Genomic DNA, 61046 nt, shown 5'->3' on the forward strand with positions numbered 1-61046 from the left:
CTCCCCTCCCCCCGAGACACTCTCCCCTCCCCCCGAGACACTCTCCCTTCCCCTCGGGACACTCTCCCCTCCCCTCGGGACACTCTCCACTCCCCCTGAGACACCCTCCCCTCTCCCCGGGACACTCTCCCCTCCCCTGAGACACTCTCTCCTCCCCTCCTCTCCCCTCCCCTCGGGACACTCTCCCCTCCTCCCGGGACACTCTCCCCTCCCCCCGGGAGACTCTCCCCTCCCCCCGGGACACTCTCCCCTCTCCCTGGGACAATCTCCCCTCCCCTCCCCTCGGGACACTCTCCCCTCCCCCTGAGACACTCTCCCCTCCCCCCGGGGCAGTCTCCCCTCCCCTCCCCCTGGGACACTCTCCCCTCCCCCTGGGACTCTCTCCGCTCCCCCCGGGTCACTCTCCTCTCCCCCCGAGACACTCTCCCCTCCCCCCGAGATACTCTCCCCTCCCACTGAGACACTCTCCCCTCCCCCCGGGACACTCTCCCCTCCCCCTGAGACACTCTCCCCTCCCCCCGGGGCACTCTCCCCTCCCCTCCCCTCGGGACACTCTCCCCTCCCCCTGAGACACTCTCCCCTCCCCCGGAGACACTCTCCCCTCCCCCGGAGACACTCTCCTCTCCCCCCGGGACACTCTCCCCTCCCCCCGAGACACTCTCCCCTTCCCCCGAGACACTCTCCCCTCCCCCCGGGACGCTCTCCTCTCCCCTCGGGACACTCTCCCCTCCCCCCGAGACACTCTCCCCTCCCCGCGAGACACTCTCCCCTCCCCGCGAGACACTCTCCCCTCCCCCCGAGACACTGTCTCCTCCCCTCGGGACACTCTCCCCTCCCCTCGGGACACTCTCCACTCCCCCTGAGACACCCTCCCCTCTCCCCGGGACACTCTCCCCTCCCCTGAGACACTCTCTCCTCCCCTCCTCTCCCCTCCCCTCGGGACACTCTCCCCTCCCCCCAGGACACTCACCCCTCCCCCCGGGACACTCTCCCCTCCCCCCGGGACACTCTCCCCTCCCCCCGGGACACTCTCCCCTCCCCCCGGGACACTCTCCCCTCCCCCCGGGACACTCTCCCCTCCCCCCGGGACACTCTCCACTCACCTCGGGACAATCTCCCCTCCCCTCGGGACACTCTCCCCTCCCCTCCAGACTCTCTCCCCTCCCCTGAGACACTCTCCCCTCCCCTTCCCTCCCCCTGGGACACTCTCCCCTCCCCTCCCCTCCCCTCGGGACATTCTCCCCTCCCCTCCCCCCGGGACACTCTCCCCTCCCCCTGGGACAATCTCCCCTCCCCTCCCCTCGGGACACTCTCCCCTCTCCCCGGCCACTCTCCCCTCCCCCCGGGACACTCTCCCCTCCCCTCCCCCTGGGACACTCTCCCCTCCCCCTGGGACTCTCTCCGCTCCCCCCGGGTCACTCTCCTCTCCCCCCGAGACGCTCTCCCCTCCCCCCGGGACACTCTCCCCTCCCCCCGGGACACTCTCCACTCCCCTCGGGACAATCTCCCCTCCCCTCCCCTCCCCCCGGGACACACTCTCCTCCCCCCGGGACACTCTCCCCTCCCCCTGAGACACTCTCCCCTCCCCCCGGGACACTCTACCTTCCCCCCAGGACACTCTCCCCTCCCCTCGGGACACTCTCCCCTCCCCCTGGGACACTCTCCCCTCCCCTCGGGACACTCTCCCCTACCCTCGGGACACTCTCCCCTCTCCTCCCCCTGGGACACTCTCCCCTCCCCTCGGGACACTCTCCCGTCCCCTCCCCCCGCGACACACTTCCCTCCTCTCCCCTCCCCCCGCGATTCACTTACCTCCCCTCCACCCGGGACACTCTCCCCTCCCCTCGGGACACTCTCCCCTCCCCCCGGGACACTCTCCCCTCCCCCCGGGACACTCTCCCCTCCCCTCGGGAAATTCTCCCCTCCCCTGAGACACTCTCCCCTCACATTCCCTCCCCCTGGGACACTCTCCCCTCCCCTCCCCTCCCCTCGGGACATTCTCCAATCCCCTCCCCCCGGGACACTCTCCCCTCCCCCTGGGACAATCTCCCCTCCCCTCCCCTCGGGACACTCCACCCTCTCCCCGGGACACTCTCCCCTCCCCCCGGGACACTCTCCCCTCCCCTCCCCCTGGGACAATTTCCGCTCCCCCTGGGACTCTCTCCCCTTCCCCGGGACACTCTCCCCTCCCCCCGAGACACTCTCCCCTCCCCCTGAGACACACTCCCCTCCCTCTGTGTCACTCTCCCCTCCCCCGGAGACACTCTCCCCTCCCCCCGAGACACTCTCCTCTCCCCCAGAGACACTCTCCCCTCCCCTGAGACACTCTCCCCTCCCCTTCCCTCCCCCTGGGACACTCTCCCCTCCCCTCCCCTCCCCTCGGTACATTCTCCAATCCCCTCCCCCTGGGACACTCTCCCCTACCCCCGGGACACTCTCCCCTCCCCCCGGGACACTCTCCCCTCCACCCGGGACACTCTCCCCTCCCCCCGGGACACTCTCCCCTCCTCCTGGAACACTCTCCCCTCCACCAGGGACACTCTCCCCTCCCCCTGGGACACTCTCCCCTCCACCTGAGACACTCCCCCCTCCCCCCGGGACACTCTCCCCTCCACCTGAGACACTCTCCACTCACCCCGGGACACTCTCCCCTCCCCCTGGAACACTCTCCCCTCCCCCCGGGACACTCTCCCCTCCCCATGGAATACTCTCCCCTCCACCAGGGACACTCTCCCCTCCACCTGAGACACTCTCCACTCACCCCGGGACACTCTCCCCTCCCCTCCCCTCCCCCCGGGACACACTCTCCTCCCCCCGGGACACTCTCCCCTCCCCCTGAGACACTCTCCCCTCCCCTCGGGACACTCTCCCCTCCCCCCGGGACACTCTACCTTCCCCCTCCCACCGAGACACTCTCCCCTCCCCTCTGGACACTCACCCCTCCCCTCCCCTCGGAACACTCTCCCCTCCCCCCGGGACACTCTAGCCTCCCCCCAGGACACTCTAGCCTCCCCCCGGGAACTGTCCCCTCCCCCCGGGACACTCTCCCTTCCCCCTGGTACACTCTCCCCTCCCCCTGGGACAGTCTCCCCTCCCCTCCCCCCGGGACACTCTCCCCTCCCCTCCCCCCGGGACACTCTCCCCTCCTCTCCCCCCGGGACACTCTCCCCTCCCCTCCCCCCGGGACACTCTCCCCTCCCCTCCCCCCGAGACACTCTCCCCTCTCCTCCCCCGGGACACTCTCCCCTCCCCTCCCCCTTGGACACTCTCCCCTCCCCTCCCCTCGCGACACTCTCCACTCCCCTCGGGACACTCTCCCCTCCCCTCCCCCTGGGACACTCTCCCCTCCCCTCCTCTCGGGACACTCTCCCCTCCGCTCGGGACACTCTCCCCTACACTCGGGACACTCTCCCCTCCCCTCCCCTCGGTACACACTCCCCTCCCCTCCCCGCGGGACACACTCCCCTGCCCTCCCGCCGGGACACTCTCCCCTCCCCTCCCCCCGAGACACTCTCCCCTCCCCTCCCCCCGAGATACTCTCCCCTCCCCTCCCCCCGAGACACTCTCCCCTCCCCTCCCCCCGAGACACTCTCCCCTCCCCCCGATACACTCTCCCCTCCCCCCGAGGCACTCTCCCCTCCCTCCGAGACACTCTCCCCTCCCCCCGAGACACTCTCCCCTCCCCCCGAGAGACTCTCATCTTCCCCCGGGATACTCTCCTTCCCCCGGAGACACTCTCCCCTCCCCCCGAGACACTCTCCCCTCCCCCGAGACACTCTCCCCTCCCCCCGGGAACCTCTCCCCTCCCCCCGAGACACTCTCCCCTCACCCGAGACACTCTCCCCTCCCCCTGGGAGGCATTCTCCTCCCCTCGGGACATGCTCCCCTCCCCCCGAGACACTCTCTCCTCCCCCCGAGACACTCTCCCCTCCCCTGAGACACTCTGCCCTCCCCCCGAGACACTCTCCCCTTCCCCTCCCCCGTAGAAAATCTCCCCTCCCCCCGAGACACACTCCCCTCCTGTCGAAATCTCGACCTCAGAAAAGAATGACTCCGACACTTACAGCTCCGATGGAAGTTTCCCTTTTAATTTACTTGCTCGCAAGGGGTAGGTTTCACTCAGTCAAGGGCTAAATGAACACCTCTGCAATGGTTCAGTTTATCAAGATATTTATACAGTAAAACCCAAGTTCTGGCCTCTCCCTGTGTATTGCTCTGTCTCACAGTCAGTGAATACAGATAAAGATTTAATTACTATATCCTGGTCCTGACATGGTATCCAGATACTTCCTTTTGTCAGGGTTATCAGAAAGCCAAACGGCCATTACTCCATGAGTCATAGGTAATGGGCTATCACCTGTCTTGTATTGTGTCAGGATTATCCAATTTCCTGGTCAGTTTACCTGTTTGCTTCAAATGGATGAGGTCTCGGAAAGAGATAATGGCTAGAAGATAAGGGTGGGGTGACATGGAACTCCTGTAGTGTAGACAATAGGAGAGCACCATGGGGGGTTACTTGTCTCAGCATGTATGTCTCCTAGCTGTCTGATGGCCATCAGCCATCTAACAGCAGGTTTAGCTGTTCATAATAAGCTGGCTGCTAAAATGCAGAAAGTTCTGGAAGGGCCAGGACTCCATTTTAATCAAAAGGCACACAAATACCGTATGGTATCAGCTTAGATAAAAATACATTTCCACATTCCCCCATTTTGTCTTTCACAAGGACAACTCAATCCATTCTGATCTTGTACAGTCTCTCCATTTCCATTTCTTTTAGTTTCATTACTCACTAGGCATATTATACCCTCAGGATTTCCTATTCTGGGAGTAATGCTTAGAAGGGAGGCTGATGCTTATTATCATAATTGGGCTGGTACCATCCCTGGAAGGCTGTGAGTTTATACCCTGCCGACCTCCATTCTGTTTGCTCCTTCGTTTCTGGCCCCTTAGTTAGTTTTGTCCTATTTTGCACTGTCAACCATTCTACCATTTCTGATTCGTTAAAGGGGACAGATCTCAGGGGAATACCCCCCCTGGAGTGGACAGGTACATGGGAACATATCCAACAACTCGACAAGTTTCTTTCTTGAGCATACCTATGACTCAGTGCCATAAATACGTTTACGTGCAATTCCCTTCGGTGGTGGGTCTGTACCCCTGGTGTAATCAATAATGTGAAGTAAAACCCTGTCAAGCCCAGCACCATCAGTCCCCATAGTCCATACAGTTCCTTATTCAGTCTTCCTTTTTCTGTTCCTCTGATTCCTTCGTCCCTTCCTCCTGGTCGGGTGCCCGTTTGCAATGGGATGCGTGGCTCTATGTTGGTCTTTCCTTTACCTTGATTGCAGTATTGGTCGCCAGCAAGACCTGGTATGGTCCTTCGAATCTTGGCTGTAGACTGCTTTTCCTTTTAAAAATCTTGATGTAAACGAATTCCCCTGGCTCCAGGTTATGACACTTCCCTTCCGCTGGCTTGACTTGGGCTTCCTTTACCTCTGAATGAAAGCTGGAAATACATTTGGTTAGTGCAATACAATAATTCAACATATTTTCCTCCATTTTGTGGATGTCCATCTGTTTTGCAGTAAATGGTGCTGTAAAAGGTAGTCGTTGGGGACGTCCCATAACTATCTCATGTGGTGACAGGCCTGTTGTTCTGTTGGTTGCAGATCGCATTACCATCAAAGCTAAGGGCAGCAGTTCTGTCCATTTCAGTCCAGTGTCATTGCATAGTTTTGCCAGCTTATTTTTAAGCATTCCATTATATCTTTCAACAAGTCCAGCTGATTGTGGATGATAACTGCAATGAAAACGTTGATTAATCTGTAAAGCTTTACACATTTCTCTTATAACAGTTCCCGTGAAATGTGACCCGTTATCACTGGAAAGCTTAGCAGGGATTCCGAAGCGCGGTACAATTTCTTTTAACAAACATTTAGCAACAGTAGTGGCCTCGGCCTTTTTACATGGAAAGGCTTCAATCCATCTAGAGAACACATCTACAATAACTAATACATACTTGAATCCCATACACATAGGTAATTCAATAAAATCCATTTGTAAATGTACAAAAGGCCCGACTGGATTTGGGTGGGAGGCAGATTCTACTTTTTCCGTCTTACCCGGATTCATTGTCTGACAGGTAACACAATTTTCACAGATTTGTTTTGCAATTGCCGAAATACCTGGTGCATACCAAGTTGCCAAAATATAATCTGCCAATCCCCCTTTGCCTGCATGTGTGAATGAATGAACACATCGGGCAATCCATGGAAGTAAGGATCTAGGGGCCACCACGCGGCCGTCATGGTGAACCCATATTCCTTCTGGATTTTTATAACATTGATCCTTTGTCCAGGTCACCACCTCCTCCGTACTGGCCTGTGTCTGAAAGGTCAGCCCGTCATTAATAGTGGGTGGTGTGTCTGTCTCCTCCTCCTCCGTACTGGCCTGTGTCTGAAAGGCCAGCACATCATTAATAGTGGGTGGTGGGTCTGTCTCCTCCTCCTCCGTACTGGCCTGTGTCTGAAAGGCCAGCACGTCAGTAAAATGGGTGGCGGGTCTGAGCAATTTTCTTTCCTTAGTGGGAACAATGACACCTGCATCCCCCCTTTCGACAGAGCTGCTGACTTAGCTGCATTATCAGCTCTGGCATTCCCAAGTGCCACCTCATTCGACTGGCCTGTATGTGCCTGGCATTTGATAATGGCAAGTTTTAAGGGGCATTGAATGGCTCGCAGGAGATTTTCCACTTGTTCTGCATTTTTGATAGGGGTTCCTGAAGAAGTCAGGTACCCGCGAATCTTCCAAATTTGTCCATAGTCATGTGATACCCCAAAAGCATACCTGGAGTCAGTGTAGATATTAACTGTGTGTCCTTCAGCCGAATACAGGCTTGAGTTAACGCAAACAATTCGGCTTGTTGGGCTGAAAAGGAGTCTGGAAGAGAGGCTGTTTCGACAACATTAAACTGAGTTACAATTGCATAAGCTGCTCTAGGTTGGCCCCTATCATTTCGTAGGGCTGATCCGTCAACATAGTACATTAGATCAGGGTTACACATTGGTACATCTGTTAGATTGATACATGGTTTAGTCAATAATTCGGTTACCATTTCACATGAATGGGGTTCGCCGTCTTCCGTGGGGAGTAGAGTGGCTGGATTTAAGGTAGTACATCTTTTGATGACAAGGTTCGGATTTGATAACAGTTCGACCTCGTATTTAGTGGTTCTTGCGGAGGTTAGGTGTTGGGTGGCACATTTAGTAAGTAAAATCTCGACAGAGTGTGGGATATACAAAATGGTCTGATGATTTAGAATTATTGTCTGAGCCTGTTGCATAGCATAATAAGCTGCTGCCAACGAAGGAAGACATCCTGGTAGTCCGCGTCCCACTGGGTCTAGTTGGGTACTGAAATATGCTACCGGTCGCTGCCTGTCCCCATGTAACTGAGTCAAAACAGATTGTGCAAAACCCGACTTGTGATGCACAAATAAGTTGAATAGCTTAGTGTAATCTGGTAATCCCAAGGCTGGTGCTGAAGTGAGGGACTGCTTAAGATTCTGGAAAGCATTCCGGGATACTTCATTCCACATCCTTTAAGCATTGTGAGAATATTTGTGTGGGCTTCTGAACTGGACAAATCTGTGTGTTACACGGACTTCTCATTTATGCTTATGGTGATTCACAGATCACAGAATGTAAAGTATTTGTTTTCCAATTTTATTAAAAGGCTTCCAAACCCAAGATTTTTCCAATACACCCAAAATGTTGATCAAGAGATCACCTGAAATATCTCAAAATCCCAATTCAACTATTGTACTGTCACTTTTTATCAAAAAAAATCCTCTTACTGAGCTAGAAGCTTTTGTACCAAGAATTTACACCAAGGACAATGAGAGTGTACTCCCCCAGCCTGCACCTCGAGAGACCCACAAAGGCTTTTTTAAAAAAAAAGGCATTACAACTTTTAACCACCATGTCTCAACAAACCTATCCTTTGTGCATTTCCTAGCTCCGTAACCTCTCATCCGAATAAATCCACACCTGCGCTTCTAACTTAAAATGTTTTAAACTTCCCACATACAGGACAACACTATGAAGGGTTAAAAAACTTCACTTTGTTTGAAAAAGTGGGTGGAGCTAAAACAAACAGGCAGCTCCACAACTTTTCCAAACAGGTTTCCAGACACAAGGAAAAAAGACAGAAGCACTCTCATTCAAAGACAAGACATTCACGCACTCTCATTCAAAGACAAGACATTCACAAGTCTCTCTCCATTCAATAAAGCTTTTTCTTTTACTAGCTTCATTTTTTTTTTCATAAGTCACTATCAGGTTCTCTTTTTTTTTCATTTGATTTACTTCCTCTGTTAATTTTACATGGACTTGAAGAATCGGAACCCAGGCCTTTTCTATTACTTTCCTTTTTTTTTTTACCTGGATCTCTGTTTATAAGACACTCCTGGAGACAAGTTGTTCTCTCTAAATTAAATGAACCATCGGGTGGAAATGGCCTGTTTTCACCCTTAGTCCACTTTACTGGTTTTTGTTTCTTTGGTCAATTGAAGACTGACCACAATTCTGGAGCATGACATAGGCTGGTGTGCCTTTCGTGGTGTTTTAACTTGCTCCGGCACCTATTCTGGATGATTTAAGATTTTCCACAGTTTCTGATCTCACAATCCTTTCGGCCAACCGAGTTCTCTACGCCCACTTCTCCTGGCCGTTACGTGGCCTGAAAAGGCTCTTAATTCGGGCTCAGTCTGGGTTTGTGAGATATGTTGGCACGAACCAACCGTAGTTGATCAATCAGTTACTGTTTCTTTTCTTAATCAATCCTTGTGTTTTTTTTTCCCGAATCACAATTTTCCCTAGTGACTCTTCCCGTTTCTCTAATGGCAATGACTCACAAAGGTATTGCATCCAACAGTAATACAAGGACAACAAACAATATTCCCGTGAGTACACAAATCATAACCTCTAAACAAATTCTCAGTCTGCGTTGTACGCCACTACAGACCGAGTCCTTAACTTATCCTAATAACAGCTGATAAAACTTAAGGTTCCGTACCCAAACTCTTTGATCGATTGCGCTCTTTTTTTTTTAATAGTCTTATCACATAAGAACCCCTTCCGAATTAAAAACAATAAAAATCTTATCACATAAGAACCTTCGATCGATTAGCGCTTTCTTTTTTCTTTTTTTTTAATAGTCTTATCACATAAGAACCCCTTCCCTACTGAAACCTTCCCCGGGCTGTCTCGAGGTATTTTCCAGAACCTGTTCTCTTCTGCTGGCGAGCTGAGAAAGAAATGGTTATAAAAAAAATACCTTTAACTTTTAAATGCCGAGTCTTGTAGATGCAGTACCTCAGCTGTGGACAACAGATTACATCTGCGATTCAACAGTGAAGAAACCTCTTGTGAGCAAAGGCTCACCTTGTATGGCCACCGAAGCCTTTCACTGGAGAGGCACGATGCCTGTATCCGTTTTACTCACAGGACAGAGAGTATGCATCTCGGTGGGACCTCCAATAACTGTCGAAATCTCGACCTCAGAAAAGAATGACTCCGACACTTACAGCTCCGATGGAAGTTTCCCTTTTAATTTACTTGCTCGCAAGGGGTAGGTTTCACTCAGTCAAGGGCTAAATGAACACCTCCGCAATAGTTCAGTTTAACAAGATATTTATACAGTAAAACCAAAGTTCTGGCCTCTCCCTGTGTATTGCTCTGTCTCACCGTCAGTGAATACAGATAAAGATTTAATTACTATATCCTGGTCCTGACATGGTGTCCAAATATTTCCTTTTGTCAGGGTTATCAGAAAGCCAAACGGCCATTACTCCATGAGTCATAGGTAATGGGCTATCACCTGTCTTGTATTGTGTCAGGATTGTTTCAATTTCCTGGTCAGTTTACCTGTTTGCTTCAAATGGATGAGGTAAAGGAAAGAGATAATGGCTAGAAGATAAGGGTGGGGTGACATGGAACTCCTGTAGTGTCGACAATAGGAGAGCACCATGGGGGGTTACTTGTCTCAGCATGACTTGTCTCCTAGCTGTCTGATAACCATCAGCCATCTAACAGCAGGTTTGGCTGTTTATGCAAGCTGGCTGCTAAAATGCAGAAAGTTCTGGAAGGGCCAGGACTCCATTTTAATCAAAAGGCACACAAATACCGTATGGTATCAGCTTAGATAAAAATACATTTCCACACTGACTGGCTGACTTTTTTTTATACATGTACATATATAGATGTGTATATTTATATCCAATCCCAACTTTTTAACTTCCAAAATAAATGTGCTTTCTCTGTTCTGACTGCACCGGGCCCTATTACATTTGATCTCTTTCACATCACAAGCTGCTGCTGTCAGGTCCAGCAGAAAAACACACGCGAGTTGAAACGATCGCCTCTGTGGCCCACATCTTCCCTCCTGGCTTGTCTTCCTCTATGGGCTAACTGTGTTTGTGTATTTATTGATTACACCCCATCATTTCCAATGGAATTCTTACAGTCACACAGCCGTCGTTCAATCAAAAAATATTGAGATTATGAATCAATTATTTATTTGTTTAAAAAAAATCACATTTAATTTTTAAAAATAAAATGTAAATGTATTTATTTTCTTAAAATGTTAAATATATATATATGTTTGTAAATTGTCTTTTTGTCTGCGTTGGTTTTACGGACTTCCCTTCCTTCCTTCCCCTTCTATCGCCTGTGGCTTTAATACCATCCCAGCTCCGCGTGGTCCTGACACCCACGCTCGCACACACATTGCACAATTGGTCAGTGATGATAGAAATCTCAATTTCATTCTTTTAAAAGGGAATTGCTGTCAGTCAAGCGTCATTCTGCATCTGAGTAAAAGGGATCTGCTTGCAGTCCCGGATCATTCAGTTCCGGTTCATAATCTGCCCATTTAAGACGATTTTCTCATAATTCCGCCTCAACCTGCATAGTTTGAGAAAGATTGTGATTTCAGCTGCAATGATCGAATTTTTCAAATGTAGTGTTCAGATTTACATTGGGGATGCCTGCGCCGGTGCGCACCAATATCGCAGTGCATCTGTTAATTTACTCGAAATATGCGCATCTTTTCCGAAATCCACACCTTCATTTCGCAGTTGCCCCGAATTTGCTCCCAATATATATAAGAACACAGCTTCTGCCTGGTCGAGGCCGCGTGGTCTAATGAAAAAGGCGTTTAACTGCGATTGTATCTGTGACATTATCAGATGATTGCAGGTTCGAGTCCTACCGTGGTCAATTGATTCGCTGCTTGAGCTGTCATGTTCTTTTTTGTGATTCTGCCGAAAAAGCAACCATCTCTTACAATCACTCACCTGAAGTAAAAGAAGGCTGTTTGCTTTCAGAATCTAATGGCACGTTTTGATCATTGTCGATCTGCATGCACGGGCAGAGCAAGCTGTGAAGTGGACTTTCTTGCACGTTATCTCTGTTTGGATACCAAAAGCAGGAGAATGAATGGCTGACGATGCGCTACCGAAGAGATGAGGTGGTCTAGAGATTAAGGCGATGGACTACTAATCCATTGGGTTCGAATTCCCATCCTCGTCATTGTTGTCTTACAGCTTTTACATCCCTGGTGGTTTTGTCGTTCACATTTAACCTCATCGCCAAATTCCCCTTTTACTGACAAGGATGCTGTACTTTGCTCATGTAATGTCTCAAATTAATAATTTAGTCGTCAAAACGATAACATTTGCAGGACTATGGCGAGGGGGACTAATTAGATAGGTCTCTGAGGGACAGCACAAGCACGATGTAACTAATATCTTTTCTCACTACCGTCAAAATCTGAGAGCTGCGCTTTTCACTGTCGGCGGCTCGTTGGTCGAGGGGTATGATTCTCGCTTAGGAATGATCATATTTGAAAAGCGAGAGATCTCGGGCTAAATCCCGGACGAGTACCTCCATTTTTTACTCGAAGTTCCGCTTCTCTCAGCCGCTCCACTTGTGAGAAAACAGACATATTTCACATTAGAACGTGTGATTTTGCGCCAATATTCCCAAATCCCAGATCAAAGTGAAACCCGCCAAACTGAGTAAACTTAAAGTTTCTCAGAGGTACTCGGCTCTGTGACTCGTTGGATAAGCTAAACCCTTGTTTGGTTCCGGCCAATACTTGATCAGTATATCTTCCTGTCTGTACGCACATGCTCACCTCAATTGGGATAAGCATACATTCAGCATCAATCTCCACCTCTGCCCTGAATATGTGTGCGTCCTGTTTCTCTAGAGCTGAAAAAATGAGAGAAGCTGGCTTTTGAATTTGTCCCTTGGCTGACGAGTTCAAAGCGGACAGGAAATCAATCCGGGCTGGCCAAGCTGCCTGGGTCTAATTAAAAGGCGGTGACACCCTATATTGTAGGCATCTACTCGTCTTCTGGCCTCAACATTAGGTTCAACGTATCGGATCATAAGCACCGCTCCCATTGTCTGCTAATGGTTCTGCTATTCCCACTAACACCTCCTCTGGACCATTCTTTGTTACGTTATTGCCCGATTACCACCCACTTTGCCTTTCTCCATTGTGCCATTTATTATTTAATCACTTGTGCGTTCCACTCTATCACAGACGTTCCCATTTGTCTTTCTCACTGCGTATTTTTTCCAGGCGCAATATATGTTGAAAACATCTGTAATGTTTCACGTTTCCCAAAAATATGGGAATGATTATCCGACAGAACGTGAATCCGGATTCTTCCTCCAAAGACTCTGCACGACCTGCCGAGTTTTACATATTTATCTGTTTTAATTCATTCTATTTCCGTGTCCCTTTTAAGGGGATGTGCTGTCTGTCCGAGATCATTCTTTGTTTGTTTAAAATGGTGTGCTTTCAGCCCCGCAATATTCTGTGTCAGTTTAAAAGCTATGTGCAGTCTGTCCCGGATTTCCAATTTCAAATTTCAAAAACTGCGGGAATTTAAGTTTGTTTGTGTGTTTGTGTAAGCCAGAGTGTGTGCAAAGGAGCTGTGCGATTTTACTGTCAAGTGAGAAAAATGCATTACATGTAATTTGAAACCGTAGTGATTTGATTGAACACTCCTTCGTGGACCCTCTGACGGTAGAAGAATCTGCTGTGGGATTTTGCTATTCCACATCTGAAAGAAGGGAAAATACACACGTTAGTAATATAACGATTTTAGGCAGGGCTTGCGTGTGGGCTGTGTGACATGATGACATCCTCCATCCTTATTTTCAAATTGAAATCAAATCAAACCAAGACAAGACAAGACAAGACATGACTGACTTTGTTTATACATGTATGTTCATTTGTATATTTGTATATAATCCCAAATTTTTATCTTCCAAAATAAATATGCTTTTTCTGTTCTGCCTGCACCGGGCTCTATTACATTTGACCTCTTTCACAGCACAAGCAACTGCTGTCAGATCCAGCAGAAAGACACACGCGACTTTAAAAGATCGCCTTATTCACCCACATCTTCCCTCGTGGCTTGTCTTCCACCATGGGCTTACTGTGTTTGGGTAATTATTGACTGCACCCATTTCAAATGAAATTCTTAAGTGACACAGCCTTCGTTCAATCAAAAAATATCCAGATTATGAATCAATTATTTACTTATTTAAAACAAATCAAATTATTTTGTTTTAAATAAAATTTAAATGCATTTATATTCTTAAAACGTTAAATATATTATATATATTTCAGTCTGGGCTGGTTTTACGTCCCTCCGTCCGTCCTGCCTGTCCATCAGCTGTGGCTTCAATAACCTTCTCTGGTGGTCCTTAGCTCCACTGCACAATTGCCTTCAGGGATGATAGAAATCGCACTTTATTATTTTAAAAGGGAACTGCTTTCAGTCAAGGGTCATGCTGCATCTGGGTAAAAGGGATGTCCTTGCAGTCTCGGATCATTCTGTGTCTGTTCAACCGGGCTGGTTTTCAGTTCCTGTTCATAATCTTTACCGTTAAAACGGATTTTCTCATAATCCCGTGTCATCCTGCATAGTTTGAGAAGGAGTATGATTTCAGCTGCAATGACTTAATTGTTAAACTGTTGTGTTCCAATTGACATTGGGGTTGCCTGCGCCGGTACGCACCCAGATCGCAGTGCATCTCTTCATTCACTCGAAATATGCTCACGTTTTTCGAGATCCACTCCTTGATGTTGCAGTTGCCCCGAATTTGTTCCCAATATATACAACAACACAATGCCGGCCGTTGGCAGAGGCCGCGTAACCAAATGGATAACATATCTGACTTCCATTGTAACCATGAAGTTATCACAAGATTGCTGTTTCGAGTCCTGCCGCGGTCAACTTAGCTCGCTGCGTGAAATTTTATATTCTTTGTTGTGATTCTGCCGAGAAACCAACCATCTCTTCCAGTCACTCACCTGAAGTAAAGGAAGGCTGTTTGCTTAAAGAATCTCATGGCACGTTTTCATCATTGTCGATTTGCATGCACGGGCAGAGCAAGCTGTGAAGTGGACTTTCTTGCACTTTATTTTTGTTTGGATACAAAAAGCAGGAGATTGAATGGCTGACAATGCGCTGCACAAGTGACGAGGTGGCCGAGAGTTGAAGACGATGGACTGCAAATCCATTGTGCTCTGCACGCATGGGTTCAAATCCGATTCTTGTCGACGTTATCTTACAGCTTTGACCTCGTTTTGTCATTCACATTTAACCTCATCGCCAAATTCCCCTTTTACTTCCAAGGATGCTGTATTTTCCTCATGTCATGTCTCAAATTAATAATATATTCGTCAAAAGGAGAACAGTTGCAGTACAATGGGGAGGGGCACTAATTAGATAGGTATCTGAGAGACAGCACAAGCACGATGGGCCTAATATCTTTTCACACCACCGTCAGAATCTGAGAGCTGCGCTTTTCACTGTCGGCGGCTCGTTGGTCCACGGTTATGATTCTCCCTTCGGAATGATCACATTTGAAATGCGAGAGTTCTCGGGCCAAATTCCGGACGAGCCCCGCCATGTTTCACTCAAAGTTCCGCTTCTCACAGCCACTCGACATGTGAGAAAACAGACATGTTTCATGTTAAAACGTGTGATTTTGCGCCGATGTTCCCTTAGCATCCAAATCCCAGAGCAAAGTGAAACCCGACAAATTGAGTAAAGTTGAAATATCTCAGAGGCCTCGGCTTTGTGACTCGTTGGATAACCTATCCCTTGTTTGGTTCCGGCCAATCCTTCAACAGTATATCTTCCTGTCTATACGCATAAGCTCACCTCAATTGGGATAAGCATACATTCAGCGTCAATCTCCACCTCTGCCCTGAATATGACTGCGTCCTGTTTCTCTGGAGCTAAAAGATGTGAGAAGCTGGCTTTTGAATTAGTCCCTTGGCTGCCGAATTCAAAGCGGACAGGAATTCTATCCGGGCTGGCAATGCTGACTGGTCTGATTAAAAGGCGGTGAAAGCATGTATTGTAGGCATGTTCTCGTCTTCTGGTCTCAAGATTAGTTTCACCATATCGGATCAAAAGCACCGCTCCGATTGCCTGGTAATGGTTCTGCTGTTCCCACTAACACCTCCTCTGGACCATCCTTTGTTACGTTATCGCCCGATTACCACCCACTTTGCCTTTCTCCATTGTGCCATTTATTATTCAATCACTCCTGCGTTCCACTGTATCACAGATGTTCCCATTTGACCTTACTCGCTGCGTATTTTTTCCAAGGCGCTATTTTTGTTGAAAAAATCTGTAATCTTTAACTTTTTCCTAAAATTTCGGAATGATTATCCGACAGAACGTGAAACCGGATTCTTCCTCCACAGAATCTGCACGACCTGCCGAGTTTTGCATACTTATCTGTTTTTATTCATTCTATTTCCGTGTCCCTTTTAAGGGGATGTGCTGTCTGTCCGAGGTCATTCTCTGACTGTTTAAAATGGTGTGCTATCAGCCCCGCATCATTCTGTGTCTGTTTAAAAGCGATGTGCTGTCTGTCCCGGATTTCCAATTTCAAATTTCAAAAACTGCCTTTGGAGGGTGCAGGAATTTTAGTTTGTTTGTGTGTTTGTGTAAGCCAGAGTGTGTTCAAACGTGCTGTGTGATCTTACTATCATGTGAGAAAAATGCATTACATGCAACTTGAAACCGTACTGATTTGATTGAACACTCCTTCGTGGACTCTCTGACGGTAGAAGAATCTGCTGTGGGAATTTGCTATTCCACATCTGAAAGAAGGGAAAATACACAAGTTAGAAATAAAGCGATTTTAGCCAGGGCTTGCGTGTGGGCTGTGTGGTATGATAATATCCTCCATCCTTATTTTTAAATTCAAATCAAATCAAACCAAGACAAGACATGACTGACTGACTGACTTTGTTTATACATGTATAAATATGTGTAGATTTATATGTAATCCCAACTTTTGAATTTACAAAATAAATATGCTTTTTCTGTTCTGCCTGCCCCGGGCCCTATTACATTTGTCCTCTTTCACAGCACAAGCAGCTGCTGTCAGCTCCATCAGAAAGACACACGCTGCTTTAAAAGATCGCCTTTGTCGCCCACAACTTCCCTCGTGACTTGGCTTCCACCATGGGCTTACTGTGTTTGGGTAATGATTGACTCCACCCCTCATTTCCACTGATATTCTTCCAGTCACACAGCCTTCCTTCAATCAAAAAATATATAGATTATGAATCAATTATTTATTTATTTAAAACAACTCAAATTCAATTGTTTAAAAATAAAACTTAAATGCATTTATTTTCTTAAAATGTTAAATATATATATATTTCAATATGGTCTGGCTTTACGTCCCTCCCTCCTTCCTGCCTGTGGCTTCAATAACCGTCTCTGCCCCGCGTGGTCCTTAGGCCCAATACACAATTGCCTTCAGGGATGATAGAAATCTCACTTTATTCTTTTAAAAGAGAACTGCTTTCAGTCAAGGGTCATTCTGCAAGTGGGTAAAAGCGATGTCCTTGCAGTCCCGGATCATTCTGTGTCTGTTTAAACGGGCTGGTTGTCAGATCCGGTTCATAATCTTTCCCTTTGAAACGGATTTTCTCATAAACCCGGGTCATCCTGTATAGTTTGAGAAGGAGTATGATTTCAGCTGCAATGACCGAATTGTTAAACTGTTGTGTTTCAATTTACATTGGGCTTGCCTGCTCCGGTGCGCAACCAGATCGCCGTGCATCTGATCATTCACTCGAAATATGCTCATCTTTTCCTAAATCCATTCCTTGATATTGCAGTTGCCCCAAATCTGCTCGCAATAGACACAATAATACAATGGATGTTGATGGTAGAGGCTGCGTGGCCTAATGGATAAGGAGTCTTTACTTCTATTCTCAATGCGAAGTTATCAGAAAATTGCAGCTTCGAGTCCTGCCGCGGACAACTGAGCTTGTTGTGTGAAATTTTACATTTTTTGTTGTGATTCTGCCGAGAAACCAACCATCTCTTCCAGTCACTCACCTGAAGAAACGGAAGGCTGTTTGCTGAAGGAAACTCATGACACGTATTCATCATTGTCAATCTGCATGCACGGGCAGAGCAAGCTGTGAAGTGGACTTTCTTGCACATTATTTTTGTTTGGATACAAAAAGCAGGAGATTGAATGGCTGACGATGCGCTACACAAGTGACGAGGTGACCGAGAGGTTAAGGCGATGGACTGCTAATGGGCTCTGTGCTATGTGTGCGGATCCCATTCTCGTCATCATTGTCTTACAGCTTTGACCTTCCTGGTCGTTTTGTCATTCACATTTAACCTCATCGCCAAATTTCCCTTTTACTTGCAAGGATGCTGTACTTTGCTCATGTCATGTCTCAAATTAATAATATATTCCTCAAAAGGATAACATTTGTCGGACTATGGAGAGGGGGACGAATTAGATTGGTCTCTGAGGGACAGCACAAGCACGATGGGCCTAATATCTTTTCTCTCTACCGTCAGAATCGTAGAGCTACACTCCTTGCTGTTGGCGGCTCGTTGGTCTCGGGGTATGATTTTTGCTTTGGGATGATCACATTTGATATGTGAGAGGTTCACGGGCGAGCCCCACCATTTGTTACTCAAAGTTCCATTTCTCACAATCGCTCGACATGTGAGAAAACAGACATATTTCACGTTAAAACGTGTGATTTTGCGCCGATGCTCCCACAGCGTCCAAATCCCAGTGCAAAGATTTAATCCCCTTCCCACTGAATAGTGCGGACAGACATGGTCACCTTGGCAACGGAATAGTCATACTTAAGGAGGTGGCCTTGGAAATAGTAGATGCATTGACAGTTATTTTCCAACATTCCATTGACTCTGGATCAGTTCCGATAGAGTGGAGGGTAGCCAATGTAACCCCACTTTTTAAAAAAGGAGGGAGAGAGAAAACAGGGAATTATAGACCGGTCAGCCTGACATCGGTAGTGGGTAAAATGATGGAATCAATTATTAAGGATGTCATAGCAGTGCATTTGGAAAGAGGTGACATGATAGGTCCAAGTCAGCATGGATTTGTGAAAGGGAAATCATGCTTGACAAATCTTCTGCAATTTTTTGAGGATGTTTCCAGTAGAGTGGACAAGGGAGAACCAGGTGATGTGGCATATTTGGACTTTCAGAAGGCGTTCGACAAGGTCCCACACAAGAGATTGATGTGCAAAGTTAGAGCACATGGGATTGGGGGTAGTGTGCTGACGTGGATTGAGAACTGGTTGTCAGACAGGAAGCAAAGAGTCGGAGTAAATGGGTACTTTTCAGAATGGCAGGCAGTGACTAGTGGGGTACCGCAAGGTTCTGTGCTGGGGCCCCAGCTGTTTACATTGTACATTAATGATTTAGATGAGGGGATTAAATGTAGTATCTCCAAATTTGCGGATGACACTAAGTTGGGTGGCAGTGTGAGCTGCGAGGAGGAAGCTGTGAGGATGCAGAACGACTTGGATAGGTTAGGTGAGTGGGCAAATGCATGGCAGATGAAGTATAATGTGGATAAATGTGAGGTTATCCACTTTGATGGTAAAAACAGAGAGACAGACTATTATCTGAATGGTGACAGATTAGGAAAAGGGGAGGTGCAAAGAGACCTGGTTGTCGTGGTACATCAGTCATTGAAGGTTGGCATGCAGGTGCAGCAGGAGGTTAAGAAAGCAAATGGCATGTTGGCCTTCATAGCAAGGGGTTTTGAGTACAGGGGCAGGGAGGTGTTGTTCCAGTTGTACAGGGCATTGGTGAGGCCACACCTGGAATATTGTGTACAGTTTAGGTCTCCTAACCTGAGGAAGGACATTCGTGCTATTGAGGGAGTGCAGCGAACGTTCACCAGACTGATTCCCGGGATGGCGGGACTAACCTATCAAGAAAGACTGGTTCAACTGGGCTTGTATTCACTGGAGTTCAGAAGAATGAGAGGGAACCTCACAGAAACATTTAAAATTCTGACGGGGTTAGACAGGTTAGATGCAGGAAGAATGTTCCCAATGTTGGGGAAGTCCAGAACCAGAGGTCACAGTCTAAGGATAAGGGGTAAGCCATTTAGGACCGAGATGCGGAGAAACTTCTTCACCCAGAGAGTGGTGAACCTGTGGAATCCTCTACCACAGAAAGTTGTTGAGGCCAATTCACTAAATATATTCAAAAAGGAGTTAGATGAGGTCCTTACTACTAGGTGGATCAAGGGGTATGGCGAGAAAGCAGGAATGGGGTACTGAAGTTGAATGTTCAGCCATGAACTCATTGAATGGCGGTGCAGGCTAGAAGGGCCGAATGGCCTACTCCTGCACCTATTTTCTATGTTTCTATGTTTCTATGATATGGGTGTGCACGGACACATGCAACGTCAATGTAGCTAGAAACACAACAGTTAAACTATTCGGTTATCACAGGTGATAATCACACTCCTTTTTAAATCCAAAGCCAGCTTCTCATATCTTTTCAGCGCTAGAGATACAGGCCGCACTCATATTCAGGGCATAGTCTGTTTCACGTTGAAGTTGAGATTGATGCTGAATGTATGCTTATCCCAATGGAGGTGAGCTCATGCGTGCAGGAAGGACGATATACTGATCAAGTATTGGCCGGAATCTTACCCCGGTTTCGGTTGTCCAATGAGACACAGAGCCGAGTACATCTGAAATACATGAACTTTACTCAGTTCGGTGAGTTTCACTTTGCTCCTGGGAATCTCCAGGATTTTTGGACGCTGTGTGAACAACGGAGTGCAATCACACGTTTTAATTTGAAACATGTCAGTTTTCTCACATGTCGACCGGCTGAGAAGTCGTTTTTTGACTAAAAGTTGGCAGGGCTCGTCCGGGATTTGAACCCGGGATCTCTCGCATTTCAATTATTATAATCCCAAAGCGAGAATCATACCCCTAGACCAACGAGCCGCCGACAGTGAGGAACGTAGCTCTCAGTTTCTGACGTTAGTTTGCTATTCGGCCCATCGTGCCTGTGCTGACTCTCAGAGACCGATCTCATGAGTCCCCCTCTCCATCGTCCTGCTAATGTTTTACCTTTTATGAAGTGATTATTTTTGTGACATTACTTCACCAACGAGCTGCATCCTTTTCAGTAAAAGGTGAATTTGGCAATGAGGATAAATGTGATTGAATAAAAAAACTAGGGGAAAATGTTTAACACAATAATGACGAAGCTGGGGGCATACTGGATCAGCAGTCCATTGCATCAACCTATCAGTCACCTTGTCTCCTATTTACTGCAAAGTCAGACATCCATCCCCTACTTTTTGCATTCGAACAGAAATAAAGTGCACGAAAGTCTGCTTCACCGCTTGTTTTGCCCGTGCAACCAGATCGACATTGATGGAAATGTGCCATTAGCTTCTTGAAGCACACAGCCTTCCTTGACTTCAGGTGAGTGACTGTCCGAGATGGTTGGTTTTGAGGCAGCATCAAAACAAAGAATATAAAATTTCACGAAGCGCGATAGCTGACGGACTCGAACCTTCAAACTTCTGATAAGATCACAGTTACAATCGAAGTCAGACACCTTATCCTTTAGGCCACGCGGCCTCTACCGTCGGTATATAATTTGTTGTTTTTTATATTGAGAGCGAATTTGGGACAAGGGTTATATCAAGGAGTGGATATCGGAAAACATGAGCATATTTTGAGTAATGAACAGATGCGCTGCGATATGGATGTGCACGGACACAGGCAACGTCAATGTAGCTTGAAACACAACAGTTTAACAATTCGGTTATCACCGCTGATAATCACACTCCTTTTTACATGTACAGGATGATCTGGATGATGAGAAAATACGTTTTAAAGGGGCAATTGATGAACCGGAACTGACAACCATCCCGTTGAAACAGACATCGAATGATCCTGGACAGGAAGCACATCCCTCTTACACAGCTGTAGAATTGCCCTTCACGGACAGCAGTTCCCTTTCAGAAGAATAAAGTGGAATTTCTTTCATTCCTGAATGCAATTGTGTTGTGCGTGAATGAGCGCGGTTCTCATGAGCACGCGGGACTGGGACGGTTGTTGAAGCCACAGGTGATAGACAAGCAGGAAAGAGGGAGGGAAGTAAAACCAACCCAGACAAAAAGACAATTTAAAACATATATATATTTATCATCATAAGAAAATAAATAAATTTACAATTTTATTGCAAAAAATTGAATTTGATTTGATTGAAATAAATAAATAATTGTTGTTTATTCTATATATTTTTGATTGAACGAAGTCTGTGCGACTGCATGAAATCCACTGGAACTCCGGGTGTGCAGTCAGTAAATACCCAAACAGAGTAAGCCCATGGTGTAAGACAAGCCACAAGGGAAGATGTGGGCAACAAAGGCCATCTTTTAAAGTCGCGAGTGCTTTTTTGCAGGATCAGACAGAAGCTGCGTGTGCTGTGAAAGAGGTCAAATGTAATAGAGCCAATGCAGGCAGAACAGAAAAGCACATTTATTGTGAAAGTTAAAAAGTAGGGAATGTATGTAAATATATGCATATATAAATATTGATACATATATTTATATAAACAAAGTCAGTCAGTCAGTCATGTCTTGTCTTGTCTTGATTTGATTTGTATTTGAAAATAAGGGGGAAGAGCTCATCATGTCACACAGCCCATCCGCAAGCTCTCGCTAAAATCGCTATGTTTCTAACTTATATAATTTGCCTTCTTTCACATGTGGAATAGCAAAATCCCACAGCAGATTCTTCTCCTGTCAGGCAGTCCCCGAATGCGTGTTGAATCAAATCAGTGTGGCTTCAAGTTGCATGTAATGCATTTTTCCTCCCATGATATGAAATGCACAGTAAGATCGCGCAGAATGTTTCCACGCACTCTCTCACTTACACAAACACACCAACAAACTAAGAATTCTGCACCCTCCAAAGGCAGTTTTTGAAATTTGAAATTTGACATCCGGGACAGACAGCACATTCCTTTTAAACAGATAGATAATGATCCGATACTGATAGCACACCATTTTGGAGAGACAGAGAATGACCCCGGGCAGACCAGCACATCACCTTAAAAGGGATACAGAAAGACACTGAACAAAAACAAAGCATTCTGTAAAACTCAGCAGGCCGTGAACATTCTGTGGATGAATTTCCCGGTCTCACGTTCAGTCGGATGATCATTCCGATATTTGAAGAAAAATGTAAAGTTTACAGATTTTTCCACGAAAATAGAGCCTGGAAAAAAATAGGCAGCGAGGAAGGACAAAACGGAATGCCTGTGATACAGTGGAGCGTAGGATTGATTGAATAATAAATGGCACAATGCGAAAAGGCAAAGTGGGTGGTAAGCGGGCAATAAAGTAAGAAAGGATGGACCAGAGGAGGTGTTAGTGTGAACAGCAGACCCATTAGCAGACAATGGGAGCGGTGCTTATGATCCGATACGTTGAACCGAATGTTGACGCCAGAACACTATAACATGCCTGGAATGTAGGGTTTGAACGACTTTTAATCAGACCAGGCATCTTGGCCACCCCGGATTGATTTCCTGCACGGTTTAAATTCGGCAGCCAAGGGACTAAATCCAAAGCCAGCTTCTCACATCTTTTCAGCGCGAGAGAAACAGGACGCACTCATATTCAGGGCAGAGTCTGTTTCACGTTGAATTTGAGATTGACATTGAATGTATGCTTATCCCTGTGGAGGTGAGCTCATGCGTGCAGAAAGGAAGATACACTGCTCAAGCATTTGGCGGAATCAAACCGGGGTTCAGGTTGTCCAATGAGACGCAGAGCCGAGTGCATCTGAGAGACATGAACTTTACTCAGTTCGGTGAGTTGCACTTTGCTCCTGGGAATCTCCAGGATTTTTGGACGCTGTTTGAACAAAGGAGTGCAATCACACGTTTTAATTTGAAACATGTCAGTTTTCTCACATGTCGACCGGCTGAGAAGTCGTTTTTTGACAAAAAGTTGGCAGGGCTCGTCCGGGATTTGAACACAGGACCTCTCGCATTTCAATTATTATAATCCCAAAGCGAGAATCATACCCCTAGACCAACGAGCCGCCGACAGTGAGGAACGTAGCTCTCAGTTTCTGACGTTAGTTTGCTGTTCGGCCCATCGTGCCTGTGCTGACTCTCAGTGACCGATTTCATGAGTCCCCCTCTCCATCGTCCTGCTAATGTTTTCCCTTTTATGAAGTGATTATTTTTTGTGACATTACTTCACCAACGAGCTGCATCCTTTTCAGTAAAAGGTGAATTTGGCAATGAGGATAAATGTGATTGAATAAAAAAACTAGGGGAAAATGTTCAACACATTAACGACGAAGCTGGGGGCATACTGGATCAGCAGTCCATTGCATCAACCTATCAGTCACCTTGTCTCCTATTTACTGCAAAGTCAGACATCCATCCCCTACTTTTTGCATTCAAACAGAAATAATGTGCACGAAAGTCTACTTCACCACTTGTTTTGCCCGTGCAACCAGATCGACAGTGATGAAAATGTGCCATTAGCTTCTTGAAGCACACAGCCTTCCTTGACTTCAGGTGAGTGACTGTCCGAGATGGTTGGTTTTGAGGCAGCATCAAAACAAAGAATAAAATTTCACGAAGCGCGATAGCTGACCGCTGCCGGACTCGAAACTGCAATCTTCTGATAAGATCACAGTTACAATCGAAGTCAGACACCTTATCCTTTCGGCCACGCGGCCTCTACCGTCGGTATATAATTTGTTGTTTTTTATATTGAGAGCAAATTTGGGACAAGGGTTACATCAAGGAGTGGATGTCGGAAAACATGAGCTTATTTTGAGTAATGAACAGATGCGCTGCGATGTGGATGTGCACGGACACAGGCAACGTCAATGTAGCTTGAAACACAACAGTTTAACAATTCGGTTATCACAGCTGATAATCACACTCCTTTTTACATGTACAGGATGATCTGGATGATGAGAAAATACGTTTTAAAGGGGCAATTGATGAACCGGAACTGACAACCATCCCGTTGAAACAGACATCGAATGATCCTGGACAGGAAGCACATCCCTCTTACACAGCTGTAGAATTGCCCTTCACGGACAGCAGTTCCCTTTCAGAAGAATAAAGTGGAATTTCTTTCATTCCTGAATGCAATTGTGTTGTGCGTGAATGAGCGCGGTTCTCATGAGCACGCGGGACTGGGACGATTGTTGAAGCCACAGGTGATAGACAAGCAGGAAAGGGGGAGGGAAGTAAAACCAACCCAGACAAAAAGACAATTTAAAACATATATATATTTATCATCATAAGAAAATAAATAAATTTACAATTTTATTGCAAAAAATTGAATTTGATTTGATTGAAATAAATAAATAATTGTTGTTTAATCTATATATTTTTGATTGAACGAAGTCTGTGCGACTGCATGAAATCCACTGGAACTCCGGGTGTGCAGTCAGTAAATACCCAAACAGAGTAAGCCCATGGTGTAAGACAAGCCACAAGGGAAGATGTGGGCAACAAAGGCCATCTTTTAAAGTCGCGAGTGCTTTTTTGCAGGATCAGACAGAAGCTGCGTGTGCTGTGAAAGAGGTCAAATGTAATAGAGCCAATGCAGGCAGAACAGAAAAGCACATTTATTGTGAAAGTTAAAAAGTAGGGAATGTATGTAAATATATGCATATATAAATATTGATACATATATTTATATAAACAAAGTCAGTCAGTCAGTCATGTCTTGTCTTGTCTTGATTTGATTTGTATTTGAAAATAAGGGGGAAGAGCTCATCATGTCACACAGCCCATCCGCAAGCTCTCGCTAAAATCGCTATGTTTCTAACTTATATAATTTGCCTTCTTTCACATGTGGAATAGCAAAATCCCACAGCAGATTCTTCTCCTGTCAGGCAGTCCCCGAATGCGTGTTGAATCAAATCAGTGTGGCTTCAAGTTGCATGTAATACATTTTTCCTCCCATGATATGAAATGCACAGTAAGATCGCGCAGAATGTTTCCACGCACTCTCTCACTTACACAAACACACCAACAAACTAAGAATTCTGCACCCTCCAAAGGCAATTTTTGAAATTTGAAATTTGACATCCGGGACAGACAGCACATTCCTTTTAAACAGATAGATAATGATCCGATACTGATAGCACACCATTTTGGAGAGACAGAGATGTCCCCGGGCAGACCAGCACATCACCTTAAAAGGGATACAGAAAGACACTGAACAAAAACAAATCATTCTGTAAAACTCAGCAGGCCGTGAACATTCTGTGGATGAATTTCCCGGGCTCACGTTCAGTCAGATGATCATTCCGATATTTTAAGAAAAATGTATAGTTTACAGATTTTTCCACGAAAATAGCGCCTGGAAAAAAATAGGCAGCGAGGAAGGACAAAAGGGAATGCCTGTGATACAGTGGAGCGTAGGATTGATTGAATAATAAATGGCACAATACGAAAAGGCAAAGTGGGTGGTAAGCGGGCAATAAAGTAAGAAAGGATGGACCAGAGGAGGTGTTAGTGTGAACAGCAGACCCATTAGCAGACAATGGGAGCGGTGCTTATGATCCGATACGTTGAACCGAATGTTGAGGCCAGAACACTATAACATGACTGGAATGTAGGGTTTGAACGCCTTTTATTCAGACCAGGCAGCTTGGCCACCCCGGATTGATTTCCTGCACGGTTTAAATTCGGCAGACAAGGGACTAAATCCAAAGCCAGCTACTCACATCTTTTCAGCGCGAGAGAAACAGGACGCAATCATATTCAGGGCAGAGTCTGTTTCACGTTGAATTTGAGATTGACGTTGAATGTATGCTTATCCCTGTGGAGGTGAGCTCATGCGTGCAGAAAGGAAAATACCCTGATCAAGTATTTGCCGGAATCAAACCGCGGTTTATGTTGTCCAATGAGACGCAGAGCCGAGTGCATCTGAGAGACATGAACTTCACTCAGTTCGGTGAGTTTCACTTTGCTCCTGGGAATCTCCAGGATTTTTGGACGCTGTGTGAACAACGGAGTGCAATCACACGTTTTAATTTGAAACATGTCAGTTTTCTCACATGTCGACCAGCTGAGAAGTCGTTTTTTGACCAAAGGTTGGCAGGGCTCGTCCGGGATTTGAACCCGGGACCTCTCGCATTTCAATTATTATAATCCCAAAGCGAGAATCATACCCCTAGACCAACGAGCCGCCGACAGTGAGGAACGTAGCTCTCAGTTTCTGACGTTAGTTTGCTATTCGGCCCATCGTGCCTGTGCTAACTCTCAGAGACCGATCTCATGAGTCCCCCTCTCCATCGTCCTGCTAATGTTTTACCTTTTATGAAGTGATTATTTTTTGTGACATTACTTCACCAACGAGCTGCATCCTTTTCAGTAAAAGGTGAATTTGGCAATGAGGATAAATGTGATTGAATAAAAAAACTAGGGGAAAATGTTTAACACAATAACGACGAAGCTGGGGGCATACTGGATCAGCAGTCCATTGCATCAACCTATCAGTCACCTTGACTCCTATTTACTGCAAAGTCAGACATCCATCCCCTACTTTTTGCATTCGAACAGAAATAAAGTGCACGAAAGTCTACTTCACCGTTTGTTTTGCCCTAGCAACCAGATCGACAGTGATGGAAATGTGCCATTAGCTTCTTAAAGCACACAGGCTTCCTTGACTTCAGGTGAGTGACTGTCCGAGATGGTTGGTTTTGTGGCAGCATCAAAACAAAGAATATAAAATTTCACGAAGCGCGATAGCTGACAGACTCGAACCTGCAATCTTCTGATAAGATCACAGTTGCAATCGAAGTCAGACACCTTATCCTTTAGGCCACGCGGCCTCTACCGTCGGTCTATAATTTGTTGTTTTTTATATTGAGAGCAAATTTGGGACAAGGGTTATATCAAGGAGTGGATGTCGGAAAACATGAGCTTATTTTGAGTAATGAACAGATGCGCTGCGATATGGATGTGCACGGACACAGGCAACGTCAATGTAGCTTGAAACACAACAGTTTAACAATTCGGTTATCACAGCTGATAATCACACTCCTTTTTACATGTACAGGATGATCTGGATAATGAGAAAATACGTTTTAAAGGGGCAATTGATGAACCGGAACTGACAACCATCCCGTTGAAACAGACATCGAATGATCCTGGACACGAAGCACATCCCTCTTACACAGCTGTAGAATTGCCCTTCACGGACAGCAGTTCCCTTTCAGAAGAATAAAGTGGAATTTCTTTCATTCCTGAATGCAATTGTGTTGTGCGTGAATGAGCGCGGTTCTCATGAGCACGCGGGACTGGGACGGTTGTTGAAGCCACATGTGATAGACAAGCAGGAAAGAGGGAGGGAAATAAAACCAACCCAGACAAAAAGACAATTTAAAACATATATATATTTATCATAATAAGAAAATAAATAAATTTACAATTTTATTGCAAAAAATTGAATTTGATTTGATTGAAATAAATAAATAATTGTTGTTTAATCTATATATTTTTGATTGAACGAAGTCTGTGCGACTGCATGAAATCCACTGGAACTCAGGGTGTGCAGTCAGTAAATACCCAAACAGAGTAAGCCCATGGTGTAAGACAAGCCACAAGGGAAGATGTGGGCAACAAAGCCCATCTTTTAAAGTCGCGAGTGCTTTTTTGCAGGATCAGACAGAAGCTGCGTGTGCTGTGAAAGAGGTCAAATGTAATAGAGCCAATGCAGGCAGAACAGAAAAGCACATTTATTGTGAAAGTTAAAAAGTAGGGAATGTATGTAAATATATGCATATATAAATATTGATACATATATTTATATAAACAAAGTCAGTCAGTCAGTCATGTCTTGTCTTGTCTTGATTTGATTTGTATTTGAAAATAAGGGGGAAGAGCTCATCATGTCACACAGCCCATCCGCAAGCTCTCGCTAAAATCGCTATGTTTCTAACTTATATAATTTGCCTTCTTTCACATGTGGAATAGCAAAATCCCACAGCAGATTCTTCTCCTGTCAGGCAGTCCCCGAATGCGTGTTGAATCAAATCAGTGTGGCTTCAAGTTGCATGTAATGCATTTTTCCTCCCATGATATGAAATGCACAGTAAGATCGCGCAGAATGTTTCCACGCACTCTCTCACTTACACAAACACACCAACAAACTAAGAATTCTGCACCCTCCAAAGGCAGTTTTTGAAATTTGAAATTTGACATCCGGGACAGACAGCACATTCCTTTTAAACAGATAGATAATGATCCGATACTGATAGCACACCATTTTGGAGAGACAGAGAATGACGCCGGGCAGACCAGCACATCACCTTAAAAGGGATACAGAAAGACACTGAACAAAAACAAATCATTCTGTAAAACTCAGCAGGCCGTGAACATTCTGTGGATGAATTTCCCGGGCTCACGTTCAGTCAGATGATCATTCCGATATTTTAAGAAAAATGTAAAGTTTACAGATTTTTCCACGAAAATAGCGCCTGGAAAAAAATAGGCAGCGAGGAAGGACAAAAGGGAATGCCTGTGATACAGTGGAGCGTAGGATTGATTGAATAATAATTGGCACAATGCGAAAAGGCAAAGTGGGTGGTAAGCGGGCAATAAAGTAAAAAAGGATGGACCAGAGGAGGTGTTAGTGTGAACAGCAGACCCATTAGCAGACAATGGGAGCGGTGCTTATGATCCGATACGTTGAACCGAATGTTGAGGCCAGAACACTATAACATGCCTGGAATGTAGGGTTTGAACGCCTTTTATTCAGACCAGGCAGCTTGGCCACCCCGGATTGATTTCCTGCACGGTTTAAATTCGGCAGACAAGGGACTAAATCCAAAGCCAGCTTCTCACATCTTTTCAGCGCGAGAGAAACAGGACGCAATCATATTCAGGGCAGAGTCTGTTTCACGTTGAATTTGTGATTGACGTTGAATGTATGCTTATCCCTGTGGAGGTGAGCTCATGCGTGCAGAAAGGAAAATACCCTGATCAAGTATTTGCCGGAATCAAACCGCGGTTTATGTTGTCCAATGAGACGCAGAGCCGAGTGCATCTGAGAGACATGAACTTTACTCAGTTCGGTGAGTTTCACTTTGCTCCTGGGAATCTCCAGGATTTTTGGACGCTGTGTGAACAACGGAGTGCAATCACACGTTTTAATTTGAAACATGTCAGTTTTCTCACATGTCGACCAGCTGAGAAGTCGTTTTTTGACTAAAAGTTGGCAGGGCTCGTCCGGGATTTGAACCCAGGACCTCTCGCATTTTAATTATTATAATCCCAAAGCGAGAATCATACCCCTAGACCAACGAGCCGCCGACAGTGAGGAACGTAGCTCTCAGTTTCTGACGTTAGTTTGCTATTCGGCCCATCGTGCCTGTGCTAACTCTCAGAGACCGATCTCATGAGTCCCCCTCTCCATCGTCCTGCTAATGTTTTACCTTTTATGAAGTGATTATTTTTTGTGACATTACTTCACCAACGAGCTGCATCCTTTTCAGTAAAAGGTGAATTTGGCAATGAGGATAAATGTGATTGAATAAAAAAACTAGGGGAAAATGTTTAACACAATAACGACGAAGCTGGGGGCATACTGGATCAGCAGTCCATTGCATCAACATATCAGTCACCTTGACTCCTATTTACTGCAAAGTCAGACATCCATCCCCTACTTTTTGCATTCGAACAGAAATAAAGAGCACGAAAGTCTACTTCACCGTTTGTTTTGCCCTCGCAGCAGATCGACAGTGATGGAAATGTGCCATTAGCTTCTTAAAGCACACAGGCTTCCTTGACTTCAGGTGAGTGACTGTCCGAGATGGTTGGTTTTGAGGCAGCATCAAAACAAAGAATATAAAATTTCACGAAGCGCGATAGCTGACGGACTCGAACCTGCAATCTTCTGATAAGATCACAGTTACAATCGAAGTCAGACACCTTATCCTTCAGGCCACGCGGCCTCCACCGTCGGTCTATAATTTGTTGTTTTTTATATTGAGAGCAAATTTGGGACAAGGGTTATATCAAGGAGTGGATGTCGGAAAACATGAGCTTATTTTGAGTAATGAACAGATGCGCTGCGATATGGATGTGCACGGACACAGGCAACGTCAATGTAGCTTGAAACACAACAGTTTAACAATTCGGTTATCACAGCTGATAATCACACTCCTTTTTACATGTACAGGATGATCTGGATAATGAGAAAATACGTTTTAAAGGGGCAATTGATGAACCGGAACTGACAACCATCCCGTTGAAACAGAAATCGAATGATCCTGGACAGGAAGCACATCCCTCTTACACAGCTGTAGAATTGCCCTTCACGGACAGCAGTTCCCTTTCAGAAGAATAAAGTGGAATTTCTTTCATTCCTGAATGCAATTGTGTTGTGCGTGAATGAGCGCGGTTCTCATGAGCACGCGGGACTGGGACGGTTGTTGAAGCCACAGGTGATAGACAAGCAGGAAAGAGGGAGGGAAGTAAAACCAACCTAGACAAAAAGACAATTTAAAACATATACATATTTATCATAATAAGAAAATAAATAAATTTACAATTTTATTGCAAAAAATTGAATTTGATTTGATTGAAATAAATAAATAATTGTTGTTTAATCTATATATTTTTGATTGAACGAAGTCTGTGCGACTGCATGAAATCCACTGGAACTCAGGGTGTGCAGTCAGTAAATACCCAAACAGAGTAAGCCCATGGTGTAAGACAAGCCACAAGGGAAGATGTGGGCAACAAAGGCCATCTTTTAAAGTCGCGAGTGCTTTTTTGCAGGATCAGACAGAAGCTGCGTGTGCTGTGAAAGAGGTCAAATGTAATAGAGCCAATGCAGGCAGAACAGAAAAGCACATTTATTGTGAAAGTTAAAAAGTAGGGAATGTATGTAAATATATGCATATATAAATATTGATACATATATTTATATAAACAAAGTCAGTCAGTCAGTCATGTCTTGTCTTGTCTTGATTTGATTTGTATTTGAAAATAAGGAGGAAGTTCTCATCATGTCACACAGCCCATCCGCAAGCTCTCGCTAAAATCGCTATGTTTCTAACTTATATAATTTGCCTTCTTTCACATGTGGAATAGCAAAATCCCACAGCAGATTCTTCTCCTGTCAGGCAGTCCCCGAATGCGTGTTGAATCAAATCAGTGTGGCTTCAAGTTGCATGTAATGCATTTTTCCTCCCATGATATGAAATGCACAGTAAGATCGCGCAGAATGTTTCCACGCACTTTCTCACTTACACAAACACACCAACAAACTAAGAATTCTGCACCCTCCAAAGGCAGTTTTTGAAATTTGAAATTTGACATCCGGGACAGACAGCACATTCCTTTTAAACAGATAGATAATGATCCGATACTGATAGCACACCATTTTGGAGAGACAGAGAATGACGCCGGGCAGACCAGCACATCACCTTAAAAGGGATACAGAAAGACACTGAACAAAAACAAATCATTCTGTAAAACTCAGCAGGCCGTGAACATTCTGTGGATGAATTTCCCGGGCTCACGTTCAGTCAGATGATCATTCCGATATTTTAAGAAAAATGTAAAGTTTACAGATTTTTCCACGAAAATAGCGCCTGGAAAAAAATAGGCAGCGAGGAAGGACAAAAGGGAATGCCTGTGATACAGTGGAGCGTAGGATTGATTGAATAATAATTGGCACAATGCGAAAAGGCAAAGTGGGTGGTAAGCGGGCAATAAAGTAAGAAAGGATGGACCAGAGGAGGTGTTAGTGTGAACAGCAGACCCATTAGCAGACAATGGGAGCGGTGCTTATGATCCGATACGTTGAACCGAATGTTGAGGCCAGAACACTATAACATGCCTGGAATGTAGGGTTTGAACGCCTTTTATTCAGACCAGGCAGCTTGGCCACCCCGGATTGATTTCCTGCACGGTTTAAATTCGGCAGACAAGGGACTAAATCCAAAGCCAGCTTCTCACATCTTTTCAGCGCGAGAGAAACAGGACGCAATCATATTCAGGGCAGAGTCTGTTTCACGTTGAATTTGAGATTGACGTTGAATGTATGCTTATCCCTGTGGAGGTGAGCTCATGCGTGCAGAAAGGAAAATACCCTGATCAAGTATTTGCCGGAATCAAACCGCGGTTTATGTTGTCCAATGAGACGCAGAGCCGAGTGCATCTGAGAGACATGAACTTTACTCAGTTCGGTGAGTTTCACTTTGCTCCTGGGAATCTCCAGGATTTTTGGACGCTGTGTGAACAACGGAGTGCAATCACACGTTTTAATTTGAAACATGTCAGTTTTCTCACATGTCGACCAGCTGAGAAGTCGTTTTTTGACTAAAAGTTGGCAGGGCTCGTCCGGGATTTGAACCCGGGACCTCTCGCATTTCAATTATTATAATCCCAAAGCGAGAATCATACCCCTAGACCAACGAGCCGCCGACAGTGAGGAACGTAGCTCTCAGTTTCTGACGTTAGTTTGCTATTCGGCCCATCGTGCCTGTGCTAACTCTCAGAGACCGATCTCATGAGTCCCCCTCTCCATCGTCCTGCTAATGTTTTACCTTTTATGAAGTGATTATTTTTTGTGACATTACTTCATCCTTTTCAGTAAAAGGTGAATTTGGCAATGTGATTGAATAAAAAAACTAGGGGAAAATGTTTAACACAATAACGACGAAGCTGGGGGCATACTGGATCAGCAGTCCATTGCATCAACCTATCAGTCACCTTGACTCCTATTTACTGCAAAGTCAGACATTCATCCCCGACTTTTTGCATTCGAACAGAAATAAAGTGCACGAAAGTCTACTTCACCGTTTGTTTTGCCCTAGCAACCAGATCGACAGTGATGGAAATGTGCCATTAGCTTCTTAAAGCACACAGGCTTCCTTGACTTCAGGTGAGTGACTGTCCGAGATGGTTGGTTTTGAGGCAGCATCAAAACAAAGAATATAAAATTTCACGAAGCGCAATAGCTGACGGACTCGAACCTGCAATCTTCTGATAAGATCACAGTTGCAATCGAAGTCAGACACCTTATCCTTTAGGCCACGCGGCCTCTACCGTCGGTCTATAATTTGTTGTTTTTTATATTGAGAGCAAATTTGGGACAAGGGTTATATCAAGGAGTGGATGTCGGAAAACATGAGCTTATTTTGAGTAATGAACAGATGCGCTGCGATATGGATGTGCACGGACACAGGCAACGTCAATGTAGCTTGAAACACAACAGTTTAACAATTCGGTTATCACAGCTGATAATCACACTCCTTTTTACATGTACAGGATGATCTGGATAATGAGAAAATACGTTTTAAAGGGGCAATTGAAGAACCGGAACTGACAACCATCCCGTTGAAACAGAAATCGAATGATCCTGGACAGGAAGCACATCCCTCTTACACAGCTGTAGAATTGCCCTTCACGGACAGCAGTTCCCTTTCAGAAGAATAAAGTGGAATTTCTTTCATTCCTGAATGCAATTGTGTTGTGCGTGAATGAGCGCGGTTCTCATGAGCACGCGGGACTGGGACGGTTGTTGAAGCCACAGGTGATAGACAAGCAGGAAAGAGGGAGGGAAGTAAAACCAACCCAGACAAAAAGACAATTTAAAACATATACATATTTATCATAATAAGAAAATAAATAAATTTACAATTTTATTGCAAAAAATTGAATTTGATTTGATTGAAATAAATAAATAATTGTTGTTTAATCTATATATTTTTGATTGAACGAAGTCTGTGCGACTGCATGAAATCCACTGGAACTCCGGGTGTGCAGTCAGTAAATACCCAAACAGAGTAAGCCCATGGTGTAAGACAAGCCACAAGGGAAGATGTGGGCAACAAAGGCCATCTTTTAAAGTCGCGAGTGCTTTTTTGCAGGATCAGACAGAAGCTGCGTGTGCTGTGAAAGAGGTCAAATGTAATAGAGCCAATGCAGGCAGAACAGAAAAGCACATTTATTGTGAAAGTTAAAAAGTAGGGAATGTATGTAAATATATGCATAAATAAATATTGATACATATATTTATATAAACAAAGTCAGTCAGTCAGTCATGTCTTGTCTTGTCTTGATTTGATTTGTATTTGAAAATAAGGGGGAAGAGCTCATCATGTCACACAGCCCATCCGCAAGCTCTCGCTAAAATCGCTATGTTTCTAACTTATATAATTTGCCTTCTTTCACATGTGGAATAGCAAAATCCCACAGCAGATTCTTCTCCTGTCAGGCAGTCCCCGAATGCGTGTTGAATCAAATCAGTGTGGCTTCAAGTTGCATGTAATGCATTTTTCCTCCCATGATATGAAATGCACAGTAAGATCGCGCAGAATGTTTCCACGCACTCTCTCACTTACACAAACACACCAACAAACTAAGAATTCTGCACCCTCCAAAGGCAGTTTTTGAAATTTGAAATTTGACATCCGGGACAGACAGCACATTCCTTTTATACAGATAGATAATGATCCGATACTGATAGCACACCATTTTGGAGAGACAGAGAATGACGCCGGGCAGACCAGCACATCACCTTAAAAGGGATACAGAAAGACACTGAACAAAAACAAATCATTCTGTAAAACTCAGCAGGCCGTGAACATTCTGTGGATGAATTTCCCGGGCTCACGTTCAGTCAGATGATCATTCCAATATTTTAAGAAAAATGTAAAGTTTACAGATTTTTCCACGAAAATAGCGCCTGGAAAAAAATAGGCAGCGAGGAAGGACAAAAGGGAATGCCTGTGATACAGTGGAGCGTAGGATTGATTGAATAATAAATGGCACAATGCGAAAAGGCAAAGTGGGTGGTAAGCGGGCAATAAAGTAAGAAAGGATGGACCAGAGGAGGTGTTAGTGTGAACAGCAGACCCATTAGCAGACAATGGGAGCGGTGCTTATGATCCGATACGTTGAACCGAATGTTGAGGCCAGAACACTATAACATGCCTGGAATGTAGGGTTTGAACGCCTTTTATTCAGACCAGGCAGCTTGGCCACCCCGGATTGATTTCCTGCACGGTTTAAATTCGGCAGACAAGGGACTAAATCCAAAGCCAGCTTCTCACATCTTATCAGCGCGAGAGAAACAGGACGCAATCATATTCAGGGCAGAGTCTGTTTCACGTTGAATTTGAGATTGACGTTGAATGTATGCTTATCCCTGTGGAGGTGAGCTCATGCGTGCAGAAAGGAAAATACCCTGATCAAGTATTTGCCGGAATCAAACCGCGGTTTATGTTGTCCAATGAGACGCAGAGCCGAGTGCATCTGAGAGACATGAACTTTACTCAGTTCGGTGAGTTTCACTTTGCTCCTGGGAATCTCCAGGATTTTTGGACGCTGTGTGAACAACGGAGTGCATTCACACGTTTTAATTTGAAACATGTCAGTTTTCTCACATGTCGACCGGCTGAGAAGTCGTTTTTTGACAAAAAGTTGGCAGGGCTCGTCCGGGATTTGAACTCGGGACCTCTCGCTTTTCAACTATTATAATCCCAAAGCGAGAATCATACCCCTAGACCAACGAGCCGCCGACAGCGAGGAACGTAGCTCTCAGTTTCTGACGTTAGTTTGCTGTTCGGCCCATCGTGCCTGTGCTGACTCTCAGTGACCGATTTCATGAGTCCCCCTCTCCATCGTCCTGCTAATGTTTTCCCTTTGATGAAGTGATTATTTTTTGTGACATTACTTCACCAACGAGCTGCATCCTTTTCAGTAAAAGGTGAATTTGGCAATGAGGATAAATGTGATTGAATAAAAAAACTAGGGGAAAATGTTTAACACATTAACGACGAAGCTGGGGGCATACTGGATCAGCAGTCCATTGCATCAACCTATCAGTCACCTTGTCTCCTATTTACTGCAAAGTCAGACATCCATCCCCTACTTTTTGCATTCAAACAGAAATAATGTGCACGAAAGTCTACTTCACCACTTGTTTTGCCCGTGCAACCAGATCGACAGTGATGAAAATGTGCCATTAGCTTCTTGAAGCACACAGCCTTCCTTGACTTCAGGTGAGTGACTGTCCGAGATGGTTGGTTTTGAGGCAGCATCAAAACAAAGAATAAAATTTCACGAAGCGCGATAGCTGACCGCTGCCGGACTCGAAACTGCAATCTTCTGATAAGATCACAGTTAAAATCGAAGTCAGACACCTTATCCTTTAGGCCACGCGTCCTCTACCGTCGGTCTATAATTTGTTGTTTTTTATATTGAGAGCAAATTTAGGACAAGGGTTATATCAAGTAGTGGATGTCGGAAAACATGAGCTTATTTTGAGTAATGAACCGATGCGCTGCGATATGGATGTGCACGGACACAGGCAACGTCAATGTAGCTTGAAACACAACAGTTTAACAATTCGGTTATCACAGCTGATAATCACACTCCTTTTTACATGTACAGGATGATCTGGATAATGAGAAAATACGTTTTAAAGGGGCAATTGATGAACCGGAACTGACAACCATCCCGTTGAAACAGAGATCGAATGATCCTGGACAGGAAGCACATCCCTCTTACACAGCTGTAGAATTGCCCTTCACGGACAGCAGTTCCCTTTCAGAAGAATAAAGTGGAATTTCTTTCATTCCTGAATGCAATTGTGTTGTGCGTGAATGAGCGCGGTTCTCATGAGCACGCGGGACTGGGACGGTTGTTGAAGCCACAGGTGATAGACAAGCAGGAAAGAGGGAGGGAAATAAAACCAACCCAGACAAAAAGACAATTTAAAACATATATATATTTATCATCATAATAAAATAAATAAATTTACAATTTTATTGCAAAAAATTTAATTTGATTTGATTGAAATAAATAAATAATTGTTGTTTAATCTATATATTTTTGATTGAACGAAGTCTGTGCGACTGCATGAAATCCACTGGAACTCAGGGTGTGCAGTCAGTAAATACCCAAACAGAGTAAGCCCATGGTGTAAGACAAGCCACAAGGGAAGATGTGGGCAACAAAGGCCATCTTTTAAAGTCGCGAGTGCTTTTTTGCAGGATCAGACAGAAGCTGCGTGTGCTGTGAAAGAGGTCAAATGTAATAGAGCCAATGCAGGCAGAACAGAAAAGCACATTTATTGTGAAAGTTAAAAAGTAGGGAATGTATGTAAATATATGCATATATAAATATTGATACATATATTTATATAAACAAAGTCAGTCAGTCAGTCATGTCTTGTCTTGTCTTGATTTGATTTGTATTTGAAAATAAGGGGGAAGAGCTCATCATGTCACACAGCCCATCCGCAAGCTCTCGCTAAAATCGCTATGTTTCTAACTTATATAATTTGCCTTCTTTCACATGTGGAATAGCAAAATCCCACAGCAGATTCTTCTCCTGTCAGGCAGTCCCCGAATGCGTGTTGAATCAAATCAGTGTGGCTTCAAGTTGCATGTAATGCATTTTTCCTCCCATGATATGAAATGCACAGTAAGATCGCGCAGAATGTTTCCACGCACTCTCTCACTTACACAAACACACCAACAAACTAAGAATTCTGCACCCTCCAAAGGCAGTTTTTGAAATTTGAAATTTGACATCCGGGACAGACAGCACATTCCTTTTAAACAGATAGATAATGATCCGATACTGATAGCACACCATTTTGGAGAGACAGAGAATGACGCCGGGCAGACCAGCACATCACCTTAAAAGGGATACAGAAAGACACTGAACAAAAACAAATCATTCTGTAAAACTCAGCAGGCCGTGAACATTCTGTGGATGAATTTCCAGGGCTCACGTTCAGTCAGATGATCATTCCGATATTTTAAGGAAAATGTAAAGTTTACAGATTTTTCCACGAAAATAGCGCCTGGAAAAAAATAGGCAGCGAGGAAGGACAAAAGGGAATGCCTGTGATACAGTGGAGCGTAGGATTGATTGAATAATAATTGGCACAATGCGAAAAGGCAAAGTGGGTGGTAAGCGGGCAATAAAGTAAGAAAGGATGGACCAGAGGAGGTGTTAGTGTGAACAGCAGACCCATTAGCAGACAATGGGAGCGGTGCTTATGATCCGATACGTTGAACCGAATGTTGAGGCCAGAACACTATAACATGCCTGGAATGTAGGGTTTGAACGCCTTTTATTCAGACCAGGCAGCTTGGCCACCCCGGATTGATTTCCTGCACGGTTTAAATTCGGCAGACAAGGGACTAAATCCAAAGCCAGCTTCTCACATCTTTTCAGCGCGAGAGAAACAGGACGCAATCATATTCAGGGCAGAGTCTGTTTCACGTTGAATTTGAGATTGACGTTGAATGTATGCTTATCCCTGTGGAGGTGAGCTCATGCGTGCAGAAAGGAAAATACCCTGATCAAGTATTTGCCGGAATCAAACCGCGGTTTATGTTGTCCAATGAGACGCAGAGCCGAGTGCATCTGAGAGACATGAACTTTACTCAGTTTGGTGAGTTTCACTTTGCTCCTGGGAATCTCCAGGATTTTTGGACGCTGTGTGAACAACGGAGTGCAATCACACGTTTTAATTTGAAACATGTCAGTTATCTCACATGTCGACCGGCTGAGAAGTCGTTTTTTGACTAAAAGTTGGCAGGGCTTGTCCGCGATTTGAACCCGGGACCTCTCGCATTTCAATTATTATAATCCCAAAGCGAGAATCATACCCCTAGACCAACGAGCCGCCGACAGTAAGGAACGTAGCTCTCAGTTTCTGACGTTAGTTTGCTATTCGGCCCATCGTGCCTGTGCTGACTCTCAGAGACCGATCTCATGAGTCCCCCTCTCCATCGTCCTGCTGATGTTTTACCTTTTATGAAGTGATTATTTTTTGTGACATTACTTCACCAACGAGCTGCATCCTTTTCAGTAAAAGGTGAATTTGGCAATGAGGATAAATGTGATTGAATAAAAAACTAGGGGAAAATGTTCAACACAATAACGACGAAGCTGGGGGCATACTGGATCAGCAGTCCATTGCATCAACCTATCAGTCACCTTGTCTCCTATTTACTGCAAAGTCAGACATCCATCCCCTACTTTTTGCATTCGAACAGAAATAAAGTGCACGAAAGTCTACCTCACCGCTTGTTTTGCCCGTGCAACCAGATCGACATTGATGGAAATGTGCCATTAGCTTCTTGAAGCACACAGCCTTCCTTGACTTCAGGTGAGTGACTGTCCGAGATGGTTGGTTTTGAGGCAGCATCAAAACAAAGAATATAAAATTTCACGAAGCGCGATAGCTGACGGACTCGAACCTGCAATCTTCTGATAAGATCACAGTTACAATCGAAGTCAGACACCTTATCCTTTAGGCCACGCGGTCTCTACCGTCGGTCTATAATTTGTTGTTTTTTATATTGAGAGCAAATTTGGGACAAGGGTTATATCAAGGAGTGGATGTCGGAAAACATGAGCTTATTTTGAGTAATGAACAGATGCGCTGCGATATGGATGTGCACGGACACAGGCAACGTCAATGTAGCTTGAAACACAACAGTTTAACAATTCGGTTATCACAGCTGATAATCACACTCCTTTTTACATGTACAGGATGAACTGGATAATGAGAAAATACGTTTTAAAGGGGCAATTGATGAACCGGAACTGACAACCATCCCGTTGAAACAGACATCGAATGATCCTGGACAGGAAGCACATCCCTCTTACACAGCTGTAGAATTGCCCTTCACGGACAGCAGTTCCCTTTCAGAAGAATAAAGTGGAATTTCTTTCATTCCTGAATGCAATTGTGTTGTGGGTGAATGAGCGCGGTTCTCATGAGCACGCGGGACTGGGACGGTTGTTGAAGCCACAGGTGATAGACAAGCAGGAAAGAGGGAGGGAAGTAAAACCAACCCAGACAAAAAGACAATTAAAAACATATATATATTTATCATCATAATAAAATAAATAAATTTACAATTTTATTGCAAAAAATTGAATTTGATTTGATTGAAATAAATAAATAATTGTTGTTTAATCTATATATTTTTGATTGAACGAAGTCTGTGCGACTGCATGAAATCCACTGGAACTCAGGGTGTGCAGTCAGTAAATACCCAAACAGAGTAAGCCCATGGTGTAAGACAAGCCACAAGGGAAGATGTGGGCAACAAAGGCCATCTTTTAAAGTCGCGAGTGCTTTTTTGCAGGATCAGACAGAAGCTGCGTGTGCTGTGAAAGAGGTCAAATGTAATAGAGCCAATGCAGGCAGAACAGAAAAGCACATTTATTGTGAAAGTTAAAAAGTAGGGAATGTATGTAAATATATGCATATATAAATATTGATAAATATATTTATATAAACAAAGTCAGTCAGTCAGTCATGTCTTGTCTTGTCTTGTCTTGATTTGATTTGTATTTGAAAATAAGGGGGAAGAGCTCATCATGTCACACAGCCCATCCGCAAGCTCTCGCTAAAATCGCTATGTTTCTAACTTATATAATTTGCCTTCTTTCACATGTGGAATAGCAAAATCCCACAGCAGATTCTTCTCCTGTCAGGCAGTCCCCGAATGCGTGTTGAATCAAATCAGTGTGGCTTCAAGTTGCATGTAATGCATTTTTCCTCCCATGATATGAAATGCACAGTAAGATCGCGCAGAATGTTTCCACGCACTCTCTCACTTACACAAACACACCAACAAACTAAGAATTCTGCACCCTCCAAAGGCAGTTTTTGAAATTTGAAATTTGACATCCGGGACAGACAGCACATTCCTTTTAAACAGATAGATAATGATCCGATACTGATAGCACACCATTTTGGAGAGACAGAGAATGACGCCGGGCAGACCAGCACATCACCTTAAAAGGGATACAGAAAGACACTGAACAAAAACAAATCATTCTGTAAAACTCAGCAGGCCGTGAACATTCTGTGGATGAATTTCCCGGGCTCACGTTCAGTCAGATGATCATTCCGATATTTTAAGAAAAATGTAAAGTTTACAGATTTTTCCACGAAAATAGCGCCTGGAAAAAAATAGGCAGCGAGGAAGGACAAAAGGGAATGCCTGTGATACAGTGGAGCGTAGGATTGATTGAATAATAATTGGCACAATGCGAAAAGGCAAAGTGGGTGGTAAGCGGGCAATAAAGTAAGAAAGGATGGACCAGAGGAGGTGTTAGTGTGAACAGCAGACCCATTAGCAGACAATGGGAGCGGTGCTTATGATCTGATACGTTGAACCGAATGTTGAGGCCAGAACACTATAACATGCCTGGAATGTAGGGTTTGAACGCCTTTTATTCAGACCAGGCAGCTTGGCCACCCCGGATTGATTTCCTGCACGGTTTAAATTCGGCAGACAAGGGACTAAATCCAAAGCCAGCTTCTCACATCTTTTCAGCGCGAGAGAAACAGGACGCAATCATATTCAGGGCAGAGTCTGTTTCACGTTGAATTTGAGATTGACGTTGAATGTATTCTTATCCCTGTGGAGGTGAGCTCATGCGTGCAGAAAGGAAAATACCCTGATCAAGTATTTGCCGGAATCAAACCGCGGTTTATGTTGTCCAATGAGACGCAGAGCCGAGTGCATCTGAGAGACATGAACTTTACTCAGTTCGGTGAGTTTCACTTTGCTCCTGGGAATCTCCAGGATTTTTGGACGCTGTGTGAACAACAGAGTGCAATCACACGTTTTAATTTGAAACATGTCAGTTTTCTCACATGTCGACCAGCTGAGAAGTCGTTTTTTGACTAAAAGTTGGCAGGGCTCATCCGGGATTTGAACCCGGGACCTCTCGCATTTCAATTATTATAATCCCAAAGCGAGAATCATACCCCTAGACCAACGAGCCGCCGACAGTGAGGAACGTAGCTCTCAGTTTCTGACGTTAGTTTGCTATTCGGCCCATCGTGCCTGTGCTAACTCTCAGAGACCGATCTCATGAGTCCCCCTCTCCATCGTCCTGCTAATGTTTTACCTTTTATGAAGTGATTATTTTTTGTGACATTACTTCACCAACGAGCTGCATCCTTTTCAGTAAAAGGTGAATTTGGCAATGAGGATAAATGTGATTGAATTAAAAAACTAGGGGAAAATGTTTAACACAATAACGACGAAGCTGGGGGCACACTGGATCAGCAGTCCATTGCATCAACCTATCAGTCACCTTGACTCCTATTTACTGCAAAGTCAGACATCCATCCCCTACTTTTTGCATTCGAACAGAAATAAAGTGCACGAAAATCTACTTCACCGTTTGTTTTGCCCTAGCAACCAGATCGACAGTGATGGAAATGTGCCATTAGCTTCTTAAAGCACACAGGCTTCCTTGACTTCAGGTGAGTGACTGTCCGAGATGGTTGGTTTTGAGGCAGCATCAAAACAAAGAATATAAAATTTCACGAAGCGCGATAGCTGACGGACTCGAACCTGCAATCGTCTGATAAGATCACAGTTGCAATCGAAGTCAGACACCTTATCCTTTAGGCCACGCGGCCTCTACCGTCGGTCTATAATTTGTTGTTTTTTATATTGAGAGCAAATTTGGGACAAGGGTTATATCAAGGAGTGGATGTCGGAAAACATGAGCTTATTTTGAGTAATGAACCGATGCGCTGCGATATGGATGTGCACGGACACAGGCAACGTCAATGTAGCTTGAAACACAACAGTTTAACAATTCGGTTATCACAGCTGATAATCACACTCCTTTTTACATGTACAGGATGATCTGGATAATGAGAAAATACGTTTTAAAGGGGCAATTGATGAACCGGAACTGACAACCATCCCGTTGAAACAGACATCGAATGATCCTGGACAGGAAGCACATCCCTCTTACACAGCTGTAGAATTGCCCTTCACGGACAGCAGTTCCCTTTCAGAAGAATAAAGTGGAATTTCTTTCATTCCTGAATGCAATTGTGTTGTGCGTGAATGAGCGCGGTTCTCATGAGCACGCGGGGCTGGGACGGTTGTTGAAGCCACAGGTGATAGACAAGCAGGAAAGAGGGAGGGAAGTAAAACCAACCCAGACAAAAAGACAATTTAAAACATATACATATTTATCATAATAAGAAAATAAATAAATTTACAATTTTATTGCAAAAAATTTAATTTGATTTGATTGAAATAAATAAATAATTGTTGTTTAATCTATATATTTTTGATTGAACGAAGTCTGTGCGACTGCATGAAATCCACTGGAACTCAGGGTGTGCAGTCAGTAAATACCCAAACAGAGTAAGCCCATGGTGTAAGACAAGCCACAAGGGAAGATGTGGGCAACAAAGGCCATCTTTTAAAGTCGCGAGTGCTTTTTTGCAGGATCAGACAGAAGCTGCGTGTGCTGTGAAAGAGGTCAAATGTAATAGAGCCAATGCAGGCAGAACAGAAAAGCACATTTATTGTGAAAGTTAAAAAGTAGGGAATGTATGTAAATATATGCATATATAAATATTGATACATATATTTATATAAACAAAGTCAGTCAGTCAGTCATGTCTTGTCTTGTCTTGATTTGATTTGTATTTGAAAATAAGGGGAAGAGCTCATCATGTCACACAGCCCATCCGCAAGCTCTCGCTAAAATCGCTATGTTTCTAACTTATATAATTTGCCTTCTTTCACATGTGGAATAGCAAAATCCCACAGCAGATTCTTCTCCTGTCAGGCAGTCCCCGAATGCGTGTTGAATCAAATCAGTGTGGCTTCAAGTTGCATGTAATGCATTTTTCCTCCCATGATATGAAATGCACAGTAAGATCGTGCAGAATGTTTCCACACACTCTCTCACTTACACAAACACACCAACAAACTAAGAATTCTGCACCCTCCAAAGGCAGTTTTTGAAATTTGAAATTTGACATCCGGGACAGACAGCACATTCCTTTTAAACAGATAGATAATGATCCGATACTGATAGCACACCATTTTGGAGAGACAGAGAATGACGCCGGGCAGACCAGCACATCACCTTAAAAGGGATACAGAAAGACACTGAACAAAAACAAATCATTCTGTAAAACTCAGCAGGCCGTGAACATTCTGTGGATGAATTTCCAGGGCTCACGTTCAGTCAGATGATCATTCCGATATTTTAAGGAAAATGTAAAGTTTACAGATTTTTCCACGAAAATAGCGCCTGGAAAAAAATAGGCAGCGAGGAAGGACAAAAGGGAATGCCTGTGATACAGTGGAGCGTAGGATTGATTGAATAATAATTGGCACAATGCGAAAAGGCAAAGTGGGTGGTAAGCGGGCAATAAAGTAAGAAAGGATGGACCAGAGGAGGTGTTAGTGTGAACAGCAGACCCATTAGCAGACAATGGGAGCGGTGCTTATGATCCGATACGTTGAACCGAATGTTGAGGCCAGAACACTATAACATGCCTGGAATGTAGGGTTTGAACGCCTTTTATTCAGACCAGGCAGCTTGGCCACCCCGGATTGATTTCCTGCACGGTTTAAATTCGGCAGACAAGGGACTAAATCCAAAGCCAGCTTCTCACATCTTTTCAGCGCGAGAGAAACAGGACGCAATCATATTCAGGGCAGAGTCTGTTTCACGTTGAATTTGAGATTGACGTTGAATGTATGCTTATCCCTGTGGAGGTGAGCTCATGCGTGCAGAAAGGAAAATACCCTGATCAAGTATTTGCCGGAATCAAACCGCGGTTTATGTTGTCCAATGAGACGCAGAGCCGAGTGCATCTGAGAGACATGAACTTTACTCAGTTCGGTGAGTTTCACTTTGCTCCTGGGAATCTCCAGGATTTTTGGACGCTGTGTGAACAACGGAGTGCAATCACACGTTTTAATTTGAAACATGTCAGTTTTCTCACATGTCGACCAGCTGAGAAGTCGTTTTTTGACTAAAAGTTGGCAGGGCTCGTCCGGGATTTGAACCCGGGACCTCTCGCATTCCAATTATTATAATCCCAAAGCGAGAATCATACCCCTAGACCAACGAGCCGCCGACAGTGAGGAACGTAGCTCTCAGTTTCTGACGTTAGTTTGCTATTCGGCCCATCGTGCCTGTGCTAACTCTCAGAGACCGATCTCATGAGTCCCCCTCTCCATCGTCCTTCTAATGTTTTACCTTTTATGAAGTGATGATTTTTTGTGACATTACTTCACCAACGAGCTGCATCCTTTTCAGTAAAAGGTGAATTTGGCAATGAGGATAAATGTGATTGAATAAAAAAACTAGGGGAAAATGTTTAACACAATAACGACGAAGCTGGGGGCATACTGGATCAGCAGTCCATTGCATCAACCTATCAGTCACCTTGACTCCTATTTACTGCAAAGTCAGACATCCATCCCCTACTTTTTGCATTCGAACAGAAATAAAGTGCACGAAAGTCTACTTCACCGTTTGTTTTGCCCTAGCAACCAGATCGACAGTGATGGAAATGTGCCATTAGCTTCTTAAAGCACACAGGCTTCCTTGACTTCAGGTGAGTGACTGTCCGAGATGGTTGGTTTTGAGGCAGCATCAAAACAAAGAATATAAAATTTCACGAAGCGCGATAGCTGACGGACTCGAACCTGCAATCTTCTGATAAGATCACAGTTGCAATCGAAGTCAGACACCTTATCCTTTAGGCCACGCGGCCTCTACCGTCGGTCTATAATTTGTTGTTTTTTATATTGAGAGCAAATTTGGGACAAGGGTTATATCAAGGAGTGGATGTCGGAAAACATGAGCTTATTTTGAGTAATGAACAGATGCGCTGCGATATGGATGTGCACGGACACAGGCAACGTCAATGTAGCTTGAAACACAACAGTTTAACAATTCGGTTATCACAGCTGATAATCACACTCCTTTTTACATGTACAGGATGATCTGGATAATGAGAAAATACGTTTTAAAGGGGCAATTGATGAACCGGAACTGACAACCATCCCGTTGAAACAGACATCGAATGATCCTGGACACGAAGCACATCCCTCTTACACAGCTGTAGAATTACCCTTCACGGACAGCAGTTCCCTTTCAGAAGAATAAAGTGGAATTTCTTTCATTCCTGAATGCAATTGTGTTGTGCGTGAATGAGCGCGGTTCTCATGAGCACGCGGGACTGGGACGGTTGTTGAAGCCACATGTGATAGACAAGCAGGAAAGAGGGAGGGAAATAAAACCAACCCAGACAAAAAGACAATTGAAAACATATATATATTTATCATAATAAGAAAATAAATAAATTTACAATTTTATTGCAAAAAATTGAATTTGATTTGATTGAAATAAATAAATAATTGTTGTTTAATCTATATATTTTTGATTTAACGAAGTCTGTGCGACTGCATGAAATCCACTGGAACTCAGGGTGTGCAGTCAGTAAATACCCAAACAGAGTAAGCCCATGGTGTAAGACAAGCCACAAGGGAAGATGTGGGCAACAAAGGCCATCTTTTAAAGTCGCGAGTGCTTTTCTGCAGGATCAGACAGAAGCTGCGTGTGCTGTGAAAGAGGTCAAATGTAATAGAGCCAATGCAGGCAGAACAGAAAAGCACATTTATTGTGAAAGTTAAAAAGTAGGGAATGTATGTAAATATATGCATATATAAATATTGATACATATATTTATATAAACAAAGTCAGTCAGTCAGTCATGTCTTGTCTTGTCTTGATTTGATTTGTATTTGAAAATAAGGGGGAAGAGCTCATCATGTCACACAGCCCATCCGCAAGCTCTCGCTAAAATCGCTATGTTTCTAACTTATATAATTTGCCTTCTTTCACATGTGGAATAGCAAAATCCCACAGCAGATTCTTCTCCTGTCAGGCAATCCCCGAATGCGTGTTGAATCAAATCAGTGTGGCTTCAAGTTGCATGTAATGCATTTTTCTTCCCATGATATGAAATGCACAGTAAGATCGCGCAGAATGTTTCCACGCACTCTCTCACTTACACAAACACACCAACAAACTAAGAATTCTGCACCCTCCAAAGGCAGTTTTTGAAATTTGAAATTTGACATCCGGGACAGACAGCACATTCCTTTTAAACAGATAGATAATGATCCGATACTGATAGCACACCATTTTGGAGAGACAGAGAATGACCCCGGGCAGACCAGCACATCACCTTAAAAGGGATACAGAAAGACACTGAACAAAAACAAATCATTCTGTAAAACTCAGCAGGCCGTGAACATTCTGTGGATGAATTTCCCGGGCTCACGTTCAGTCAGATGATCATTCCGATATTTTAAGAAAAATGTAAAGTTTACAGATTTTTCCACGAAAATAGCGCCTGGAAAAAAATAGGCAGCGAGGAAGGACAAAAGGGAATGCCTGTGATACAGTGGAGCGTAGGATTGATTGAATAATAAATGGCACAATACGAAAAGGCAAAGTGGGTGGTAAGCGGGCAATAAAGTAAGAAAGGATGGACCAGAGGAGGTGTTAGTGTGAACAGCAGACCCATTAGCAGACAATGGGAGCGGTGCTTATGATCCGATACGTTGAACCGAATGTTGAGGCCAGAACACTATAACATGCCTGGAATGTAGGGTTTGAACGCCTTTTATTCAGACCAGGCAGCTTGGCCGCCCCGGATTGATTTCCTGCACGGTTTAAATTCGGCAGACAAGGGACTAAATCCAAAGCCAGCTTCTCACATCTTTTCAGCGCGAGAGAAACAGGACGCAATCATATTCAGGGCAGAGTCTGTTTCACGTTGAATTTGAGATTGACGTTGAATGTATGCTTATCCCTGTGGAGGTGAGCTCATGCGTGCAGAAAGGAAAATACCCTGATCAAGTATTTGCCGGAATCAAACCGCGGTTTATGTTGTCCAATGAGACGCAGAGCCGAGTGCATCTGAGAGACATGAACTTTACTCAGTTCGGTGAGTTTCACTTTGCTCCTGGGAATCTCCAGGATTTTTGGACGCTGTGTGAACAACGGAGTGCAATCACACGTTTTAATTTGAAACATGTCAGTTTTCTCACATGTCGACCAGCTGAGAAGTCGTTTTTTGACTAAAAGTTGGCAGGGTTCGTCCGGGATTTGAACCCGGGACCTCTCGCATTTCAATTATTATAATCCCAAAGCGAGAATCATACCCCTAGACCAACGAGCCGCCGATAGTGAGGAACGTAGCTCTCAGTTTCTGACGTTAGTTTGCTATTCGGCCCATCGTGCCTGTGCTAACTCTCAGAGACCGATCTCATGAGTCCCCCTCTCCATCGTCCTGCTAATGTTTTACCTTTTATGAAGTGATTATTTTTTGTGACATTACTTCACCAACGAGCTGCATCCTTTTCAGTAAAAGGTGAATTTGGCAATGAGGATAAATGTGATTGAATAAAAAAACTAGGGGAAAATGTTTAACACAATAACGACGAAGCTGGGAGCATACTGGATCAGCAGTCCATTGCATCAACCTATCAGTCACCTTGACTCCTATTTACTGCAAAGTCAGACATCCATCCCCTACTTTTTGCATTCGAACAGAAATAAAGTGCACGAAAGTCTACTTCACCGTTTGTTTTGCCCTAGCAACCAGATCGACAGTGATGGAAATGTGCCATTAGCTTCTTAAAGCACACAGGCTTCCTTGACTTCAGGTGAGTGACTGTCCGAGATGGTTGGTTTTGAGGCAGCATCAAAACAAAGAATATAAAATTTCACGAAGCGCGATAGCTGACGGACTCGAACCTGCAATCTTCTGATAAGATCACAGTTGCAATCGAAGTCAGACACCTTATCCTTTAGGGCACGCGGCCTCCACCGTCGGTCTATAATTTGTTGTTTTTTATATTGAGAGCAAATTTGGGACAAGGGTTATATCAAGGAGTGGATGTCGGAAAACATGAGCTTATTTTGAGTAATGAACAGATGCGCTGCGATATGGATGTGCACGGACACAGGCAACGTCAATGTAGCTTGAAACACAACAGTTTAACAATTCGGTTATCACAGCTGATAATCACACTCCTTTTTACATGTACAGGATGATCTGGATAATGAGAAAATACGTTTTAAAGGGGCAATTGATGAACCGGAACAGACAACCATCCCGTTGAAACAGACATCGAATGATCCTGGACAGGAAGCACATCCCTCTTACACAGCTGTAGAATTGCCCTTCACGGACAGCAGTTCCCTTTCAGAAGAATAAAATGGAATTTCTTTCATTCCTGAATGCAATTGTGTTGTGCGTGAATGAGCGCGGTTCTCATGAGCACGCGGGACTGGGACGGTTGTTGAAGCCACAGGTGATAGACAAGCAGGAAAGAGGGAGGGAAGTAAAACCAACCCAGACAAAAAGACAATTTAAAGCATATATATATTTATCATCATAAGAAAATAAATAAATTTACAATTTTATTGCAAAAAATTGAATTGGATTTGATTGAAATAAATAAATAATTGTTGTTTAATCTATATATTTTTGATTGAACGAAGTCTGTGCGACTGCATGAAATCCACTGGAACTCCGGGTGTGCAGTCAGTAAATACCCAAACAGAGTAAGCCCATGGTGTAAGACAAGCCACAAGGGAAGATGTGGGCAACAAAGGCCATCTTTTAAAGTCGCGAGTGCTTTTTTGCAGGATCAGACAGAAGCTGCGTGTGCTGTGAAAGAGGTCAAATGTAATAGAGCCAATTCGGGCAGACCAGAAAAGCACATTTATTGTGAAAGTTAAAAAGTAGGGAATGTATGTAAATATATGCATATATAAATATTGATACATATATTTATATAAACAAAGTCAGTCAGTCAGTCATGTCTTGTCTTGTCTTGATTTGATTTGTATTTGAAAATAAGGGGGAAGAGCTCATCATGTCACACAGCCCATCCGCAAGCTCTCGCTAAAATCGCTATGTTTCTAACTTATATAATTTGCCTTCTTTCACATGTGGAATAGCAAAATCCCACAGCAGATTCTTCTCCTGTCAGGCAATCCCCGAATGCGTGTTGAATCAAATCAGTGTGGCTTCAAGTTGCATGTAATGCATTTTTCTTCCCATGATATGAAATGCACAGTAAGATCGCGCAGAATGTTTCCACGCACTCTCTCACTTACACAAACACACCAACAAACTAAGAATTCTGCACCCTCCAAAGGCAGTTTTTGAAATTTGAAATTTGACATCCGGGGCAGACAGCACATTCCTTTTAAACAGATAGATAATGATCCGATACTGATAGCACACCATTTTGGAGAGACAGAGAATGACCCCGGGCAGACCAGCACATCACCTTAAAAGGGATACAGAAAGACACTGAACAAAAACAAATCATTCTGTAAAACTCAGCAGGCAGTGAACATTCTGTGGATGAATTTCCCGGGCTCACGTTCCGTCAGATGATCATTCCGATATTTTAAGAAAAATGTAAAGTTTACAGATTTTTCCACGAAAATAGCGCCTGGAAAAAAATAGGCAGCGAGGAAGGACAAAAGGGAATGCCTGTGATACAGTGGAGCGTAGGATTGATTGAATAATAAATGGCACAATGCGAAAAGGCAAAGTGGGTGGTAAGCGGGCAATAAAGTAACGAAGGATGGACCAGAGGAGGTGTTAGTGTGAACAGCAGACCCATTAGCAGACAATGGGAGCGGTGCTTATGATCCGATACGTTGAACCGAATGTTGAGGCCAGAACACTATAACATGCCTGGAATGTAGGGTTTGAACGCCTTTTATTCAGACCAGGCAGCTTGGCCACCCCGGATTGATTTCCTGCACGGTTTAAATTCGGCAGACAAGGGACTAAATCCAAAGCCAGCTTCTCACATCTTTTCAGCGCGAGAGAAACAGGACGCAATCATATTCAGGGCAGAGTCTGTTTCACGTTGAATTTGAGATTGACGTTGAATGTATGCTTATCCCTGTGGAGGTGAGCTCATGCGTGCAGAAAGGAAAATACACTGATCAAGTATTTGCCGGAATCATACCGCGGTTTATGTTGTCCAATGAGACGCAGAGCCGAGTGCATCTGAGAGACATGAACTTTACTCAGTTCGGTGAGTTTCACTTTGCTCCTGGGAATCTCCAGGATTTTTGGACTCTGTGTGAACAACGGAGTGCAATCACACGTTTTAATTTGAAACATGTCAGTTTTCTCACATGTCGACCGGCTGAGAAGTCGTTTTTTGACTAAAGGTTGGCAGGGCTCGTCCGGGATTTGAACCCGCGACCTCTCGCATTTCAATTATTATAATCACAAAGCGAGAATCATACCCCTAGACCAACGAGCCGCCGACACTGAGGAACGTAGCTCTCAGTTTCTGACGTTAGTTTGCTATTCGGCCCATCGTGCCTGTGCTGACTCTCAGAGACCGATCTCATGAGTCCCCCTCTCCATCGTCCTGCTAATGTTTTCCCTTTGATGAAGTGATTATTTTTTGTGACATTACTTCACCAACGAGCTGCATCCTTTTCAGTAAAAGGTGAATTTGGCAATGAGGATAAATGTGATTGAATAAAAAAACTAGGGGAAAATGTTTAACACAATAACGACGAAGCTGGGGGCATACCTGATCAGCAGTCCATTGCATCAACCTATCAGTCACCTTGTCTCCTATTTACTGCAAAGTCAGACATCCATCCCCTACTTTTTGCATTCGAACAGAAATAAAGTGCACGAAAGTCTACTTCACCGCTTGTTTTGCCCGTGCAACCAGATCGACATTGATGGAAATGTGCCATTAGCTTCTTAAAGCACACAGCCTTCCTTGACTTCAGGTGAGTGACTGTCCGAGATGGTTGGTTTTGAGGCAGCATCAAAACAAAGAATATAAAATTTCACGAAGCGCAATAGCTGACGGACTCGAACCTGCAATCTTCTGATAAGATCACAGTTACAATCGAAGTCAGACACCTTATCCTTTAGGCCACGCGGCCTCTACCGACGGTATATAATTTGTTGTTATTTATATTGAGAGCAAATTTGGGACAAGGGTTATATCAAGGAGTGGATATCGGAAAACATGAGCTTATTTTGAGTAATGAACAGATGCGCTGCGATATGGATGTGCACGGACACAGGCAACGTCAATGTAGCTTGAAACACAACAGTTTAACAATTCGGTTATCACAGCTGATAATCACACTCCTTTTTACATGTACAGGATGATCTGGATAATGAGAAAATACGTTTTAAAGGAGCAATTGATGAACCGGAACTGACAACCATCCCGTTGAAACAGACATCGAATGATCCTGGACAGGAAGCACATCCCTCTTACACAGCTGTAGAATTGCCCTTCACGGACAGCAGTTCCCTTTCAGAAGAATAAAGTGGAATTTCTTTCATTCCTGAATGCAATTGTGTTGTGCGTGAATGAGTGCGGTTCTCATGAGCACGCGGGACTGGGACGGTTGTTGAAGCCACAGGTGATAGACAAGCAGGAAAGAGGGAGGGAAGTAAAACCAACCCAGACAAAAAGACAATTTAAAACATATATATATTTATCATAATAAGAAAATAAATAAATTTACAATTTTATTGCAAAAAATTGAATTTGATTTGATTGAAATAAATAAATAATTGTTGTTTAATCTATATATTTTTGATTGAACGAAGTCTGTGCGACTGCATGAAATCCACTGGAACTCAGGGTGTGCAGTCAGTAAATACCCAAACAGAGTAAGCCCATGGTGTAAGACAAGCCACAAGGGAAGATGTGGGCAACAAAGGCCATCTTTTAAAGTCGCGAGTGCTTTTTTGCAGGATCAGACAGAAGCTGCGTGTGCTGTGAAAGAGGTCAAATGTAATAGAGCCAATGCAGGCAGAACAGAAAAGCACATTTATTGTGAAAGTTAAAAAGTAGGGAATGTATGTAAATATATGCATATATAAATATTGATACATATATTTATATAAACAAAGTCAGTCAGTCAGTCATGTCTTGTCTTGTCTTGATTTGATTTGTATTTGAAAATAAGGGGGAAGAGCTCATCATGTCACACAGCCCATCCGCAAGCTCTCGCTAAAATCGCTATGTTTCTAACTTATATAATTTGCCTTCTTTCACATGTGGAATAGCAAAATCCCACAGCAGATTCTTCTCCTGTCAGGCAGTCCCCGAATGCGTGTTGAATCAAATCAGTGTGGCTTCAAGTTGCGTGTAATGCATTTTTCCTCCCATGATATGAAATGCACAGTAAGATCGCGCAGAATGTTTCCACGCACTCTCTCACATACACAAACACACCAACAAACTAAGAATTCTGCACCCTCCAAAGGCAGTTTTTGAAATTTGAAATTTGACATCCGGGACAGATAGCACATTCCTTTTAAACAGATAGATAATGATCCGATACTGATAGCACACCATTTTGGAGAGACAGAGAATGACCCCGGGCAGACCAGCACATCACCTTAAAAGGGATACAGAAAGACACTGAACAAAAACAAATCATTCTGTAAAACTCAGCAGGCCGTGAACATTCTGTGGATGAATTTCCCGGGCTCACGTTCCGTCAGATGATCATTCCGATATTTTAAGAAAAATGTAAAGTTTACAGATTTTTCCACGAAAATAGCGCCTGGAAAAAATAGGCAGCGAGGAAGGACAAAAGGGAATGCCTGTGATACAGTGGAGCGTAGGATTGATTGAATAATAAATGGCACAATGCGAAAAGGCAAAGTGGGTGGTAAGCGGGCAATAAAGTAACAAAGGATGGAACAGAGGAGGTGTTAGTGTGAACAGCAGACCCATTAGCAGACAATGGGAGCGGTGCTCATGATCCGATACGTTGAACCGAATGTTGAGGCCAGAACACTATAACATGCCTGGTATGTAGGGTTTGAACGCCTTTTATTCAGACCAGGCAGCTTGGCCACCCCGGATTGATTTCCTGCACGGTTTAAATTCGGCAGACAAGGGACTAAATCCAAAGCCAGCTTCTCACATCTTTTCAGCGCGAGAGAAACAGGACGCAATCATATTCAGGGCAGAGTCTGTTTCATGTTGAATTTGAGATTGACGTTGAATGTATGCTTATCCCTGTGGAGGTGAGCTCATGCGTGCAGAAAGGAAAATACACTGATCAAGTATTTGCCGGAATCAAACCGCGGTTTATGTTGTCCAATGAGACGCAGAGCCGAGTGCATCTGAGAGACATGAACTTTACTCAGTTCAGTGAGTTTCACTTTGCTCCTGGGAATCTCCAGGATTTTTGGACGCTGTGTGAACAACGGAGTGCAATCACACGTTTTAATTTGAAACATGTCAGTTTTCTCACATGTCGACCGGCTGAGAAGTCGTTTTTTGACTAAAAGTTGGCAGGGCTCGTCCGGGATTTGAACCCGGGACTTCTCGCATTTCAATTATTATAATCCCAAAACGAGAATCATACCCCTAGAACAACGAGCCGCCGACAGTGAGGAACGTAGCTCTCAGTTTCTGACGTTAGTTTGCTATTCGGCCCATCGTGCCTGTGCTGACTCTCAGAGACCGATCTCATGAGTCCCCCTCTCCATCGTCCTGCTAATGTTTTCCCTTTGATGAAGTGATTATTTTTTGTGACATTACTTCACCAACGAGCTGCATCCTTTTCAGTAAAAGGTGAATTTGGCAATGAGGATAAATGTGATTGAATAAAAAAACTAGGGGAAGATGTTTAACACAATAACGACGAAGCTGGGGGCATACTGGATCAGCAGTCCATTGCATCAACCTATCAGTCACCTTGACTCCTATTTACTGCAAAGTCAGACATCCATCCCCTACTTTTTGCATTCGAACAGAAATAAAGTGCACGAAAGTCTACTTCACCGCTTGTTTTGCCCGTGCAACCAGATCGACATTGATGGAAATGTGCCATTAGCTTCTTGAAGCACACAGGCTTCCTTGACTTCAGGTGAGTGACTGTCCGAGATGGTTGGTTTTGAGGCAGCAACAAAACAAAGAATATAAAATTTCACGAAGCGCGATAGCTGACGGACTCGAAACTGCAATCTTCTGATAAGATCACAGTTACAATCGAAGTCAGACACCTTATCCTTTAGGCCACGCGGCCTCTACCGTCGGTCTATAATTTGTTGTTTTTTATATTGAGAGCAAATTTAGGACAAGGGTTATATCAAGGAGTGGATGTCGGAAAACATGAGCTTATTTTGAGTAATGAACCGATGCGCTGCGATATGGATGTGCACGGACACAGGCAACGTCAATGTAGCTTGAAACACAACAGTTTAACAATTCGGTTATCACAGCTGATAATCACACTCCTTTTTACATGTACAGGATGATCTGGATAATGAGAAAATACGTTTTAAAGGGGCAATTGATGAACCGGAACTGACAAACATCCCGTTGAAACAGACATCGAATGATCCTGGACACGAAGCACATCCCTCTTACACAGCTGTAGAATTGCCCTTCACGGACAGCAGTTCCCTTTCAGAAGAATAAAGTGGAATTTCTTTCATTCCTGAATGCAATTGTGTTGTGCGTGAATGAGCGCGGTTCTCATGAGCACGCGGGACTGGGACGGTTGTTGAAGCCACAGGTGATAGACAAGCAGGAAATAGGGAGGGAAGTAAAACCAACCCAGACAAAAAGACAATTTAAAACATATATATATTTATCATAATAAGAAAATAAATAAATTTACAATTTTATTGCAAAAAATTGAATTTGATTTGATTGAAATAAATAAATAATTGTTGTTTAATCTATATATTTTTGATTGAACGAAGTCTGTGCGACTGCATGAAATCCACTGGAATTCCGGGTGTGCAGTCAGTAAATACCCAAACAGAGTAAGCCCATGGTGTAAGACAAGCCACAAGGGAAGATGTGGGCAACAAAGGCCATCTTTTAAAGTCGCGAGTGCTTTTTTGCAGGATCAGACAGAAGCTGCGTGTGCTCTGAAAGAGGTCAAATGTAATAGAGCCAATGCAGGCAGAACAGAAAAGCACATTTATTGTGAAAGTTAAAAAGTAGGGAATGTATGTAAATATATGCATATATAAATATTGATACATATATTTATATAAACAAAGTCAGTCAGTCAGTCATGTCTTGTCTTGTCTTGATTTGATTTGTATTTGAAAATAAGGGGGAAGAGCTCATCATGTCACACAGCCCATCCGCAAGCTCTCGCTAAAATCGCTATGTTTCTAACTTATATAATTTGCCTTCTTTCACATGTGGAATAGCAAAATCCCACAGCAGATTCTTCTCCTGTCAGGCAGTCCCCGAATGCGTGTTGAATCAAATCAGTGTGGCTTCAAGTTGCATGTAATGCATTTCTCCTCCCATGATATGAAATGCACAGTAAGATCGCGCAGAATGTTTCCACGCACTCTCTCACTTACACAAACACACCAACAAACTAAGAATTCTGCACCCTCCAAAGGCAGTTATTGAAATTTGAAATTTGACATCCGGGACAGACAGCACATTCCTTTTAAACAGATAGATAATGATCCGATACTGATAGCACACCATTTTGGAGAGACAGAGAATGACCCCGGGCAGACCAGCACATCACCTTAAAAGGGATACAGAAAGACACTGAACAAAAACAAATCATTCTGTAAAACTCAGCAGGCAGTGAACATTCTGTGGATGAATTTCCCGGGCTCACGTTCCGTCAGATGATCATTCCGATATTTTAAGAAAAATGTAAAGTTTACAGATTTTTCCACGAAAATAGCGCCTGGAAAAAAACAGGCAGCGAGGAAGGACAAAAGGGAATGCCTGTGATACAGTGGAGCGTAGGATTGATTGAATAATAAATGGCACAATGCGAAAAGGCAAAGTGGGTGGTAAGCGGGCAATAAAGTAACAAAGGATGGACCAGAGGAGGTGTTAGTGTGAACAGCAGACCCATTAGCAGACAATGGGAGCGGTGCTTATGATCCGATACGTTGAACCGAATGTTGAGGCCAGAACACTATAACATGCCTGGAATGTAGGGTTGAACGCCTTTTATTCAGACCAGGCAGCTTGGCCACCCCGGATTGATTTCCTGCACGGTTTAAATTCGGCAGACAAGGGACTAAATCCAAAGCCAGCTTCTCACATCTTTTCAGCGCGAGAGAAACAGGACGCAATCATATTCAGGGCAGAGTCTGTTTCACGTTGAATTTGAGATTGACGTTGAATGTATGCTTATCCCTGTGGAGGTGAGCTCATGCGTGCAGAAAGGAAAATACACTGATCAAGTATTTGCCGGAATCAAACCGCGGTTTATGTTGTCCAATGAGACGCAGAGCCGAGTGCATCTGAGAGACATGAACTTTACTCAGTTCGGTGAGTTTCACTTTGCTCCTGGGAATCTCCAGGATTTTTGGACGCTGTGTGAACAACGGAGTGCAATCACACGTTTTAATTTGAAACATGTCAGTTTTCTCACATGTCGACCGGCTGAGAAGTCGTTTTTTGACTAAAAGTTGGCAGGGCTCGTCCGGGATTTGAACCCGGGACCTCTCGCATTTCAATTATTATAATCCCAAAGCGAGAATCATACCCATAGACCAACGAGCCGCCGACAGTGAGAAACGTAGCTCTCAGTTTCTGACGTTAGTTTGCTATTCGGCCCATCGTGCCTGTGCTGACTCTCAGAGACAGATCTCATGAGTCCCCCTCTCCATCGTCCTGCTAATGTTTTCCCTTTTATGAAGTGATTATTTTTTGTGACATTACTTCACCAACGAGCTGCATCCTTTTCAGTAAAAGGTGAATTTGGCAATGAGGATAAATGTGATTGAATAAAAAAACTAGGGGAAAATGTTTAACACAATAACGACGAAGCTGGGGGCATACTGGATCAGCAGTCCATTGCATCAACCTATCAGTCACCTTATCTCCTATTTACTGCAAAGTCAGACATCCATCCCCGACTTTTTGCATTCGAACAGAAATAAAGTGCACGAAAGTCTACTTCACCGCTTGTTTTGCCCGTGCAACCAGATCGACATTGATGGAAATGTGCCATTAGCTTCTTGAAGCACACAGCCTTCCTTGACTTCAGGTGAGTGACTGTCCGAGATGGTTGGTTTTGAGGCAGCATCAAAACAAAGAATATAAAATTTCACGAAGCGCGATAGCTGACGGACTCGAACCTGCAATCTTTTGATAAGATCACAGTTACAATGGAAGTCAGACACCTTATCCTTTAGGCCACGCGGCCTCTACCGTCGGTATATAATTTGTTGTTTTTTATATTGAGAGCAAATTTGGGACAAGGGTTATATCAAGGAGTGGATGTCGGAAAACATGAGCTTATTTTGAGTAATGAACAGATGCGCTGCGATATGGATGTGCACGGACACAGGCAACGTCAATGTAGCTTGAAACACAACAGTTTAACAATTCGGTTATCACAGCTGCTAATCACACTCCTTTTTACATGTACAGGATGATCTGGATAATGAGAAAATACGTTTTAAAGGGGCAATTGATGAACCGGAACTGACAAATATCCCGTTGAAACAGACATCGAATGATGCTGGACAGGAAGCACATCCCTCTTACACAGCTGTAGAATTGCCCTTCACGGACAGCAGTTCCCTTTCAGAAGAATAAAGTGGAATTTCTTTCATTCCTGAATGCAATTGTGTTGTGCGTGAATGAGCGCGGTTCTCATGAGCACGCGGGACTGGGACGGTTGTTGAAGCCACAGGTGATAGACAAGCAGGAAAGAGGGAGGGAAGTAAAACCAACCCAGACAAAAAGACAATTTAAAACATATATATATTTATCATTATAAGAAAATAAATAAATTTACAATTTTATTGCAAAAAATTGAATTTGATTTGATTGAAATAAATAAATAATTGTTGTTTAATCTATATATTTTTGATTGAACGAAGTCTGTGCGACTGCATGAAATCCACTGGAACTCAGGGTGTGCAGTCAGTAAATACCCAAACAGAGTAAGCCCATGGTGTAAGACAAGCCACAAGGGAAGATGTGGGCAACAAATGCCATCTTTTATAGTCGCGAGTGCTTTTTTGCAGGATCAGACAGAAGCTGCGTGTGCTGTGAAAGAGGTCAAATGTAATAGAGCCAATGCAGGCAGAACAGAAAAGCACATTTATTGTGAAAGTTAAAAAGTAGGGAATGTATGTAAATATATGCATATATAAATATTGATACATATATTTATATAAACAAAGTCAGTCAGTCAGTCATGTCTTGTCTTGTCTTGATTTGATTTGTATTTGAAAATAAGGGGGAAGAGCTCATCATGTCACACAGCCCATCCGCAAGCTCTCGCTAAAATCGCTATGTTTCTAACTTATATAATTTGCCTTCTTTCACATGTGGAATAGCAAAATCCCACAGCAGATTCTTCTCCTGTCAGGCAGTCCCCGAATGCGTGTTGAATCAAATCAGTGTGGCTTCAAGTTGCATGTAATGCATTTTTCCTCCCATGATATGAAATGCACAGTAAGATCGTGCAGAATGTTTCCACGCACTCTCTCACTTACACAAACACACCAACAAACTAAGAATTCTGCACCCTCCAAAGGCAGTTTTTGAAATTTGAAATTTGACATCCGGGACAGACAGCACATTCCTTTTAAACAGATAGATAATGATCCGATACTGATAGCACACCATTTTGGAGAGACAGAGAATTACCCCGGGCAGACCAGCTCATCACATTAAAAGGGATACAGAAAGACACTGAACAAAAACAAATCATTCTGTAAAACTCAGCAGGCCGTGAACATTCTGTGGATGAATTTCCCGGGCTCACGTTCCGTCAGATGATCATTCCGATATTTTAAGAAAAATGTAAAGTTTACAGATTTTTCCACGAAAATAGCGCCTGGAAAAAAATAGGCAGCGAGGAAGGACAAAAGGGAATGCCTGTGATAAAGTGGAGCGTAGGATTGATTGAATAATAAATGGCACAATGCGAAAAGGCAAAGTGGGTGGTAAGCGGGCAATAAAGTAACGAAGGATGGACCAGAGGAGGTGTTAGTGTGAACAGCAGACCCATTAGCAGACAATGGGAGCGGTGCTTATGATCCGATACGTTGAACCGAATGTTGAGGCCAGAACACTATAACATGCCTGGAATGTAGGGTTTGAACGCCTTTTATTCAGACCAGGCAGCTTGGCCACCCCGGATTGATTTCCTGCACGGTTTAAATTCGGCAGACAAGGGACTAAATCCAAAGCCAGCTTCTCACATCTTTTCAGCGCGAGAGAAACAGGACGCAATCATATTCAGGGCAGAGTCTGTTTCACGTTGAATTTGAGATTGACGTTGAATGTATGCTTATCCCTGTGGAGGTGAGCTCATGCGTGCAGAAAGGAAAATACACTGATCAAGTATTTGCCGGAATCAAACCGCGGTTTATGTTGTCCAATGAGACGCAGAGCCGAGTGCATCTGAGAGACATGAACTTTACTCAGTTCGGTGAGTTTCACTTTGCTCCTGGGATTCTCCAGGATTTTTGGACTCTGTGTGAACAACGGAGTGCAATCACACGTTTTAATTTGAAACATGCCAGTTTTCTCACATGTCGACCGGCTGAGAAGTCGTTTTTTGACTAAAAGTTGGCAGGGCTCGTTCGGGATCTCTCGCATTTCAATTATTATAATTCCAAAGCGAGAATCACACCCCGAGACCAACGAGCCGCCGACAGCAAGGAACGTAGCTCTCAGTTTCTGACGTTAGTTTGCTATTCGGCCCATCGTGCCTGTGCTGACTCTCAGAGACCGATCTC

General features: G+C 44.1%; 8 non-coding genes across 8 annotated transcripts; all 8 read right to left on the bottom strand.

The window, feature by feature from the left end:
- Positions 1–20285: 20285 nt before the first annotated feature.
- On the bottom strand, positions 20286–20373 carry trnap-ugg (transfer RNA proline (anticodon UGG)). Its single transcript is given in 2 exon segments — positions 20286–20321; positions 20338–20373. It is a non-coding gene; the product is annotated as a tRNA-Pro (tRNA).
- Positions 20374–26536: 6163 nt separating this feature from the next.
- Positions 26537–26624, bottom strand: trnap-ugg (transfer RNA proline (anticodon UGG)). Its single transcript is given in 2 exon segments — positions 26537–26572; positions 26589–26624. It is a non-coding gene; the product is annotated as a tRNA-Pro (tRNA).
- A 3036-nt stretch (positions 26625–29660) lies between these two features.
- trnap-ugg (transfer RNA proline (anticodon UGG)) lies at positions 29661–29748 on the bottom strand. Its single transcript is given in 2 exon segments — positions 29661–29696; positions 29713–29748. It is a non-coding gene; the product is annotated as a tRNA-Pro (tRNA).
- Positions 29749–32783: 3035 nt separating this feature from the next.
- Positions 32784–32871, bottom strand: trnap-ugg (transfer RNA proline (anticodon UGG)). The gene is given in 2 exon segments: positions 32784–32819; positions 32836–32871. It is a non-coding gene; the product is annotated as a tRNA-Pro (tRNA).
- Positions 32872–35884: 3013 nt separating this feature from the next.
- trnap-ugg (transfer RNA proline (anticodon UGG)) lies at positions 35885–35972 on the bottom strand. The gene is given in 2 exon segments: positions 35885–35920; positions 35937–35972. It is a non-coding gene; the product is annotated as a tRNA-Pro (tRNA).
- A 6169-nt stretch (positions 35973–42141) lies between these two features.
- trnap-ugg (transfer RNA proline (anticodon UGG)) lies at positions 42142–42229 on the bottom strand. The gene is given in 2 exon segments: positions 42142–42177; positions 42194–42229. It is a non-coding gene; the product is annotated as a tRNA-Pro (tRNA).
- A 3035-nt stretch (positions 42230–45264) lies between these two features.
- trnap-ugg (transfer RNA proline (anticodon UGG)) lies at positions 45265–45352 on the bottom strand. Its single transcript is given in 2 exon segments — positions 45265–45300; positions 45317–45352. It is a non-coding gene; the product is annotated as a tRNA-Pro (tRNA).
- A 3036-nt stretch (positions 45353–48388) lies between these two features.
- Positions 48389–48476, bottom strand: trnap-ugg (transfer RNA proline (anticodon UGG)). The gene is given in 2 exon segments: positions 48389–48424; positions 48441–48476. It is a non-coding gene; the product is annotated as a tRNA-Pro (tRNA).
- Between the last annotated feature and the right edge of the window lie 12570 nt (positions 48477–61046).

This window comes from Pristiophorus japonicus, unplaced genomic scaffold (assembly GCF_044704955.1).
Source record: "Pristiophorus japonicus isolate sPriJap1 unplaced genomic scaffold, sPriJap1.hap1 HAP1_SCAFFOLD_113, whole genome shotgun sequence".
NCBI classification, from domain to species: Eukaryota; Metazoa; Chordata; class Chondrichthyes; family Pristiophoridae; genus Pristiophorus; species Pristiophorus japonicus.